We start from the raw sequence: 70,642 nt of genomic DNA, 5'->3' as shown, positions 1-70,642 counted from the left end.
ACATTTAAAACAATTATAAAGGTACTAGTATTATGGACCTGATTTTTTCATTATATTTTTACTAATTTTTATGCTTTTCTGATCCTGAACTTGCAGTGACTATATAAGACAAAAATTTCCCTACCTTCCTAGGTGTATTAGTCTGTTCTTGCATTGTCATAAAGAACTACCTAAGACTGAGTAATTTATAAAGAAAAGACGTTTAATTGGCTCACATTTCTGCAGGCTGTACAGGAAGCATGGCTGGGAGGCCTCAGGAAACTTACAATCATGGTAGAAGGTGAAGGGGAAGCAGGCACATCTTACATGGCTGGAGCAGGAGGAAGAGGGCAAAGGGGGTGGTGCCACACACTTTTAAACAACCAGATCCTGTGAGAACTCACTCATTATCACAAGAACAGCAAGGGGGAAATCCACTCCCATGATCCCATCACCTCCCACCAGGCCCCTCCTCCAATATCAGGGATTACGACTTGACATGAGAATTGGGCGGGAACACAAATCCAAACTGTATCACTAGGGTTATGATAATTTATCAGACCCAAAGTAAAAGCATGGTCTCAGCCTAGTCAAGGAAGCAAGCTCTAGGTTTTATATCAATTGGCTCTTCTTAGGATGTAGGGTGTACTGGCTACAACATCCAAGGAAATTTAATTCTGAACTTCTCAGCTGGGAACCTTTTTAAAGTTAAATTTTGATTTCTATGTTTGCTGCATATCTTCTCTCTACCCTCCTACACCTGTTTGGTGCCCCTGTTCTCTGCCCTGGGAGCCTGCCCTGTATGGATGCATATATGGGATTATGGAGACTCTGCCTTCTGGTTGGGTTCAGCTAGTGGGGTGCCCAACGTGAGATCAGAGGCAGGCAGGAGGTGTCAAGGGCTGGTCCCTTCCTGCAAAGTGGTTTAGGCTGGCTGTGTCCCTCACTGCTCCTCTCAAGGTGGCCTGCTGTGCGTGACCCTCCCATACCATGTTTGGGTATTTCACATTCCTTGTCTCTTCTGTATGGATTCATAACAGTGCCAACACTACTAACCCTCGTATCCTGCCACCCCAGGTGGTTTCGCTACACTCCCTCCTATGTTTGTAATTATTCCGTTATTGAATGATCTCGTTTTGCCATGCCACATGTTTCCTGTTGGGATCCTGATGATGGTGAGGGGTTTAGGAGAGGCAGAGAGGTGCTCGAGTGCTCTGGACGCCCAAGGAGGTTAACTCTGACTGGCCAGCAGAGGGCGGGGACAGGAAGGGTGCCTCCATGCGAGTGTGCTGATTTTATAAGATGGTGTCCAGTTTGGTCAAAAGAGCCCGGAAGGCTTGCCTCAGGAGCAGGCCTGCTGCGGACACCCCCAGGAGTGAGGATCCAGGAGACCACGGAAAGGCGTCCAAGACGACAAGCTTGGCTGGGGGACCAAGACGATCCTCAAGGTGGGAATTACAACTTCCAGCATTATTGTAGACAACTAGCACAAAAAAACATTAATCAAACCCACTGCCAAAGGAATTGTCCTTAAATACAAGTCCTTAAACATCAAGCAGTTGCGGCAGCCTCTCAGCAGAGCCTGGTTCTTCGTTTCTTACATCAGCATCATCATTACTATTGTTGCCCAACTTCAAATGTGCTGGCTTAGGTGAGTGGGTGATTTGCCGAGGTCACGTCTTCATGGACTAACTGGAGAGCGAAGGCAATTACGCAGATAATTCACGCAGGAGCCTCACTTTGCTGAAGTTCGGTAATTACCTGAAGAGCTTGTTTTTCAGTGTCTCCAATGGCACATTCAGACAAAAACAATTCTGTTTTCTGGATGATTGCCTCGCTTCTTTGGCTGTGTGACTTTCGCCCCAGTGGAAAAGTGATATTCATCATATTATGGTCTGTGAGCCTGTGAAATCAATAAACAGGGCGTCGTGATCTGGGCTGGTAACAGCTCCAACTGTGCACAGCAAAACCCCCAGAGCTGTTCGTTCTCCCACCACGCAATTCCCCTCTCGTTCTGTAGGCCTGAGGCCAGGGGCCCAGCCTCTCTTTTGTTGCCATTTCTGAGATGATGGTCCCCATTGCAGAGGTAAAGTCTTTCACTGAGCTAATTTAAACAGCATAGGAACCCCCACTGCGTATGTAATGAATTAAAACCTTGAGTTCAGTGTTGGGGAGAGGTGACTGGCCACTTTGTGAAAACCAGCTCATGAGGCTGTTCCTTGGGCTCCTCAGTGTGGCCAGCACATGTGGGCAGCTGCCTGGGGGATATGATTTGGAGGATGCAAGGAAGGACCCTTGGCCTTCCACAGTGCCTGCGATTCCCCTGTTAGAGATATACTTCTTTGGCCCTTAAACTAGTGATTTCCACTTTTAAGAGCCTCATACTAAAATGTTACCTCTAAGAGAAAGGATATTTCCTTGGGACCGCATGAGTGCAAATAATGATGGCAATGCTTGTTCTGTGCTTATAAGATCCTACTTCATCCTCGGAAGCTCTGTAGGAGGAAGGTACCATTATCATCTCCATTTTGTAGATGCGGCATCCGAGGCACAGAAAGGTTCAGTAAGTTGCCCAAAACCACATAGAGAATAAGTGTGAGGGCCAGGACTGGACCTGGGCGATCAACTTGGATCCCTGCTCCTTTCTTCTGCTTCTTGGAAGCTATTAGGTGAGTGCAAAAGGAATTGCTGTTTTTGCATTATTGGAACTTGCTGTTTAATATAGGAATATATTGTTCAATAAATGTAGTTATGTTATACATCATTTTAATGGGCATTTCTCACTTTTTTTTTTGCTAACGACGTTACTTGCTGTTTATGTTTATTTTACACTATGGAAATGATGTTAGACAAAAAGCAAATTTGAGTGATTTTCTTATTCAAGTTCAAAACGGGTCATAAAGCAGTGGAGAAAACTGGCAACATCAGCAATGCATCTGGCCCAGGAACTGCCAAGGAATGTGCAGAGCAGTGGTGGTTCAAGAAGTTTTGCAAAGGAGACGAGGGCCTTGCAGATGAGGAGTGGAGTGACCGGCCATTGGAGGCTGACAATGACTAATTAAGAGCAATCATGCTTTAAAATTGGTGAGGATGTACAGTCATGAAGAGGGAATTGGTTTAGGGGCAACACACCTCTGAGAGTGCCCTCCAGAGTTGTGTGACACAGTGGCCCAGAGAGAGTGTAGAATCTCCAGGGCTATCCAAAACACTAAATTCTTTAGTACTTATTCATCGAATCAATGGAGAGACTTTGGGGATGGCATTTGGTACAGATCTGTAAGTAATGTATGAACATCCATTGGTCTCTAATAGCAGTAATGGCAATTTTAATCATCACAATTATTTAGCCTGTGCCTTCTCTGTGCACAGATCCTGTGCCATGTGCCCTGTCACACTTAACCCTTACAAGAGCCTGTGAATTAGAGCTAATATTCCTATTTTATAGACCAGGAAAATAAAGCTTGGAGGGAGTCAGAATCTCTGATCTTATGCAGTGTCTTGGTCTGCTCCAGCTGCCATAACAAAGTATCACAGACCGAGTGGCTTCAACAACAGGCACTGATCAGGCACTGATTGCCTAATATTGTTGGAGGCTAGAAGTCCAGGATCACCTGTTGAAAGGACTGGTTTCCCCTGAGGCCTCTCACCTTGGCTAGCAGGTGGCCGTCTGTGTGCATCCCAGGTGTGTCTCTGTGTGTCCAATTTTCCTCCTATAAGGACACCAGTCAGATTGGATTAGGGCCTACCCTAAAGACCTCATTTTAACTTAATCACCTCTTTAAAGGTCTTATCTCTAAATATAGTCACATGCTGAGTTACTTGGGGTTAGAGCTTCAACATATAAGTTGGGAGGGGTGGGGTTCAGGGATATAATTCAGCCCCTTTCAGACAGCAAGTAGGATGAACTAAGGAGAAAAATGGGACTAAGGTGGTCATCAAGTCTCATTAGATCCCCTCTCAGAAGCCAGGTCTGGGGCAGGGGAGGTTTAAAGGTAAGAGCACCCACATGAGGCTAGGAGGACAAACCATGTCTCTCTCCTTCCTGCACTCCTTCCTTCCATCCCATACTAACTCATCAGTCTTCCCTATAGGTCAAAAGTATTGAATGGTTCAGTTAATTTCCTTCAGCCTAGAACCTAAACTCCAGAGTTATAATGAGAGACCCGTTCGTGCCCGCTGTGCACCAGGGCCAGATGGGAGCTAATGGGGAACCATGCCAAACACAACACCATTCCTTAGCGCATAGTTGAGGTGGAGCATGTGGAATGGGCCTGAGGTTCCTTGAATTCTTTTAGAGGCTGAGATCTATGCAGCCCTACGCCCCCAAAGCCCTCTCTCTGCATTCAATTTGTAGCAAAGTAAACAATTTGTAGCCAGTAAACAGGGAGTCCATTGTGACAATGTTCTGGGGACTGGGCTTCAAAGAGGCCTTTTGTTCTAAGTGATATTTAAAAATTCTTCATTAGCTATAAAAAGTTGTTTTAAAAACTCTTTCCCAGCACCCAAATACCTCTCACATGAAAAAAAAAAAAAAACCCACAAAGCTTATGAATAACAAGGAACGGTCATTTGTGGCCCAGACTTCTAGTCTGGTCAAGTCAACGGGGTGTGAGAGGCTCAAAGAAAGAAGCTGCAGGCGAGGGAGCTGAGCCTCCTGTTGTGACAGGACTGAGGTGCTGCTGGGGACCGGAGTAAGACCATGAGCCAACTGAAAATGTCTGCAGTGTCGAGCCCTGTGATATGTGCACTATTGCTTGGGGACAATTTAAAGAAGGCAGGGCCACTGGCTCCCACTGTGGCAGGGGGCATCCTTCATCCAGGTCAGTTATCTAAACTGCAGTGTGAATGTTGCCCCCGCAGGGGAGTACACCAAGGTAAACCTGAGCCAGGCACAGCAAAAACCTCTAGAGGAAGAAAGCAGGGGGCACGTGAGCTAAGGAGACTGCGCGTGTCTCGTGGAGGGGTTAGGACTTGAATGGGCGCTTGAGGAATTTGGGCAGGGAAGTCTATTTTTCCGGTGGCTTCCTTAGGGACATGGAGAACCCCCAGCATCTATACTACCAAACCACCTATATGACCCCAAAATGCTCCCAAGGGCATCATGAGTGCAACTGTTTTTAAACAACGGCCTGTCCCCTAGGGCCCATCCTATCTCCAAGGCTGGCCTCTCTGGAAAGCAATATCGCTTGGGGCCTGAGAAGCAGGCTAGCTATGGAATCGCCACATCTCCAAGAACATGCTCAGTTACTTCTCAGGGGCTCATAGGAAGCTCCTGCTGCCTTGCTGCCCATGGACTGGTCAAGAAACAGGAAGGTGCATTCTCCGAACACCCAATTTTGCAAAGATTATGGTCTAGTCGTTTCCCTAATCGTCTCTTTCAGCTATAACGTTTTCACATCCTTTTTTTTTTTTTTTTTTTTCTGAGACAGGGTCTTGCTCTGTCACCCAGGCTGGAGTGCAGTGGTACAATCATACATAGCTCACTGTAGCCTCAAACTCCTAGGTTCACGTGATCCTCCGGCCTCAGTCTCCCAAGTAGCTGAGACTATAGGCACACACCACAATGCCCAGCTAATTTTTAAATTTTTTGTAGAGGTGGGGTCTTGCTATATTGTCCAGGCTGGTCTCAAACTCCTGGCCTCAAGCAATCCTCCCTCCTCAGCCTCCCAAAGTGGTAGGATTACAGGTATGAGCCACTGTACCTGGTCCACATCCTATTCTTTCTGAGGTGTTTGAGACCAAAATGCATTCTGAGAATTCTTAGATAAATTTCACTCTTTAGGTACCAATGGAGGAACACTGCAGTCACCTAAGTCATGTCCCTCCTTATGCTAGTGAGGAAACTGAGGCCAAAACAAGGAGCCCAATGCCCAAGGCACCCCCAGCAAGTTAGGGGCAGAGCTGAGCGACTCTCCCAGCGCCCTCCTCCAAAGCATTGTTGGACACATCAGCGTGATTCTTGCCTCCTGCTCCCAGCTCATTCTTTAGTTTTCACAGTGAGAATTCCAACCCTTTATCTGATGGCATTTACTCCCATTATAATATAAATATATTAACATTTGACCTGTGATCAGATCATTTCCTAGGAACAGGGTTTGGCAGGAGAGAAGGGAAGACCCTAAACTGTTCTTGTTGGTGCATGTGTGTATGTGCGTTTGTGTGTAGGGGTGTGTGTATGTGTGTTTGTGTGTAGGGGTGTGTGTGTGTGTGAGGCAGACCAGAAGGAAGACCGGCAAGAGTTAGGAGAAGGACAGAGAAAGGTAGAGACGAGTTGGCCCACTGCACAACACTGCCTCCATCTGGCCTGGCTTGGATGATCTGAAAGACTCTGATATTATCCAGAAGACTGGGGGTGCTGACTAAAGACTTCTCCAGGCGCTCAGAAGTTGTCCTTCCAAGCATATTCCTTGGCTCTCCGAGAACCACAAGTAATTGATGACACCTCCCACCCCAGCCCCCGCCTTCTCCACATCCTATTCTTTCCAGCTTCTGGGCAGATAGATGTGCTTGTTTGCAGACTCATTCATTCCAGGCTTTGCAGTAATCTCAGACTTGACAAACACAGCATGGTCGCATTCATCGTGGTCACCTGGTCCTCATTAGGGCCATCAGGGGAGGCCGGTGCCTGGCTTTGTGATGAGCGGTTCCTCCTCCACGTGGGCTCCAAAGTGCCCAGCAGCCTTTTGTTGTTTGCGTGAAGGCCTTGGGTGACTCTGCCAGGCTCGGCTCAACATTTTCCACATGACTGATGGCATTCAAAGCTTTGCAATGCCAATAGGCAAATGTCTTGACTGGCTTTGTTTCTTGTTGGTTCAGGTGGAATAATAAGGCTGATTCTGCCAGAAATGTCAGTGTGAGGCTGGGAGGTTGGTGTTTGTTCATAAGGACTCAGGAAAGCAGATAGTTAGGTGCCTAGGTGCCCAGGTGACCTGGGGCTTGGGTGCCCAGTGCCAATGGTCAGAAAGGTTGCTTTGGTGTTTTTCACTGTTAGCGAGACAGAGATGGTGTGCCTTAGGGGTAGGATGGGCCAACAAAAGGGGTCTTCCTGGGGGTTTTGCAAATGCCTTATGCTCACTGGCTAGGCTGTTGTGTTTTTGTTTGTTTGTTTGTTTTTGTTTTTTTTGAGACAGAGTCTCGCTTTGTTGCCCAGGTTGGAGTGCAATGGTGCGATCTTGGTTCACTGCAACCTCCGCCTTCTGGGTTCAAGCAATTCTCCTGCCTCAGCCTCCCGAGTAGCTAGGACTACAGGAACGTACCACCATGCCCAGCTAATTTTTGTATTTTCAGTACAAATAGGGTTTCACCATGTTGGCCAGGCTGGTCTCAAACTCCTGACCTCAAGTGATCCACCCACCTCGGCCTCCCAAAGTCCTGAGATTGCAGGCGTGGGCCACCATGCCTGGTGCAGGCTGTTGTTAAATTCTGCTTCATGCAGTCTCTCAAAGCCACGTGGGGCCTGGGGGTGGAGTGGAGGGTGCTCTGGGACTTGTCTTTCATTTCTGCAGCTGTGAGAATGGCTTGGCCTCAGCCACAGCCTTTTCTCCCATTTTTCTCCTGCTTCATTGGGACATTTCCGGAACCAAATATATTCAACTAGTCCTCAGCATCAGGAGGTAATCAAATATCTGAATGCTGGTCCTTCCATTGTCTGATGACCAGATCCAGCTGAAACATCCAATTTTGTAAAATATTCTGCTCTGGCATTTCCATAATTATCTCCTTCAGCTATAACGTGTTCACATCCTGTTCTAACTGAGGTGTTTGGGACTTACGTGCATTCTGATAATGATGATAAATTCCATCCTTTGTGCACTAGAGTCATCAGGTGAAATTGCTTTCACTAGGGTGTTTTGTTCTACTGTACTTTGACGTGGATTCCAAAGTCTGCATCATACAGAAGACAGGCGATTGTAATTATTATTGTGAAATGGACACATTGCTGAGCTCCTGGAACTGAGCCTAAAGATAAACATGAGGACTCAGGGGCCTTGAAATCCATACCAAGCAGCTTCCTGATTCTTGCAGGCTCGTTTGGTCACTGCCAGACTAAACAGAAAGCTGCCCCTCCCCTCCCTGGGCCGGTACTTTGGGGCTTTTGTTAGTTGGGCAGGAGTGCAAATCCTTGAAGATACTCTCCGTGGAAAGCCTGCGTCTTTACATCCTCTGGCTGAGACCTTGGCCAGTGCTGGCAATGTGGCCTCGAGCTGCCCTGGCGTTCCTTGACATTTCCCCATTTGGGACTCTGGGGCCTTTGCTCCAACTTAGCCGTGTATCTCGGGGGGCATGAAGGAGAGGTAGAGCCTATGGTCTTGTTTTTCAGCCTCTGGAATTGGGAAGAAGCTTTGGAGTTAGGAAGAGTCCCAAGCCACAGGCCCTGGCCAGTTTCTGGCCAGAGAGGTAGAGAGGCAATCGCGGAGGTGGGCTTTGGAGTGGTGAGGGGGCCTGGGGGCAGAGGGCAAGCAAGCAGGGAGTGTGTGTGTTTATTACCCTGTGCTAAAGGCGTATCCGATAGGTGTATCCGATGTCCCTCAGTCACTGAGCACCCAGGAAGGATACTGTCATGTCCAGCCAAGCACCTGCAGACACATAGATTCATTGGCTCTCAGCCACATATGGTGAGGGAAACTCTACCTTGTCCCATATGGTGGCATTTCAGCATCTACTGAGCACCACTTGCCACCCTCCCGGGCTATTCCCTGGCAGGTCCTGGCACTGCAGGTCAGTGTCTGGGGCAGCAGCTCTTTCCACGGGGTTGCCTCCCTCCTCCTGCCTGCCACGTCTCCTGCTGGCTTCTCTTACAGCTTTCTCTATCTCCAGCTCTCTCTTCCCTTTCCAGAAAGACACCAGAGTAGAAGGGAGGAAACCCTCCCATCCAGGGAGTTCCCTCTTTTCACTCCTCTGTCTTTGGTTCTTAACCTCAAGCACTCCCTGGTCCCACCTGGGTGACCCTGCCGCAAGGTAGCTCGCCTTAGGGGCCTGTTTTCTCTTGTCTTTGGAAAGCAAGCCCCAGAGGTGAGTCAGCATTCAAATATAGAACATGTTCCTCGGAATAAAGAAATCCCCGCTTACAGTGTGGCTGGCGAGGGTGTGGGGCACAGATGTGTGGAGGGTGGGCACACGGAGAGGGGAAGGGACGTGGGTTGGGTTGGGGTAGGCCAAGTGACCCCACCATGTCGCAGAAGAACCTCAGCTGGGTCACAGGAAGTGGCATCTGGGAGTCACCATGGAAGCCACAGTTTAAAATGTCAGGCCACCCTCCTCACAGCTGAGGAGGGGGCAGATAGGCTGATGGGGGAAAAGTGCACGAATTTTTCTGGTTCCATCAATGCCTCTGAGAATCAGCAGAGAGCAAAAAGAGCAAAGCCCAGACACGTGACCTGGTTGAGGACCCTACACTCCTTGAAGGCAGGAATCAAGCCTTGTTCATGTTTGCATTTCAACACCAAGCACAGTTCCAGGCTCCAAGTCAAGGCCCAGGAAGCGCTGGCTGCCCTGAAGGGGCTCAGCCTGAAGGTGTTGGGCCCAGGTGTAGGAAGCAGAGCCAGAGGACCAGGATAGGGAGGCACTGGGCCTGGGGTGGTGAGTTTCTCTAGATGCTGGGCTAAGAGGGCCATTGGCAGAAGAAAATCATGGAAAGGCATTTTGATGACATTTCTTCTTAAAAAAATTTTAAAATAATGAGCACTCATTTTCACAGTACTCATCAGAATAACACAAAGATGCAATCAGAACAAGTTGTACTTCCCTTCCGACCCTTCGCTCTCCCTCACCCAGGTAAACAATTTTCTTTCTCCTCTGAATTCTGAGATTTCACCAAGTTATGCCTAGGTGTGTGTCATTTAAAAAATAACCCTGTCTGGGACTTGGGCCTTTCAATATGCAATCTAAAGTCTTCTGGCAGGTCAGGGAAATTTTCCTCTGTTATTTTTTAAATAGCACTTCTCTTCCATCTGTTCTCTCTTTCTCTCTTTCCTTCTGGAACATTTGCTATTTGAATGTCATGCCTCTCGTTTTGTCCTTTACGTCTCTTATCATTCCCTCCTGGGTTCCACCTCTTTGTGTTTTTATGTCGTGAACTCCTTCCTCTACTTCATCTTCTGAACCTCAAATTCACTGCCCCACAGTGATCGTCCTCTTTTCAGCCCGTTTTCTGAGTTTTGCAGGCTTGCAGGAAGACCCCCAGGCTTTAGCTTTCCTGAGCTGCCCTTGGTTTATCTGTGGTGAACGTAGGACCCAGGGGAATTGAGGATCTGGCTGGGGTTGGGGTGGGATCTTGGCAAGGAGAGCCCAGCGGAAGTCACAGCCAAAGTCCCTCTAAGGGGAGGCAGAGTCCTGGGGAATAGGAGGCCTCTGACAGAGCCAAGTAAAGACTGAGCACACAGCCATAGCCTCTGGAACACCATCTGCAGTGTGGCAAGATGCAGTCAGAAGACAGGACGTGGCCCAGGAGGAGGAGAAGGAGGAGGAGGAGGAGGAGGAGGCAGAAGTCCCTGCACCACAGAGGTTCAGGTGTCCTCTCTGACTTGAGGTTCCGAACCCACCACCACCCAACACTTTCAGAGGCTGTGACCACCTTCGGGCCAGGGAAGAAAAACTTCAGTGACTTAGAACTTGTGTTTGTTTTGTTTTTCCTAGAAAGTCTGAACATAACTGCGAGAGCTGTTTAAATTTAGGATCTAAGTTATAAAGCAGATAGGACTAAAAATTCTTTTTCCTACTAACTAGCAGTAAAGACCCAGAAAGAAGACAAATAAGTTTTAGACAAAATAAAGGGACTTGGCTTTATTTCCTGCACATCCAGGTTGCACTGTGAGTTGGAATTTGCAACTGTCCCCTACCCCATGCTTTCATGCCTTTTTTTTTACTTTTTCCAGCCCCCATTGGCTAGCAAATGACCTAAAATGCATCTGAAAAACAGCAAAAAGAGAAAATGCTCACTAGAAAATGAGCATAAGACTTGAATAGACATTTCTCCAAGGAAGATAAACAAATGGCCAACAAGCACATGAAAAAGATGCACCATGTCATTAGTCATTATGGAAATACACATCCAAACCACAACAGTATGATAACACTTCACACCCACGATGACGGCCACAATTTTTTTTTTTTTTAGAAAAGAGAAAATGGCCGGGTGCGGTGGCTCATGCCTGTAATCCCAGCACTTTGGGAGGCCGAGGTGGGTGGATCACTTGCAGCCAGGAGTTCAAGACCAGCTTGGCCAACATGGTGAAACACCATCTCTACTAAAAATACAAAAATTAGCTGGGCGTGGTGGCGGGTGCCTGTAATCCAAGCTACTCGGGAGGCTGAGGCAGAAGAATCGCTTAAACCCAGGAGGCGGAAGTTGCAGTGAGCTGAGATCATGCCACTGCACTCCAGACTGGGTGACAGAGTGAGACTCTGTCTCAAAAAAAAAGAGAGAAGAGAAAATAAGTGTTGGTGAGGATATGGAAAAATTAGAACCTTTGTAACATTGCTGGTGGGAAAGTAAAATGGTCACTATGGAAAAGAGTTTGGTGGTGTCCCAGTAATTTAAACACAGAATTCCCATGTGAGCCAACGATTCCAGGTTGTATACCCCTACAATCAAAACAGGTGTTCAAATAAAAACAGGTGCACAAATGTTTATAGTATCTCCAGTCACAATAGCCAAAAGTTGGAAGGAACCCAAATGTCCATCAACAGATGAATAGATAAACAAAGCGTGGTATATCCTATCCATACAATAACATATTATTTAACCATAAAAGGGAGCAAAGTATCAATGTATGTTACAGATGGAGGAATCCTGAAAACACTATGCTAAGTGAGAGAAACCAGACGCAAAAGCCCACATACGATATGATTCTATTTATATGAAATGTCCCGAACAGGCAAATCCACAGACACAGAAAGCTAGTTAGTGGTAGCCAGGAGAAAGGACCAGGGGAGAAATAGGGAGTGACTTAGAGGGTGGTGAAAAACTTCTGAGACTAGATAGCAGATGGTTGCATAGCATTGCGAAGATACTCAAAGCTACTGAATTGCACACTTCAAGATAGTAAATTTGGTGTGTGTGGATGCACACCTGTAGTTCCAACTACTAAGAAGGCTGAGCTGGGAGGATGGCTTGAGCCCAGGAGTAAAAGGCTGCAGTGAGCTATGATTGTGCCACTGCACTCCAGCCTGGACGACAGAGGGAGACTCCTTATCTTAAAAAAAAAAAAGTAAATGTTAAGTTGTGTGTACTTTACCACAATTTAAAAAAATCCATACAGAGGATGCTATCGCTGAAATATTGACCTCATATTAAGAATAGCCTGCATTCAGTAAGTGTTCAGCATGTGCTGGGCATTTTGTGTGGGCTATTTGTTTTGGTTCTTACAGCGATCCCAGGAGATAATATCATTATTCCCATTTTGCAGGTGAGGAAACAGACTTAGCTCAAGGGACAGCCCAAATCCCAGAGAGTCTGACTCCGGAACGCAAGCACTTAGCTGTCCCAGCACACAGCGAGGTGGCAGGGAAGGAGGGAGCTGCCAAGGCTTCCTTCCTTCTTAGGCCCATAGGTTAGAGTTCAGGGCACAGCACCCAGCTTGGATGGCCCAGGGTGCTCCGTCCTGGCCTTGGGCTGAAAAGAGGGCGGCACTATTATAATTGCTTCCGGCTTTTGTCTCTAACATGTGGAAACACAGGGTGGGTAAGGGAATCTAGAAGGAGACGTCCTCCTAAAGCCCGTTGGAAGGATGCCCAACGTTGCAAGGATGATCGTCCATGAAGGAATAGCTGGTATTACCTGGTGCCTGAATGTAGGGCCTTCTCCTCTCTGGAGAATGTGGGCCTGACCCCAGGGAAGCCACTTCTTCACCATTTCCCAGCCCTGGAGGCTGCAGTCCTCTCATGCCATCACTTCCCATTAGCTTCCAACAATAAAGAGCCCAGACTCAGCCTGCTGAGCCAGAGAGATGAGGAGGCATTGGCAGGAAGCCACTGCGGAGGGGGCAGCTGCCTCTCAGAACTGACTTTGGGGTGGTGGCTGGCTCTGTCCCTGCTGTAGCCAACTGGGGGCAAAAACTCCAACTGAAGGACAAGTTTCAAGGGTGGGTTGGGGTGAGCAGAAAGGATGAGTCCCTGGCAGTGGCTGTCCCAGCCCTGGGCCACCGTGCCTGGGTCTCCAGTGAAATCCCGTCCAGTGGTCATCATTAGAAACCTAAGCCCTGACTCCGGGGTCAGAGGTGACTGTGAGTGGAGTGGACTGACCCAGATGGGTGACCACAATGACCAGAGGAGGGAGCAATGGCTGCTTCTGGATGGAGAGGGGGTAGAAACGCCATTTGAACTCTATCCTGAAGATTCGGCATTGGGCAGTAATTGGCATCAAAGCCACAGTCCTGAAGTAGGGCAGCATCACTTCGCTCTTATCTTTGAGGAACTTTTTTATTTTTTTTTTAAGAGATGGGGTCTTACTTTCTCACCCAGGCTGGAGCACAGTGATGCACGTGGCTTACTGAAGCCTCAAACTCCTGGCCTCAAGTGATCCTCCCACCTTGGCCTCCCAAAGTGCTGGGATTACAGGCATGAGTCCCTGTGCCCAGCCAGAAGCTTTCTGACGATATTATAACTTGGGCCTCTTGTGAGTGACTAAATTGAAGTGGCCAATCCTGTTCAGCTCTCATGCCAGCTTCTATTTGTTATGCCTTCTTGGACCACAGGGTTGAGAAGGATTCTGAGTCTAAGGCTTAGTGGAAAAGATAACCATTGTTGATAACCAATGCCTGCAGTGGGCAGACAGCAGGAGCAGCAGTGGCCGTGGCTAACTCCTGCAGCGTGGGCAGCAGCTCCTGTTAAAACGGTGGCTCAGCTAAGGGTTGGGATAAGCATCCCTGTTATCACACGTGTTCATGGGAATGATTACAAGGGAATTCATGCCTGGATAGTCTCTGGAGGTGATGATCACCCCCTTCCATCCAGAAAAATAAATCCTTCCAGAAAGACTCCTTCCTTTCTTCTCCATTATCTTGTGCTCCCAAGAGTGGCAGCAGGTCAAAGAAAAGGGCTATTTCCTCCTCTTTCCCCAGGAAGGAATCAACGATTGGCGGGAGGGGGCCTCTTTCTCCAAGGCTGTTCTGGAGCTCTTGCTGGCTGAGGGCAGCTGCAGCCACACAGCTCATTTCTTGACATGGAAAGCTGAAACTTCTCGGATCCCAAGCTAAACACCGCTGCTGCAAAACATCCAGTTTTTTTTTCATGGGCCCCTGGTGAATTAAAACCCAGAAGCCAGAGGCCCACCTGCCAATTATTGCAGTTAATTCTGTGCAGGCTTGACTCAGGAACCGAGACAGAGCGTTCTGTTTGCTACCGGGGGTGCGCAGGGCGGGCGGGTGGGAGCCGGCTGTGGCCACGGCGCTGTGAATGCCCTCTGTGTGTGCCGGGCTAGGCCTGGCAGCCACAGTGCCCTCCCTTGCACCATGAGCTTGGCATCCAAGTGTGACTTCAGTGGGGCCTCTTTCTCCTTGAGTCTGCCTAAGATCGAAGATTCTGTCAGGAACTTTCCTTCCTTCTGCTACATGTGCAGCCCCCTGCATGCGCCTGAGGAACTCAGTGACAAACACTTTTATTTTTTCCAAGGAATAAGAGAAAACAGCACTCAGCTTAAAACTGTGGGGTTTTTCTGTGGCCTTTTCTCCTCTGACCCAATTGCCTTGCAAGATCCCGCTGGTTTGGGGAGAGAACAGTCACCCTTTGTTCCCTGGAAGCCCCTTTTGTAGTGGGCCACCTTTGAGTTCCAGCTTGGTCTTGCCTCAAGGTGACATCAATGCTGGTTGCTCAAGGCTCTCCCTGCTGGGTTCTTCTAGGGCCCCTTCGGTCGAGTCATTGGTTTATTTATTAGTTCATTCACTCCTAGGCCCTGGGAAGACTGGAGGAAAAGATGGACTTCTTGCCCTCTAGGAGTCAAGCAGGAAAGTAGCAAATGGTTGAGTGCTGATTGTGGGGCACAGGGAGCCGAGGCTGGGCTCCCCGGATTAGACCCTGTCCCTGTCCCCTGCACACAAGTCACATAGAGCAGCCCCTGGCATGTGGTGCAAACGTATAAGGAGGGGCTTCATCTAACCGAGGGGGAGATGCCACCCAGGAAGTTGTCCCTAAGGAGGGGGGTTTAAGTGGAGACCTGAACAGTGAGTAGATGCAGCAGGGAGTAGAAATGAAGGGGCAGGAAAGCAGGCTCAGGAGAGGAAACAGGGTAGAAGTCCCCAAGGCACAGGGATCCTTCTAATAACTGAGAAATCCAAGAGGCCTGGAGTGCAGACAGCTAGGAGAAGCCCAGCATAGCATGAGCTAGGGCGGGTGCCAGGCGGCCATGCCTGGCCTCAGAAGCCAGGATAAGAATGTTGGCCTCCTTCTTCAGGATGCAGGGAACCGATGGGATGACTTGAGCATCCCCAGTTTTGAGCACTGCACCACAGCTCCTGCTCTTGTCTTCTGGACCAAATACTTGGCCCCTGGACATCATCTTCCAATGACTCAGAAAGATAAGCCACGCAACAGTGGGGTTGCCTGTGGTGAATACTATACCAGGGCCAAGGCTGGTGGAAAGATCATGAAACCTAAGCCCTGACTCCAGGGTTGGAGGTGACTATGAGTGGAGTGGACTGAGTGGACTGACCTAGAGACGGGTGACCACGATGCCCAGGGGAGGGAATAATGGCTTCTCCCGGATGGGAAGGGGTTGGAGAACATTTGGACAGGAAATGCCATTTGAGCTGCATCTTGAAGATGAGATTCTTGGATGAAGGCCTTCTGAGTCACAAGACCGGGGGTGCAGAGGTGTGAAGGGAATGGTGGGTTCAGGATCAGGGTTCGGAGGGAATGTTTTATTGGGCTGTGCATCTCCTGACCCTGGAACATTCGAGCCTCCTTACTGACCCAGACAGTGGGTGGCTGATGGGAACCATATGCTGGAAGTCTTGTGGTGGGGCAGGAAGGGGCCTCATTCCAAACCCCATGCTGAGAAAGGAGCTGGCTGGCTCGGACCCCTTATTGTCCCCTGCTGGGAGGGGTGATGCTGCGGCTTGCCGGACTAGTTCCCCTTTGATGAAGAATTCCATCCTCTGGGATGGGCAGCAAAGAAAGGGCCAGCCTGGACTTCTGTCAGCTCCCCGCTGCATCTTAGACATGCCTATCCTGGGAGATTTCCGGACCAGAAAACTCATCTTTAAAAGCTTCATACCTGCCCCAGGTCCCAGGGGATCCCGTGTCCCGTGCTCCCCTCCAGCCCCAGCTGCAGCAAATGTCTCCTTGCAGGGGCCCAACTCCCAGTAGCCACCTTAATCACATGGCAGGAGTGTCTATTTTCGTTACATAAACAGAGTTGTCTACATTTGGATTCCGGGGCTGGCTACAGGAATTTGTAAACAGCATGGTGTACGTGTTTCACAGAAAGTTGCCAGGCTGTGCTCTCTTTCCCACTGCCTGTTGTCCAGTTTTCCCTTTTATAGAGAGTCTGGCTGGGAAAGAGAGACAGAACTTATTTGGGAATAGAGGACAATCTCTCAGGCAAATTCCTCTCCCCCCACCCTAGTCACCGCTACCTCCTCAGCTTCAATTTTGAGGTCTGATGCAAAATTAAGACCCTTCTGAATTGTGAATCCCTCCTAAATGCTAGCTTCTATAAATATAAATATAAACCTCATGGAAAACCAATTTGGGGAGATTTTATTCCCGGAAGGGTAACAAGGAATTTTGAAGTTCGAGGTAGATTTTAAAAACTCTTGGACACTGCTGTCCCTATCTGAGCCGAGACCCCATATAACATCATGACATTCCGCTGGCCTCCTCTTCCACTTCCCCCAGGGGCTGTCTTGAGCTTGCAGCAGGGGCTTTTAAGGCTCTAGAGTGAGGGCAGCAGTAGCCCCAAGGAAAAGAGGGGTGCTCACTTTTTCCTTTCATTTAAAAACCATTAATGAAGCACCTAGTGAGATTAGATGCTGTGTTCAGCACTGTGGGCCTGAGAAGATGTTTAACACAAATCACTGGTGTCAAAAAACTGCAGCAAGTCCAAGCAAGGTGGCTCACATCTATAATCCCAGCACTTTGAGAGGCCAAGGCTGGCAGATCACTTGAGGCCAGGAGTTCACCACCAGCCTGGCTAACATGGTGAAACCCCATCTTTATTAAAAATACAAAAATTAGCCGGGCATCGTGGTGCACACCTGTAGTCCCAGCTACTCGGGAGGCTGAGACAGAGAATCGCTTGAATCCAGGAGGTGGAGGTTGCAGTGAGCCGACATCGCGCCACTGCACTCTAGCCTGGGAGACAGAGCGAGACTCCATCTTAAAAAACAGACAAACGAACAAACAAACAAACAAACAAACAAACAAAAAGCCTCCAATGAAAGGTGGACATGTTAAGAGTCACTGAGATGGATTCGGTATGGCAGAGTGGATTTGCTGAAGAAATGAATGAAAAATAGGTCTGTGACTGACAATGAAGCCTGTTACAGTGGTTGAAGTTGAATCTGAATCTTAAATTCAGTGTAGGCTAACTTTTGCTCTAACTGAAAGCTAGGGTCACAAGCCATCCTGCTTTGCCTGGGACAAAGGGGATACTCAGGACACAGGATGGAAAAGTTCTCAGGCAAACTAGTGCAAATTGGTCACCCTACTTAAAATTCAAAGAAAAGAGAGCGAGGAAGAAAAGCTCCTGTATAGGAACTATCCAAACTAGGAAAAACAACCACGAGAGGTCACTGGGACATGAAGCATATATGAGCAGTTATTTTTCTCCTTTTATGGGAGAATGAAGAAAAAGAAAATAATCTACCCATGTAGAAAGAAATAGAGGGAAATTAATGAGTTATGAGAAAATAGGCATTGACAATCAAAACAAAAGGGCTTACATTCTTAAATCATTCTCGAACAAACCTGGCATTAAAGCTACTGATACATTTTAACTTCTGCACAGAGAACTGCAAAGAAATGCATGGCTTTTAATCACTCCAAATGCTGTAAGGGTCTGAACACATCCATTTCCCAAGAGCATCTGTATTCAGAAAAGGTGAAGTTAGAATAAGCAGCAGTTTAAAATAATGTTTAGTAAGAACGGTTTTATGTTATACCTAGATGTTGTATTTCTTTACTGGTTGCTCTAAAGTGTATCCTTTTTAGAAAGACGTGCAGATGTTAATAGTTAATGGTTTTCAAGGAAGCAAGGATGTCTGCTATTTTAATAAAGAGCTTACTGTGCTAGAAATGTCATAGTTAATCTGGAAGCATGCACCGTGATGTCAGATCAGTTGAGGGCTCTGGGAAAGGGTAGCCGGTCCCTTGGATTAATAAAGCTCAGCTTTGGCGCCACCTGGCGGCAGCTACCCAAATTTCAGGTACAGAACCCAGGAAGAGAGAAACACATCCCACATTTTAAGTTTAGCAAGTGGCAGAAGGCCAGGCGCGGTGGCTCACGCCTGTAATCCTAGCACTTTGGGAGGCCGAGGCAGGAAGATCGCTTGAGGCCAGGAGTTGGAGACCAGCCTGGACAACATGGCGACACCCCATCTCTACAAAAAATACAAAAATTAGGCATGGTGGCGCGTGCCAGGCTGAGGTGGCAGGATCTGTGGAGCCCAGGAGGTCAAGGCTGCAGTGAGCCGTGACTGCATCACTGCACTCCAGCCTGGGTGACAGAGTGAGACCCTGTCCAAAAAAAAAAAAGGCAGCAGAGGGCCATTTCTATCACCAAAAGCAATATTTTATGCATTTTGAATTGTGATGAGTTGTGCAAAAGAACCTGGGTCCTCTTGTCCAAAACTTTTCATTCGGAGTATGAGTTTTTGTAGCCTTTTTTTCTCAGCTGTCAGATGAGGTTCTTTGTAACTACCTTGCAGGGTTGGCATAGAACCACAGCCATGGTATATAAAGTTTCTTACGCCATGAAATACTATGCAGCCATAGAAAAGAACAAGATCATGTCCTTTGCAGGATCATGGATGGAGCTGGAGGCCATTGACCTTAGCCAACTAACACAGGGACCAAAAACCCAATGTCACGTGTTCTCACTTATAAGTGGGAGCTAAATGATGAGAACTAATGGACACAAAGAGGGGAATAACAGATGCGGGAGCCTAGTTGAGGGTGGAGGGTGAGAGGAGGGAGAGGAGCAGGAAAGACAATGATTGGATACTAGGCTTAGTACCTGGGTGACAAAATAATCTTTACAACAAACCCCATGACACAAGTTTATCTATATAACAACCCCTGCACATGTACCCCCAACCTAAAATATAAGTTTTTTTTTTTAAAGAAGCTATTACTTTAAATAAATAAATAAAGTTTCTTGCACATTGCCTGGCACTCAGGAGTTGCTCAATAAATGGGAGTAGCTGAGCCGGTAGCAATGGCTGCTGACGTTACTGATGGGCAGGGTGAACCTGAAAGTGCTGGTTGTGGGCTGTAGGTTCAGATTGCACCTGAACTTTGCTGCCGTCAGTAATTTCCTGAGAGTAGATAATGCAGGGTTGCTTGAAGAGTGGAGACACATGAGAGTCTGAAAGTGCTGCTGGAGCCTGATCTCTCTAACGGAAGCAGAGCACGAGGTCAAGTTTCCTGGGCAAGACCTTTCCCAGAGGCTCGAACAAGAACCTAAGTTCCTGCCCAACCTTTGACAAGTTTCCACAGATGTTATGAAGAGGAGGCAGTTCTTTCTGAGACTGGGCAAACAGGGAAGGTAGTGAAAAATACTAATAATTTGATTTGTTTTGTTTTGTTTTGTTTTTGAGACAGAGTATCACTTTGTTGCCCAGGTTGGAGTGCAGTGGCACGATCTCGGCTCATTGCCACCTCTGCCTTTTGGGTTCAAGTGATTCTCCTGCCTCAGCCTCCCTAGTAGCTGGGACTGCAGGTGTGCACCACCATACCTGGCTAATTTTTGTATTTTTAGTAGAGACAGGGTTTCACCATATAGGCCAGGCTGGTCTTGAACCCTCGAGCTCAGGCAATCTGTCCACTTCAGCTGGGATTACAGATGTCAGCCACCACACCCAGCCTAAATACTAAGAACGTTTAAAGAAGGAATTGATGCTTATAGAATTTTGGTTCCTTTTTCTGTAGAATCAATAGGCTGGACTAGATCATCTTTAAGACCCCATATAGCTGTTTTTTTGAGACAGGGTCTTGCTCTGTTGCCCAGGCTTGAGTGCAGTGGTGCAAGCCCAGGTCACTGCAGCCTTGACATCCTGGGCTCAAGTGATTCTCCCTCCATCAGCCTCTTGAGTTGCTGGGACCACAGGCATGCACCACCACACCTGGCTAATTTTTATTTTTATTTGTAGAGTCAGGAGTCTCACTACGTTGCCCAGGCTGGTCTCAAACCTGGGCTCAAGCGATCCTCCCACTTCTGCCTCTTGAAATCCTGGGATTACAGAAGTGAACCACCACCCTTGGCTAATTCTAACATTCTTGAATCCTAAGAGTTCATGACCAAGGAATACAAAAAGCACAGCCTCGTTGGTGAGGATTTGGAGCAGCTGGATCTTCATTCATTGCTGGTAGGGATGTAAAACGGTCTAGCAACTCTGAAAACTCATCTGGCAGTTTCTTATAAAATTAATCACGTACCTGCTATGTAACCCAGAGATTGCTCAAAGAAATGAAAATATATGTTCACACTAAAACCTGTACATGAATTTTCATAGCATCTCTATCTGTGATAGCAAAAACTGGAAATAACTCAGAGTAACAGATATTTAATGGCTAAATATTCATATGATGGGGTACTACTCAGCAATAGAACGAAAGTAGCTCCTGATATACACAACTCGGATGGATGTCAAGAGCATTATATAGAGTGAGGAAAAGCTGATCTCAAAAGATTGCCTACTGTCTGTTCTTATTTCTTTAACGTTCTCAAAATAACAGATTTATAGAAGGGATACCTGATTAGTGGTACCATGGCCTAGGGATTGCAGAAAGGGTTCAACTATTAAGGGGTGGCACTAGGGAGTTTCTTAAGAGTGATACAGCAATTTTGTTCCTTGGTTGTGGTGGTAGTTTCCCAAATCTATACATCAGATTAAATTATATCAAGGCTGGGTGTGGTGGCTCATACCTATAATCCCAGCACTTTGGGAGGCTGAGGCGAGAGGATCGCTTGAGACCAGGAGTTGAGGACCAGCCTGGGCAACCTAGCAAGATCCCATCTCTACAAAAAATAACAATCACAAAAGATTAGTTGGGTGTCGTGGTGTATGTGTGTAGTCCCACCTACTTGGGAGACTGAGGCAGGAGTATTGCTTGAGCCCAGGAGTTGGAGGTTACAGTGAGCTGTGATCATGCCACTGCACTCCAGCATGGGTGACAGAGCAAGACTTTGTCCCCCCTACACACAAAAAATTGCATCGCTGGGCATGGTGGCTCAACCTATAATCCCAGCACTTTGGGAGGCTGAGGCAGGTGGAGCACCTGAGGTCAAGAGTTCGAGACCAGCCTGACCAACATGGTAGAATTCCATCTCTACTAAAAATATAAAAATTAGCTGGGAGTGGTGGCGGGCACCTGTAACCTCAGCTACTTGGGAGGCTGAGACAAGAGAATTGCTTGAACCTGTGAGGCGGAGGTTGCTTGATCTCATATCATGCCACTGCACTCCAGCCTGGGCAACAGAGAGAGACTCCAGCTCAAAAAAAAATTGCATCAAATTACACACACACACACACACACAAATGAGTGCATGTAAAGATGGTGAAATGTGAATACGGTCTGTGGTCTATGTAGCCACAAGGATTGTATCAGCATCAATTTCCCACTTTTGATATTATACTATAGCTATGTCCCATGTTACTATTGGAAGAAGCTGGGTGAAGGGTACACACAAAATGTTTGCAATTTCCTGTGAATCTATAATTCTTTGAAAAAATAGCTTAAAAAGAGAGAAATGTACAAAATGGTTGTATCCTGCATTCTCTAAAATTTGAAAAAAAAAATGGAAAAAAGAAAAGCAAATTCCAAAGCCTTTCTCTGGGCTGTTGGCAGCCGCTGCAGGCAGTGGAGGGAGCGCCACCTGCCCAGAACACATGTGGCTGGTTTTCATTGTCACTGCAGAGGTGACACGTCTGGACTTTGACTGCTGCTTATGAACCAGGCACACTCGGCAGCACAGTGGGGACACAGTGTGGCCATTTTGAACACCACAGCCTGAGATTTAGACTTCTTTCTCTGGCCCTAGCAAAAGGGACCCTATGGTAAACACCCTGCCTAGTGAGGTTTGAAAGACAATAAATGAGACTGTGGTTGGCAGGGGTTCTCCAGATGTGGACAGCAGGCTCTCCTGGGCTGTGCCCTTTCTGAATACTCAGTCAAGCTCTGCTATCTCCGTGAGGTTGCTCATTGGAAGCAAATTCTGAAAGCCACCCCACTTTGGAATCCCAGAGAGGCCTGAAGATGAGTTTCCTTTAAAACAAGGCAAGGAGCCATGGGTTTGTTCTAAATTTTCAAGGACATGGAATCCTTTGAAAAGATTTCTTAAGGGAGCAGGTGCTTGGCCGTCCCCATTGAGTCCAAACCTGAGAGCATCGGGAAATTGGAGGTGGGACTCCATGGTGGTGGGGGCTGTTCCCAGGGAGAAGCTGGGGGCCCTTTTCCTGCCCTGAACACTCTCCATCCTGGGCTTCTGTCTTTGAATCAGAAACAACAGTTCCAGGGAAAACCCACTTCAAAATCTGCCCAAACAAAAGGCTGTGAGAATAAGGAGATGTTGTCAAAAAATATGTCTTTATGGTTTGGATCTGTGTCCCCAACAAATCTCATGTTGAATTGTAATTCCCCAGTGTTGGAGGTGGGGCCTGGTGGGAGGTGACTGGATCATGGGGGTAGATTTCTCACGAATGGTTTAGCACCCTCATCCCCTTGGAGCTGTTCTTGTGATAGTGAGTGAGCTCTCATGAGATCTGGTTCTTTAAAAGTGTGGCATCGCCCCCCGCCCTCTTCCTTTTACTCTGGTCATGAGAGGTGCTGGCTCCCCCTTTGCCCTCTGCCATGATTGTAAGTTTCCTGAGGCCTCCCCAGAAGCTGAGCAGATGCCAGCATCATGCTTCCTGTATAGTCTGCAGAACCACGAGCCAAAGTTTAAGAGGTTTAGCCTGTTTTCTTTATAAACTACCCAGTCTCAGGTATGTCTTTATAGCAGTGTGAAAATGAACTAATACATACACATCTGTCAGAAAAAGATACAACATTTAATAACGATGGACTGTAAACATCAAATATTTTTATTTACAAACAAATAAAGTTTTTATATAGAACTAAAATGATTTCTATAACACCTGTTTTCACTGTTCTTCAATATTTCTCTTTTAACTTTTCAAAGATTTTCTTTTAAAATTTTTTTTTTGTAGAGATGGGGTCTGACTATGTTACCCAGCCTGGTCTTGAACTCTTGGCCTGTGATCCTCCCTCCTTGGCCTCCCGAAATGCTGAGAATACAGGTAAGAGCCACCATGCCCAGCCAAGATTTTTTTTATTGTCTGTATTTAAGATATGCAGCAAGAAGTTTTGACATACATATACGGAGTGATTACCACAGACAAGCGAATTAACATACCGTTAACATATGACATCAACCATTAACATGTCCATGTTCTTGTGTGTGTGTGGGGGGGGCGGGTATGTGTGGTAAGAGCACCTAAAACCTACTCTCTTGGCAGATTTCCAGTATACAATGTGTACAATGCTTATAAACATGTTTCTTTATTAAAACAAAACAAAAAACCACCACATATATGGAAAGAGCTGTGCTGGATGCCTTAAGAGGAAGCTTGATGGTTCTAAGCAAAGGCCAGAAAGGGGCCTGATCTATGGAAAAACTGGAAAGCCGGCCAAGTTTGCTGTGAGAGCCCTTTCTCTCCTCCCATCTGTGCTGATCTGCTTTTTTCCTACAAAAGCCCATTGGCCTTTTATAGTTCTTGGGGAAAATGAAGCCCCCACGGTTCTGCCTCCTTGAGTTCCAGGCCTTTCCCCCTCCTTCCCATCCAGTTTTAACACCCACACACCTGTGGCCTGCATGCTGGGGGTTCTTTTCTGTTTGATTTGATCCTCTTCCTCTTTGAAAATCATCTTTGTAAAACAAACCTAATACGGCACCATTTCCCTCCAGATTCATGCTCCAGGAAGAAAGGGTGCTGAAGGGTACAGGGGGCCTCACAGCCCACATCATCTGTGTGTTACATTCATTTTCCACTAACAGAAATCAAAGAACATACTCTGCCATTAGGCCCATGACAGGGGTCTTTGTTAACTTTGGGTCTTGCTGAAGTTGAGTAATGTCAGGGCAAACAGAACACAAGGAAGCTGAGGCATTCTCTGGCTTTCCATTGCAAAATAGGCCTGTTGATGCTTGGTGACGAGCTTCTCAATCCCAGAAGCATGAAGCCAGCAAGGCTGGGAAAGCACCTTGGGTGAAGGCTCCATCAGAAGAGAATAAACTTTATCAAAACTTGGTTTGCTCTATCACAGCAGCAGCATTTCAGAAGCATCCTATGAAGTTGCTTGTTTCATCGATAAACTAAAGAAACCTCACACGTTTGGAGAGTTCTTTGTGAGGCCTGTTCATTGGAAGTGGTCATGCTTGTGTGTAGCTTAAAGAAGAAGAAAATTCCAGTAGTTCCTCAGTCAAATGGTGTAATCCACTCCAGAATCATTGCCATCTCTTCTAATATTCTGAACCAGGCATAGAGAAAGTAAAAGCTCAGTGCATAGCTAAATGAAATTACCAGAGATTCTCAATGCCGCCATTTCCAGCTTTTCACAAAACCATTGTGCTCACATTAATAGCATCAAGAAAGCTTCCTACTCTGTGAGCTTCATTAGAAACGTCATGTATCATTAATGGTTTTGAAAAGGTGAAAAGTTTCTTTTCCAGAATCTTTTTCATTGGAATAATAATCTTGGTACCTCGTAAATAGATGGGGTTGTTGATTTCATCACATCCAGAATCTAGAATTATCACCATTCTTTTGGGATACAGTGAGAGCTTTTTTCCAGCCAGACACAGAATGAGCAATACAGGTGAGGTCCCTGTTGTCATGGAGCTCAAGTTCTGTTACAGACAGGAAAGAAAAAAACAATCAATAAAACAGGATAACTTCATAATTCAAAGAAGCCACGCACAGCTGTGAGACTATGCACAGGCGCCATTCACACTGTAGACTAAGTGACAGCCGCCCCCTGGGTTAAGCCCTGCCCTGCCTGGGCAACAGTATGTGGCATCCCCACACAATTCAGATAATAAAAAGTGCTATCAGGAAAATAAAACAGGGTAGCGGATGGCAGTGTGGGAGTCAGTACTGCAGACTGCATGGGCAGGAAAAAGCCTGTCTGAGGAGGTATCATTTGACGTGAAGAAGGAAGAAGCTGTGCCAAGATCGGGGGAAAAGCATTACAGGCAGAGAGAGCAGCGTATGCGAAGATGCTGAGGCAGTCCGTATAATTGCACCATGAAGAGGTCCCTGTCCTAATCTCTGGAAGCTGTGAATATGTTACCTTACCCGGTAAAATGGACTTTGCAGGCGTGATTATTAAGTTAAGGATCTTGAGATGGGAAGATGATCTTGGATTATTCAGATGGGACAAATGCAATCACAAGGCTCCTTATAAGAAGCAGGCAGGGGGCTCAGGGAGTGGGAGAAGATGTGATCACAAAAGCAGACGCTGGGCCGGGCACGGTGGCTCATGCCTGTAATCCCAGCACTTTGGGAGGTTGAGGCGGGCAGATCATTTGAGCTCAGGAATTTGAGACCAGCCTGGCCAACATAGTGAAACCCCATCTCTACTAAAAATATACAAAAATTAGCCTGGCATGGTGGCAGGCACCTGTAGTTCCAGCTACTAGGGAGGCTGAGGCAGGAGGATCACTTGAACCCAGAAGGCGGAGGTGTAGCAGTGTGATCTTGGCTCACTGCAACCTCTGCCTCCCAGGTTCAAGTGATTCTTATGCCTCAGCCTCCCAGGTAGCTGGGATTACAGGCATATGCCACCACGCCTGGCTGATTTTTATATTTTTAGTAGAGATGAGGTTTCGCCATGTTGGCCAGGCTGGTCTCGAACTCTTGGGTTCAAATGATCCGCCCGTCTTGCCCTCCCGAAGTGCTGGGATTACAGGTGTGAGCCACCACCCCAGGCCTAGATGTTTATCTTTTAAGAAGCATATAGCTGGATTTTATTTTGTTATTCAATTTAATAATGCTTCTTTTAATAGGTACTTATTTTATTTAAGGATATTGTGATTATAGATATATTCAGATATTATCTTAGTCATTGGGGCAGTTATAGTAAAAATTATAAACTAGATGACTTATAAATGACAAAAAGTTATTGCTCATAGTTTGGAGGCTGGGAGGTCCAAGACCAAGGCACTGGCAGATGCAGTGTCTGGTGAGGTCTCCCTCTTCGGTTCATAGATGGTGCCTTCTAGCTGCGACCTCACATGGTGGAAAGGGGAAGGCAACCTCCCTGTAGCCTCTTTTAAAAGGGCATTGATCGCATTCATGGGGTCTCCATCCTCTTGGCCTAACCACCTCCCCAAAGCCCTACCTTTTAGTAATATCACACTGGGAGTTAGAATTTCACTATATGAATTTTGGAGGGACACAAACATTTATGCCACAGCAGATATATTTCTACCACCTTATTTGGTGATTTCTGGGTTTTGTTTTTGTTTGAGACAGAGTCTCGCTCTGTCGGCCAGGCTGGAGTGCAGAGGCACCATCTCCGCTCACTGCAACCTCCGCCTCCCCGGTTCAAGCGATTCTCCTGCCTCAACCTCCCAAGTAGCTGGGATTACAGACGTGTGCCACCAGGCCTGGCTAATTTTTGTATTTTTAGTAGAGACTGGGTTTCACCATTTTGGCCAGGCTGGTCCCGAACTCCTGACTTCAGGTGATCAACCTGCCTCGGCCTCCCAAAGTGCTGGGATTACAGGCGTGAGCCACCATGTCCGGCCGGTGATTTCTGTTTAAAAGTTTTTTCTTAAAGTGTTTTTCCCAGCTAGTTTTTCATTGAATGGGTAAAACATTCTACATTTGCTTTTATTAAAACAGGAAATGAATTTCGCTGCATTTCAATTTATAGATTTTATTTCTCTTTCTCGTGATCACCCACACGTTGTTAACATGACAATGTGTGCCATGTGAGGTCAAAGACTGCTCCATGCTGGGAGAACTCATGCAAAACAGCAGAGCTGTCCCTTAAAATTGATTTCTGGGACGATAAGTTACTTTTTATTTTATTCATACAATTTAATTTCATTTTAATTCATTTTTAAGGGAACATCACATTTTGTATGAAAAAACAAGATTTTTTATGTATTCTCCTTATGGGAAATAAATATATTTATAATGCAATAAAGTAAAATTGAATGTAAAATTTTGTGGATATGTGTTTATGTGTCTTTTTCTGGAGAGCGCTGACTAACCCATGTCAGGTTCTCAGAACTCATGACTTCAAATGCTTAAGAACCACTGGCTCAGATTTGTGTTCTAGCTACCACTGGGGCTGTGCATCACTGGTCCTAGAGGATGCTTTGTGAAAAAAAGAAGTTTCTACCATCAGATATATTTGGGAAATGCTGCAAAGAATAGGCAGAATAAGGAGAATCCCCAAAATCTCCTCCTGAGGATTTGCCCTGCTCAGATCATTTTAAAGACTGAGAAAGCCTGCCACAAAGAAACCTCCAACTCAAGTCACAGAATCCAAATTTAATTTGACCTCATAACCTTTGTTTCTGGAATCATTTAGCCTCCCACTGAACATGATGGGAAAGAAATGATGCTCTAGAATATTCTCAATCTTTGCATTATGCCACACTTCAGGGAGCTGTTTTGTAAAACTGCTTCTACTCAACTCCATTTTGACTTTGCACTTTCAGCCGATTTTGAGGAACTTCATTTTAAAAAAGGCCAACAGCTGTTTTCAACATGACAGAGATGTTTAGGTGACTTGCTCTTCAAGAAAGAGGAAGAGGGCTGGGTGCGGTGGCTCACAACTGTAATCCCAGCACTTTGGAAGGCCGAGGCAGATGGATAACTTGAGCCCAGGAGTTTGAGACCAGCCTGGGCAACACGGAAAAACTCACCTCTACAAAAAATAAAAAATAAAAAAACATGAGCTGAGCACGATGACACATGCTTATAGTCCCAACTACTCAGGAGGCTGAGGTGGGAGGATCACCAGAGCCCAGGGAAGTCGAGGCTGCAGTGGGCCATGATCACGCCACTGCCTCCAGCCTGCAAGACACAGCAAGATCCTGTCTCAAAAAGAAAAGAAAAGAAAAGAAAGAATGAAAGAGAAAAAGAAAGAGAAAGGACGAAAGAAAGAAGAAAGAAAAAGAAAGAAAGAAAGAGAGAAAGAAAGAAAGAGAGAAAGAAAGAAAGGAAGAAAGAAAGGAAGAAAGAAAGAAAGGAAGGAAGAAAGGAAGAAAGAAAGAAAGAATGAATCCCAGCCAAGGAGTGGAATGAAGGGAATTCTCAGGATGGTGTTGAAGAGAAAACCCAGAATGCCAGCTCTATGGCATGCTTACGGAACAACCAGTCAGGGAGGGAGAAGGAGGATGGAGCCGCTGGGGATGTCTCTAGGGAAAAAATGAAACTGACAAATTATTTTAACGAGGCAGACCATGTAGAAAATTGTATTGAGAGCATGTTACATAGCTCTTGAGGGCTATAGGAAGCGGATCAAAGATAGCTAGGCAAAAATGAAAAAAAAAAAAAAAAGCAAAAGAATTATTAACTCCAAGAAAAACAAAAACCTGTATAGATGTAATTGCAGTTCACTACTGAGATTATCAAATAACAATATTTATATCATCATAACAATGCACACTCTCAAGTTGGATTTAACTCTAAATTGTGATGTAACTATATTGGGAGGGTGTGGAGGGAAGTGGGTGTGGCTGTAGAGGCTAATATCCTCACCTACCCTAACAGGAAGTCAACAGATACAGAAGCCAATGTGTCCAATGTAGGATATCTCCTAGCAGGACGGGCACTAACTGATTCGAAGATCTCCGAGGAGAGTATCCAACTTTCTGTATTCCTCATCACGTGTCATGAGCAGTCACGTCCTGTCTAAGGCATCTCGTTAGCCTGGTGGTTTGCATCCACAACAGTGCCCTCAGAATAGTACAGGTAGCTTGAAAGGCACACTCCATGACAAACAGTCTCCTACAGCTCTTCTTCTTCTTCTTCTTCTTCTTCTTCTTCTTCTTCTTCTTCTTCTTCTTTTTTTTTTTTTTTTTTTTTTTTTTTTTTTTTTTTTTTTTTTTTTTTTTTTTTTTTTTTTTTTTTTTCTTCTTCTTCTTCTTCTTCTTTTTTGATAGAATCTCACTGTGTCACACAGCCTGGAGTGCAGTGGGGTGATCTCGGCTCACTGCAAGCTCCATCTCCTGGGTTCACACCATTCTCCTGCCTCAGCCTCCCGAGTAGCTGGGACTACAGGCGCCTGCCACCACGCCCAGCAAATTTTTTTGTATTTTTAGGAGAGATGGGGTTTCACTGTGTTAGGCAGGACGGTCTCAAACTCCTGACCTTGTGATCCACCTTCCTCAGCCTCCCAAAGTGCTGGGATTACAGGCGTGAGCCACCACGCCCAACCAGCTCTTCCTTTTTGGAAGAATTTTGTTTTCTGTTATCGCTGGATGGCAAGCTGAATAATGATTTCATATCCAAATGCAGACTCAACTCCTTGGGTTTTAAAAACACATGTCATATGTAGGCAAAAGAGCTCTTGTAAAGGCAGGGGCTGCAATTCGATTTTTTTTTTTTTTTTTTTTTCTGAGATGGAGTTTTGCTCTGTCGTCCAGGCTGGAGTGCAGCAGCGCGATCACGGCTCACTGCAACCTCTGCCTCCTGGGTTCAAGCAATTCTCATGCCTTAGCCTCCCAAGTAGCTGGGACTACAGGTGTGTGCCACCACGCCTGGATAATTTTTGTATTTTTAGTAGAGACAGGGTTTCACCATGTTGGCCAGGCTGGTCTTGAATGCCTGACCTCAAGTGATCCGCCAACCTTGGCCTCCCAAAGTGCTGGGATTACAGGCCATGCCCGACCTGCAATTTGATTTTCAAAGAGAACATTTGCTTTTACATCTCTTGTTTTCTGGGTGTGTACCATTTTACTCGCTTGTTGGGGACGATGTTGAGTGAACCCGTTGAGAGCCTGCTGCAGAGATCAAGGAGGCTGCAGCCTGTTAGGAACACTCAGCAATTCTCCCCTTCCATTTTCTTCTCCAGCCTCTAACTGCACAGGGGTCATGTTTGCTTCTGCCTCCATTTCTTCCAGGCCCCATCTCATTCCATGCCTTAGTCCATTCTCACATTGCTGTACAGAAATACCTGAGACTGGGTAATTTACAAAGAAAAGAAGTTTAACTGGCTCAGGGTTCCACAGGCTGTACAGGAAGCATGATGCTGGCATCTACTCAGTTTCTGGGGAGGCCTCGGGAAACTTACAATCATGGCAAAAGGCAAAGGGGAAGCAGGCACACCTTGTGTGGGGGAAGCAGGCACACCTTATGTGGCTGGAGCAGGAGGAAGGGGGGGCTGTGCAGAGAGGTGCTACACACTTTTAAACAACCAGATCTCGTTAGAACTCTACCACAAGAACAGCACTAGGGGGATGGTGTTAAACCATTAGAAACCACTCACATAAGCCAATCACCTCCCACCAGGGGCTCCACCTCCAGCACTGGGGATTACAATTCAACATGAGATATGGGTGGAGACACAGATCCAAACTGTCTCCTTCCAGTTTCTCAATCTAGTTTTGTAAATTGTGTAGCGGGATATGGGTAAGAGCTGTCTAAAAACTAACCATTAAGGAGCTACTCTTCACCTGGTGCTAGAACATTCTTTTCATTGGTGAGGTCTGGTCAAGCTCTCCTTTTCACTGGCATGTGTTCTTGCTTATTTCTTATAAAGTAATAGCAAAAGCTAATATGTGCAGGGCACTTACTATCCTACCTCGTGGCAGGTTCTGTGCTAAGTGCTGTATATCTGTGATCACATTTAATTTTTATAACAAGCCAAATGAGCAGGAACTCTTATTACCTGTATCTTACAGACAAAGAATCCAAAGACCGGGGACAGTAAGTAATTTGCTCACCTGGTTTGCCAGCCTCCATGACACATCGCCGTCCAGTTCTGCCTTTAATTACCAAAGTGTAGACAAACACGCTGCTTTGATTCTCCTCTCCTCGGCACCGGGAGAATTCAAGAGTGAAGTTAAACCGCAAGGGCTGAGTTAGAAGATTGGCCTCAGTTCCCTGTTCCCACCAGCAGGTGGCACCGTCTCCTAGCGGAATTCTTACTTGAACGTTTTGCTTCCATTTCTGCAGAGGTATGGTGAACTCAGTTGCACCATCAAAGTGTTCCTCCTGGCTGAGTTTGCCTATCTTGTTCAGTGAAGACAACTCATGAGGACAAATGGTGTTAATGAGAAGCTTATGTGGAGTTACAGAGATCCTCATATACACCTTTAAAGTACACCTAATAACGTTAACTCTGCAATAATTTGTAGATCATTTTAAATCTTAGCCATCTTCCTTTTGCCACCCAGTGTGCTTCAAGTCATATGGTTCAGAGCACCATTTAATGTGAAACTCCAATTTTAAAACAAAGTGAACCCTCCTTTTACAAAACCATGAGACAAGTTGCAGAGTAATGACCACCCACATGAGTGAGTGAGTGTAACTTCCGTGGCTGCCATTTAAATTGGATTCAAATCCAAATGGCTCCAGCTCCATGTCATTGGACCTCTTGTGCCCTGATTCCCTTGGCTAAGTTCGTAGTACCTTCTACGTCAGGTTGTGGCAATGATTACCTGAGGTTAATACAATAAAAGCACATGGTAAGCACTCCTAAATGATAGCCAATATAAAGACCCAGATTTCCCAATTCCAAGGGTCCCCACCATGATAGAAAAGGATCTTTTGGTAAATAGAGTATGTTTAGCTCTTGCTAGGTCTTTAAATACTTTGCTGGGGGCCAGGCACCATGGCTCACACCTGTAGTCCCAGCGGCTTAGGAGACTGAGGCTGGAGGATCCTTTGTGGCCAAAAGTTTGAGACCAGCCTGGGCAACAGAGCAAGGCCCTATTTCTACAAAAAAATAAAAATTAGCCAGGCTTTGTACACACTTGTAGTCCCATTACTTGGGAGGCTGAGGCAGGAGGATCCTCAAGAGTTTAAAGCTGTAGTGAGCTACGATTGAGCCACTGCACTCCAGCTTGGGTGACAGAGGAAGACTCTGTTACTACAACAACAACAACAACCAAAAACCTCAAAGCCTCTTTGTTGGACTTACTTCCATCTCCTCCATGTAGTACCTTAGTACCCTTGCAGCCTGTTTCTCTTTTACAAGACAACAATGTTGTTATAAACTCATTTGGAAATGGTCCCATGGAGGAGTATTTACCAAAATTTAGCTTATTTAGCATCTTCAGAACACGGCACTTGCCTGGAATTATACTGACCCCCTCAAGCCACACCAACCACCCAGAGATGGCTGTTCTTGGCTCCTCTCCCTGGGGCCCTGTCCTTCCCATGTCGTCTTCTTCTTCCTTCTTCCTCCTTCTTCCTCCCTCCTCCTCCTCCTCCTCCTCCTTCTTCTTCTTCCTCTTCTTCCTCTTCCTCTTCTTCTTCTTTCTTCTTTTATTGAGACAGACTCTCACTCTCACCCAGGCTGGAGTGCCGTGGTATGATTTCAGCTCACTGCAACCTCTGCCTTGTGGGTTCAAGTGATTCTCCTGCCTCAGCCTCCAGAGTAGCAGGGACTACAGGTGTGTGCCACCACATCTGGCTAATTTTTGCATTTTTAAGTAGAGACGGGGTTTCACCATGTTGGCAAGGCTGGTCTCGAACTCCTGATCTCAGGTGATCCACCCACCTCAGCCTCCCAAAGTGCTGGGATTACAGGCGTGAGCCATTGCACCCAGCCCTTCCCACGTGTTCTGGCAGGGAATGCTGTTGCCCCCTAAGCCTACCCTAAGAGGAAGACTTCTTCTGAGGAGAGATATTCACTGTGCCCAGGCCCTGCCCTGGCTGGAGCTGGCAGGAAGGGTCCCAGAGCAGGAACTTGTGCCACTCTGCCCAAAGCCAGAGTCTCTGAGGCATACACCCCATCAGGCACCAAGGTGAATTCCAACTGCCAGTTAGTATTTAACTTTCCACATACGATTAGATTAAACATGTGGGTTCATAAAAGCGTAGGATTGCTGACTGCAGTTGCAAGGGCTTAGATGGTCATAAGGTGAAGGTGCCCAGCAGGCTGAGGCTGAGGCTTGTGTGCAACCCAGAAGAGAGCTTGCTAACGCCAGCAAGAAGGTTCAGAACAGCCTGGCTTTGGAAAGGAATTTCATCCTGCCCACACACTGCATAGGTAAGTCTTAGCACACATCTTTATTTTTTGAGGAATTAAGTAACAAAGTTATCTATTTGCCTTTTCCAGAAAAAGATAAAAAGAATGATTTTCCTGGTACGTGGCCTGGCTCCTCATCCACTCTTCCTTCTTTCCTTCTTGTGTTTTCCTTACTCATTTCTTTGTTAATTGCCTTAGAATGAAAATTTTGAGTTTTTTAAATGGAGGATTCATGGTAAATGTAGGTAATCATATTGTTTTCTCTTCTTGATATAAAAATGAAAGACTTTGCTGCCTTTTATAGGCCCAGGTAATGCGAGCGATCTACCATGTTTCAAGAAAAGAAAACTTTGGGGCTGGGCGCGGTGGCTCACGCCTGTAATCCCAGCACTTTGAGAGGCTGAGGCGGGCGGATCACCTCAGGTCAGGAGATCGAGACCATCCTGGCCAACATAGTGAAACCCCGTCTCTACTAAAAATACAAAAAAATTAGCCTGGCGTGGTGGCTGGCACCTGTAGTCCTAGCTACTCGGGAAGCTGAGGCAGGAGAATGGCATGAACCCGGGAGGTGGAGCTTGCAGTGAGCCGAGATTACGCCACTGCACTCCAGCCTGGGCGACGGAGTGAGACTCCATCTCAAAAAAAAAAAAAAAAAAGAAAGAAAAGAAGAAAAAAGAAAAGAAAACTCTGGACTTTGGGTTCAAATGAGTGTTACTTTCCTAATAGTGTCCTGATTGCCGTTGTCATGAATAACACACATTTGTGACAGGAATGGCTGGAATTAGGGGATCATTCTGCAGCCGGGAGACAGGGCACAACTAATGACATGTGTAAGCTCAAATCATGGTCTTGATCTTATGTCTCGTACCCAGTTGAGCCAACTGGTCACAGCAATGAAAACAGTGAGTTATTGGAATGTGTGACCTCTGCTAGGACAGTCAGTGCTGGACACTGGCTTGGGTGACGTGAGCTCCAGTCCAGGCACTGTGGCCAACTTGAGAGGCCTGTGGTCTTGCACAGGTGACTTAAGCTCTCTAGGCTATAGTTATTCCACCTATCAGAGAGCGAGCCAGCCTAAATGATCTCCAGGGACCCAGCCTGTGCTAGGATTCAGCAAAAAGCATTCACTGGAAATGTAGGTACCCTAAGTTGATACACATGAATTGCCCATATTTGACCATTTCTAACCTATACAAATGGCCATTTCATATGATTCCAGAGAACATAAATGATAGTTGTCTTAGCATTACTAAAGTAAATGCCTATTATGATATTCTACTTAGGGGTAGGATAAGTATGTATACCAAGTATGGTTTGTTTTGTTTGGATTTTTGAGACAGGGTCTCACTGTCACTGCCGAGTGCAGTGGTGTGATCATGGCTCACTGCAGCCTTGACCTCCCAGGTTCAAGCTATCCTCCCACCTTAGCCTCCTGAGGAGCTGGGACTACAGGAGTGTGCCACCACATCCAGCTAATTTTTTATTTTTTGTAGAGGTGGTGTCTCACTATGTTGTCCAGGCTGATCTCAAACTCCTGGATTCAAGCGATCCTCCCACCTCGGCCTCCCGAAGTGCTAGGATTACAGGTGTGAACCACTGCTCCTGGCCTCCAAATATGGTTGATGTCTATTAGTTAAATAGTAATTCTGGGAATAAAAAATTGAAATGTACACACTTATAATTTGAATGTCTTAGCATAATGTCCTTCAGTGAAACTGCTTTCACATACTGTGATTTGTTTTTTTCCTGTGGTCACGGAGCAGGCATGGGCCACTCGGCCACATCTCATGCATCTGTATTCAAAAGCCAAATCCCTTTGGGATCCTATTTACTTGGCCTGGCCACGGATCAGCACTTAGATATTTAATCCCCATAGGCCCTTTCATCCCTGCGATTAAGTCTTATCAAAAAGCACCTCCTGACCTGCTTAGCAGTGGGGCCTTTGTTCACATTAGAAGGGTTGAACAAATAAGGGGCAGTTGGGGCCACTTAGCTCTAAAAGGCTGGTGAACGCTGCCATGCCTGCACCTGGAAACAAACCCAAACGACTCCAGTGGAATTCAGCACTGAAGTCCCTCATCTCAAAGACCTTTTGTGGCAGAGATTCTTGGATGGGCCTTAGGGGGCTCAGAAGTCCCCTGAAATTGAATGTAGAGCTTCCTATGTGCATATGTATACTTTCTTGGGGAAAAATAAAGTCACATCATTTTATTTTACTTTTCGAGGGATCTTTAACACCGCCCCTCCCCCACCCCCAATTCCCACACCCCTTAAGAATAAATTAAGCATCACTGTTCTGGTAGTTTCCAATTGAATTCCACAGAGGAACTGTCATTCATTCACACCTTCATTCAACAAATTTTTAGTAAAGATTTGCTAGGTACCCATCGCTGTGTAGGGGCCTGGGATTCAGAGATGAGTAAAGCAATCCCTGCCTTCTGGGGGCTCAAGCTCTCTTGTCATCGGGACTCAGTTACTTAATCTCACTAAACATCCTGAAGGTAGGAGTTTATAGAGTGGTTTTGAGGATCACATGAATAAGCACACAATACATGGGTAATTGAAAAACGAAAACAAGGCCGGTGGCTCACACCTGTAATCCCAGCACTTTGGGAGGCCAAGGTGGGTGGATCACAAGGTGAGGAGATCGAGACCATCCTGGCTAACATGGTGAAACCCCATCTCTACTAAAAATACAAAAAATTAGCCAGGCGTGGTGGCGGGTGCCTGTAGTCCCAGCTACTCGGGAGGCTGAGACAGGAGAATCACTTGAACCTGGGAGGCAGAGGTTGCAGTGAGCCGAGATTGCGCCACTGCACTCCAGCCTGGGTGACAGAGTGAGACTCCGTCTCAAAAAAAAAAAAAATTTTTTTTTTTTGCCTTGCAATCGTTTGCCTTGATGTTATGTCTAAAGCCCCACAATTCTCTAAAAACAGATGTATAAAAAAGCACACGTATATAATTCTCTGAAAACAGAATATAAATGAGTCATTGTTCCATTTAACTGACATTTGTTGAGTGCTTGTTATAAATATGGCATTATTCTAGCTGGTGTGAGGTTACCAATTTTTTTAAACAAAAGTAATATAAATATATACACACATATTTAGTTACTGCATATGTGACGCGTGCTTTTGAAGAAAAAGGAGGTGCTGTTGGAGGAAAATGGTGGTGGTGGTGGGAAGTGATTTAGAGTAGAGCCAGGGAAGTCTCAGAAGTGACAACTAGCTGGAACCTAAAGAATGAGGAGGTAGCAGGTGGAAGAGAAAGGCAAAAGTATTCTAGGTTGAGAGAATAGGATGTGCTAATGTCCTGAGGCAAGAGAGCTTACTGACAGGGAGGGAAGATGTCAGGTGTGACCGAACTGTAGTGAGCAAAGGGTAACTGAGGAGGTGGTCAGGAGCCTGCTCAGCCAATGGGGTGAATACTGTTAAGGAATTAGGACTTGATTTTAAGAACAACCATTGTATCATTTTAAAAGCAAACAAATGGCACTATAATTTCCCTCTTCAAAAAGGCACATTGGCTGGGCATGGTGGCTGACACCTGTAATTCCAGCACTTTGGGAGGCCGAGGTGGGTGGATCACCTGAGGTCCGAAGTTCGAGACCAGCCTGGCCAATGTGGTGAAACCCTGTCTCTACCAAAAATACAAAAATTAGCCAGGGGTGGTGGCACGTGCCTGTAATCCCAGCTACTTGGGAGGCTGAGGCATGAGAATCGCTTGAACCCGAGGCGGAGGTTGCAGTGAGCAGAGATCATGCCACCTCACTCCAACCTGGGCGACAGAGCAAGATTCTGTCTTAAAAAAAAAAAAAAAAAAAAAGGCATATTGATGGCTACTCAAGGCAGAGAGGGGCACATATAACCCCAAAGAGATGGCTCTGGGGAGGGTTGTGTTGTATTACATTGTTGGCATTGTATTATCCAGGTGAAAGATGCTGGCGGCTGGGCAGTGCCAGTGGGGATGAAAAGGAGAGATGGATTTGAAACATAGGAATAATCTCTCAGATTGTTTCTTGGCATCACTTACCTAAAATACTTCTTTCAAATATGGAGGTACACACCCCTCCCTTTAGGACACTTGGGACAATGTGCCACTTAGACATAGGGGATAGAACAAATTGGAGAGTCTGTCAATGCCCCCTGCAATCTTTTCCCTTGATGTTATCTCATAATGCCCCACAATTCTCTAAAAACAGAGAGCATACATGAGTCATTGGTTCATTCCACTGACCTTTGTTGAGCGCTTGTTATGAATGTGGCATTATTCTAGCTCTTGTGAGGTTACCAATTTTTTAAAAAACAAAAGTAATGCAAGACTGCTGATGAAAATTTGGAATATGAGAAAAGCATAAAGAAGAAAATATATATCTTTAAGCACACCACCCATTGTTAACATTCTGATCTATGTACTTCTAATATTTTCTCCATTTTCATATGTACACATACATTTTTTTACATGCATATATAGCTATCAAAGTATATATATAAAATTTTGTCTGCCATTAAAATTTTTACTGTGTAACAATCATGCATTGTAAAAACAGTGAATAAAATGTATACAGTCAGTTTAAAGCCTAACAAAACATGCATTCCATCACCAGCCAGGTTAAGAAGAAATACTGTTACTCGTCCCCTGACATCTCCCTCCCACCTTTACATAGCCAAATCCAGAAAAGATCTGTTTTCCTAACCTTGTTCGCCTATTTCATTATTTCAATTGCAGCAGGAGGGAAGCATGTCTACTTTATCCAATTTCACACAGACACTGGAAGACGTCTTCCGAAGGATTTTTATTACTTACATGGACAATTGGCGCCAGAACACGACAGCTGAGCAAGAGGCCCTCCAAGCCAAAGTTGATGCCGAGAACTTCTACTATGTCATCCTGTACCTCATGGTGATGATTGGAATGTTCTCTTTCATTATCGTGGCCATCCTGGTGAGCACTGTGAAATCCAAGAGACGGGAACACTCCAATGACCCCTACCACCAGTACATTGTAGAAGACTGGCAGGAAAAGTACAAGAGCCAAATCTTGAATCTAGAAGAATCGAAGGCCACCATCCATGAGAACATTGGTGCAGCTGGGTTCAAAATGTCCCCCTGATAAGGGAGAAAGGCACCAAGCTCACATCTGACGTCCAGACATGAAGAGATGCCGGTGCCACGAGGCAAATCCAAATTGTCATTGCTTGGAAGAAAGGGAGTTCCTTGCTCTCTGTTGAGAATTTTCATGGAGATTATGTGGTTGGCCAATAAAGATAGATGACATTTCAAACTCAATGATTTATGTTTGCTTGTTGGAGCAATATTTTGTGCTGAAGACCTCTTTTACTTTCTGGGCAAGTAAATGTCATTTTAATCAATATCAATGGCGAAAATAAAGCCAAATTTGAAGTAAAGTGTCTGGGCAGTGGCCGTGGTGATAGAAAGGAGAGATTTACAAATCATTGAATCTTCTTTCTCATGAAACATCATTTGTGTGTGACAAATTCAATTTATAAATAACCCAGATGTATTATGTAGAAGCCGAGGCTCAAAAGCTATCACTTGCTTACTAGACTGACATAGGAGCATTTATCTATAATATTAATTCATGAGTGTGGAGTCTGAAGAGATGAATAAGCGAACCATAAGATTACATTTATTGTTTTCCTGGCCTTTAACCTATTTAGAAGTCTTAAGACAGAACAAACATTTTTCTTCTTCTTTTTCTTTTGAGACATGGTCTCGCTCTGTCGCCCAGCCTGGAGTGCAGTGGTGCAATCTCAGCTCACTGCAGCCTCAACCTCCTGGGCTCAAGTGATCCTCCCACCTCAGCCTCCCTAGTAGCTGGGACTACAGGCACGTGTGCCACCACACCCAGCTAATTTTTGTATTTTTTTGTAAAGACAGGGTCTCACTATGTTGCTCAGGCTGGTCTCGAACCTGAACAAACATTTCAAAGGACAAATAATCCATACCAGAGAAGTTGAGTATTTAAGAAGTACCCAGTATAACAAGAACATATTTTAAAACTAACATTTAAAGTTTTGCAGAAAACTAATCTTGAAAAGTTCTCATTATTTAAGAAAAAAAATAAAAAGTTATAATGTCGCTTTAAAAATGTATTCTTTTAACTTGATTTAGTTTTCCTCTATTTATAATTACTTATTAGCATTTATGTTTAAGAAACTAAAGGATACAGAAAGGGTCCAAATTGCTGATGCCTTCTGAAGACCTAGACAGGAACTACTTAATATTTTGCACCATGTGGTGAAGGATATCATAGAATGTCAGGGCTGATCATTCCACTGTTGGCAGAGACCACCTCACTTACAGATGAGAGAACTGCAATCCCCTGAGAGGAGACAATTTCATTCACTAATTCGGTCAGGCAACATTGACCTACTTGGTTCACTGGCCTAGACCCCAGGAGTATAAAGATGAACAAGGCCGGGCACAGTGGCTCACACCTGTAATCCCAGCACTTTGGGAGGCTGAGGTGGGCAGATCACCTGAGGTCAGGAGTTCAAGACCAGCCTGGCCAACATGGTGAAACTCCTTCTCTACTAAAAATACAAAAATTAACCGGGTGTGGTGGCAGGAGCCTGTAATCCCAGCTACTGGGGAGACTGAGGCATGAGAATTGCTTGAACCCGGGAGGGGGATGTTGCAGTGAGCTGAGATTGCATCACTGCACTCCAGCCTGAGTGACAGATGCTAAACATCATAGTACAATGTGACAAGGTCCTAACAGAGATCAATGCAAAGGGGACACAGCCAGCCAGCACAAGGACAGGAGGGCGTGTCTAACGCAGGTCAAGGTCTTCTCTCTCAGAGCAGCTGAGAGTAGCAGGTCAATGGCAGCAGAGAGATGTGGGGCCTTGGCATCCCATGGCTTCATGCCTCCTAGTTTACCCTGTTCTCCTCCCCATGCCCTAGCCAAGGCACAGCAATGATGGGCAAGGCCTCAAGCCTCAGGGTGCTAGGACAAAATTTAGAAAAAGAGGCTCTTCTTCAGAGAATGCTTGTAGAACTCCTTATTCCAACCACAAGGTTTGTCTCTTTAAAATTACAGAGTGAGATATATACAAGCTACCTACTTCCTAATAACCGATTTGCAATTATGCCAACTGAAGCATTCAGTACAGTGTTAGAGAAAACCATCCATGTTCCAAGAGCAGATGTAGGAAGAGTGGCTTCCCTCCTCAGATCAGAAACCCAGAAACGTTGTCCCACCCAGAAACATCCATCTCAGAGAGGCCAGAGCAGCCATCAGGCTTTAAATCCCAGCCCTCTGCTCTGCATCTAGACAGAAATCCGAGGTTTCCATCTGGTGACAAAGACCCTCTCCTTAACCAAACCAGCAAGCTCCTCTGAGCCCTCTTCTTGACTAGAGCCCAACCATGGCCCTATAAAAACCGCAGACTCTTGGCACACGATTTCGCCCACCTTCGCACACTAAGAGACATAAACGCTAGCATAGGTTCTAAGAGCTGAAAGCTAAAGCGCCTGCCCGAGAAAAGTGAATGTTGCCTGAAGAATTTACTAATTGTTCCAACCAAAACCCAGTGACAGGCAGATAGTCCCCTGATCCCTCTCTTAAGGCAGTTACTTAAGAAAGTTTGCAATTATAAATCCTTTCTCTCTCCCTTGAGATGTAAATCTTCTACCATTCAGAGCTGTATTGTCTCTTTGAAATGCAAACATTCAAACTCTCCTTGCTGGATGGGTGCCTTGCTCTAACTTACTGCCCCCCATCATAGACAGAAGTTTGTTTCTCCTCTAGATAGGAGCCAATTAACAAACCCAGATCACACTGACCAACCCCTTCCCACTTTTTATGCATTTCCACTTCTTTGACTCTGCTCAAGCCCCGTCCCCACTCAGTTATCTTTGCGCAAAGGGAAGGTGAGCTGGGCCTCTTCCCTCTGGCAATAGCTAATGATTTCAGTCAATCCTTACTGCTTTAACTGGCTTTCTTTACCTTTGACACAGGTAAACACATGGAAAGCAAAATCGAGGGAGGTTTTTCTGGCCGGGCGAGGTAGCTCATGCCTGTAATCCCAGCACTTTGGGAGGCCAAGGTGGGAGGATCACTTGAGGTCAGGAGTTTGAGACCAGCCTGGCCAACCTGATGAAACCCCATCTCTACTGAAAATACAAAAATTAGCTGGGTGTGGTGGTGGGTGCCTGTAATCCCAGCTACTCGGGAGGCTGAGGCAGGAGAATTGCTTGAACCTGGGAGGCAGAGGTTGCAGTGAACCGAGATTGCATCACTGCACTCTAGCCTTGGCGACAGAGACTCCATCTCAAAAAAAAAAAAAAAAAAAAAAAATCGAGGTTTTCCTAATTAAGTACATTTTATTATTATCATCACTGAAAGTACAGGTGGTAACACAGAGGGTTGTCAGCCAACTTCACTTTTGGGGAATGAGAGAAATGCTGACTCTCTCAAAGCATGTTGGGTGTCTAGTGGTTGAAGCCATTTGCCAAGATTGTCACTCTAGGATCCACTCCCACCAAACCTGGGCTTTTCACTTTCAACCCAGCAACTGAAAATGCCAGTTCAAACAACTTGCTGTTTTTTTCTACCCCATTTGCTTTTAGAGATCCTCCTGCCTGTTCTGCTAGCTCCATATGACCTGAATACCACTTACTTCTTAAAGCATAGCTCAGATGCTATTTTAAAAGGAGCCCAGGATAGTGGCTGATTTGATAGAATCTAGACCCAGATTACCCAGGGTCAAGTCCCAGCTCTGGTACTTGCAGCCTTTAAAACCACGAAAAAATTAATCTCTGTGTCTCCATTTCCTCATTTGTGAAACGGTTATCATTATAGCACGTCCCTTACAGCTTTGTTAAGAGACTTAGGCAATAGCCACTAAGTGCTTAGAACAAAGCTATTTTTGTAACTTTCTCCAGGAACACTTCCTTAACAGAACCAACCCCTCCACCCCTCAGTTTGTTCTTCCCTCCACACCCTCTAACATTATAACATAACCACAAAAGAGTCCTGATGGGATTTGGAGTTACACTGCCTGGGTTCGAATCTCAATTCTGCCACTGCCATTCGCGCGTTTTCTATTGCCAGCCACCTTACTCTCCCCTGGCCTCAGTTTCCTCATCCTTAGAAGGGGAGCAGAGCACATGCTGGTAACTCCCTGAACATTCCTCTCGTTCCTTGTATTGGGTGCCCAGTTTGTGCCCTCCCATGGCGCTAGCACTGAGTGGGCTCAAACTCTGTACGCGTTTACTAAGCATGTCGACTGAAGAAATCTGGAAACCTAGTACAGCGGCACCATATCGTTACCCCAAAGGAAAATGCATGCACGCTGTCAGAGATGAGGAACACTGCGTCTGGAAACTTCTTAAGGGCACCCACGTGTCCTCAGCTGCAGACAGCAGCGAGAAGGCACCCAGGGAATTCGAGACAGCGGAAGGCGGAAGGGTCCCGCAACAACCCACCCTTCAGCTCAGGTGAGTTCAGAGTGAGAACACACCGCCAGGCTTGGACAAAGGCACCCGGTCTACACCCCAGCGGCTCCCCGCCGGGGCCTACGTGGACTTCAGCCTCCAGCCACAGGGCCAACAGCTGCTGGCCAGGGCTGCCCGCCTGGGCTCACTGCGCCTGCGCAAGGAGTAGCGCGCCCCAGGTCGTCTGCCCTGGCCCACTGCGCCTACGCACGGAGTAGTGTACCCACGTGGGCTGCACCGGCCCACTGCGCCTGAGCACGTAGCGGTGCATTTCGGGACGTGTAGTTTTCCCCGGCAGGACGGTAGAAGTCGTGGTTTGTGCGGGCCAAGCGCTGGAGCCTCCGCTGCCGGGAGCAGTAAGTGTGTGACGTCGGGGTAGGAGGAAGTGTCCCAAATTCCAAAAGCTCTTTGGGGTGCTGCGATGTCGCGGCCGGCCCCGCGCTCGAGTTTTCCCTCCTAGACAAAAGTCTGCCGGCTCCCAGTCGCGCCGGGGCGGGGATCCGGAAGGTGAAGGCCGCCAGGCCCCACCCGCGGGGCGCCCCTGCTGGACCTGGCCGTCGGGCGCCGTCAACCCGCTGAGCAGCGTGTTCCGGCTGGCACTTGGCCCGGGCGGGGCTCAGGATTGGTTCAAGCCTACGGTGTTGGTCCCCGGAGAGTCTAGGGATACAAGCAATCCCCTGGAATGGTGGGGGAAGCGATGACAGCCCCTGGTCTTCATCCGCGGCTCTGGGGGAAGGGGGTGGGGTGGGGAGGGCAGGTGTTGCTCCCTGAGTGTTGGGGGAAGGGGATGGGGAGAGGACCCCGAACTGGCCCCCGGGTTACCCAGGAGGAGCTGAGGCCCAGAGAGGTTCAGCGACTTGCCCAGGGTTGCACGGCGAGCACAGGCACCGACGTGGCCCTCCGAGGCTTGGGCTTCCAGCAGGGAGAGACGCGGACACCTGTCATCGCTTCTCGGTGGATCCCTGAAATGTTGAGTTGTGGAGTCTGGGAGCTGAGATCGGGCAGGGCTGGTTTCTTGTAGGCCCAGGCCTCCGTGTAGAGGGCCAAGTGATGCCCAAGGTTCACCTGGCAGCCCCCTCCCTGGACCTACCCCTCCTTATGATTGGGTGAAGGGGTGGGTGAGAAGGGTAGAGACCGGGAATGAGAACAGCTTCAGAAAGTTCAGACAAAGGGAGCAGCATGATTCGTGGCTGGAAGGAGACAGCAAGCGATAGACTGATCCTTGAATTTGTTAGGTGTGCCAAGAAGAAAAAGTATTAATAGACTGTGGATGACACATTATCCATATTGCTTTAGTTGGTCTAACCACAATAAGCAAATAGCTTTTTTTGTTGTTTCTAAGAGAAACCTGACAAAGGAAGACAGGGTATTTTTTTTTTTTTTACAGTGAAGGAAATAGAAATATTTGGAGTTGTATCTAAGCCACTTGTTATTTTTGTGTTTTAAGCTAAGATCATGGATGGGTCCAAGAAAAGTTAAAAATTTCCCGCACTTCATAGATTTTAAGCCCCTCAAAAACATCCCCATCTTGTTGGCTTTTGCGGTTCAACCTTCATATACCAGCTGCCTCGTTCCTAATATTGCATCAGGTGTACATATGGCAGCACAACAAATAGCTTACTGATACTTTCAGCTTTTTTCTTCTCATTTGCCAAAGGCTCTATGAAAATGGCTGGCTTGGGCATGTAATTGAAGGGAGGTGGGGAAAAGTGGTAATTCAGAGGCAGTGGGTGGGAATGAGCAGGGCAGATCAGGGTGGTTCACCCTCTTGACTCCCACCTCACCACAGCCCGTCTGCTACTATTGCAGATTGACTCTAAGTATGTTTCTTTCCTAAAGAGCTTGAATTTTATCACTCCAGGTATGAAGTTGAGGCAGCTGCCAGTATATTTTGGCAGTCAGGTTCTGTGATATCAGAGAGGATGGTGAATTGTGAATTCTAGAGTTGCAGAATTGTTCTTTAGATTCTGATTTTTTAAATGACAGCACTTTGGTTTGGAGGGTTAATGACTTACCCCAGGTCATATGCCACACCATGGGTGCCACCAAGAGTAGAGCTCAGATCTCCAGTTGTCCCGGTCCTCAGGCTACTGATCTTTATTCCCTGCCCTGCTATCTTGGAATGACTGCATTTTGCCCTGGATGTCACTAGCCTGTATCCTTCAGGTTGGCACGTCCGGTCATGGAAGGAGAGAGATTTAACATAACAACAATGGCTGACATTCAATGCTTTCTGTGTGCTGGCCATGGTGCTTAGTGTTTACAGTCTAATCTGCAAGAGAATTTACAGATGGGCAAGTTGAGGCTGAGAGAGGCCAAGTGACTTGTCCAAGGTCACACTGCTAGTGAACATAGCACATGTTTTCCAGAGGGCCAGACCACTGGATGTTTTTTCATTCATTTCCTCCTGTAGGATCGTTGGACGTATTTCTCATTCTTGATTTTGGGAATCAATATTCTACATACATCAATTCACTGGGTATGCAGTTTTGCGTCAGAAAATTTTGGGGGAACAGCCAGACTCATCTACTATATTTGTATACAACTCAATTAAAGCAGGAATTGTAAAAATAAAATTTATAAGATCTGTAACATTTTAATATACAACATAACTAATCACTAAGATTATTAAAGATACTCAAAGTGAAAATTGTAGCAACAGGTTATAACATGTTAGGAACATATTTCTTTAGGGCAGTCAGAATCTGCTGCTTCTTAAAGACAAGTGAGCCATTTACACATGAAGGTAACAAGCACATTCAGCCACCATCATTATCGTTAAACAGATCTATGATTTAAATTCCTATCACTACCTTATCTGACTTTGAAAAAGTCACGGGGAAAACTTGGCTACCTTGTGCCAACTGCTAGCTTGTTTTCAAGATATTATAATCTTGAATAGATGGGGGATGAACTTTTTATACTTAGATAGCTTTGTAATTGAAAGTTTATATAAAAACATCTTGCCTGAAGTTCATCTTATCCCCATTCTAAAGGCCTTTGAAATTTTCAGCCACTTTTCTTACGGTAAGTACATTTCAAGAGAAGTGTTTCCCTGACTTTTGAATGCAAAGCTCTCTGCCTGTGTCAGGATGGTGCCAAGGTTAAAGCCCTGGAGCCAGACTGGATGGGTTCGAATCCCAGGCCCACCTGTGAGACCCTTGATGTGTTCCTTAAATTTTATTTCCCCCTTTCTAAAGTGGAGGCCATAAGCTGTTTTATGGGGTAGTTGTGAGGGCTAAATGCCTTAACTCATCTAAGCACTTTAGCCACTTTTTCGTGTCTGACACAAAAAAGTTAAGCTATGATTATTGCGCTATAAAGCATTGGATTTCAGAAAAAGTAGAGGCACTAAACACCATCTGCTTGACATCTTTTTTCACTTACAGATGGGACTGAAGCCCTAAGGGAAGTCACTTACCAGAGGGTGTAGGTTCTTCATCCAGAGCTCAAGTCTTCTTGGGGTATGTGTCATATTCTAAGAGTAGTGACCTACAAGGCCCTGGAGCGAATTCCAAGGCTCGGGCTGCTGGCCCTGCCTTCTCACTTCCATATGCCATAGTGTGGCGTATGACCTGGGGTAACATCCTCTGAACCAAAGTGCTGTCATTTTAAAAATCAGAATCTAAAGAACAATTCTGCAACTCTGGAATTCACAATTCACCATCCTCTCTGATATCACTTCCTTCCCTACCTTCTACTAGGTCTCCCTCAAGCTTTGGAGAGAATTCTACATCCGAATTGCATCCAACCATTTTTCTGCCCTGTCACTTATTCCCTTGCTCCCAGATAATCTTCGAAAAACCAAGATGAGCTTAATTTACACTCAGAGGACTTGACAAAGACACTCATTCCCAAACCAGCTTGCGTTTAGGTCTGGAGGCAGGTGAAGGGACAGATTTTAGACTTGGGCCCTTAGGTTCACAGATGAATGGGATGGGAGCCCATGTCCCCTCAGGAGCAGCGCTGTGCTGCTGGGGGCTTCAGAGAGCTGCTGAGGAGAGCTTTCTACTCAGCAAGGGCCAGGCGTGTCTGGGCCCTCACCCAGCCCATCCACTTCCCACCAGTCTCTCAATCGCCTTGTCAGGACACAGCCTGCCTCTCTGTGGCGCACACTTTCTGTTCACGTGCCCTCTCTCCATCAAAGAGACATCTTTCTAAGGTGGTCTGCCCTAGGAACTCCAAATTGACCTGTTTCTTTCTTCCTGCCCAGATCAGACCTTCCAGCTCCCTGGACCTGACCTTCCAGCTGCCTCTCATGTACTCGTCGGGGGCTTGTGTTGATAAGGAGTGAATTCACAGTCTACCATGAATTGGAAGGTGAGTATAGTTTTAAATATTTATGGCTTGGGGTTTTTTCTTCCCCCTGATTGTGAAAATTCAGAATAACAGTTCTACACCAGTAGATTGATTAAAAAGAAAAGGTAGGTGAAAGCATAATATTTATGTTTCATTTTAAGTTAAAACATAAATGTACATTTATTCGCTGGACTTCTGGAAGAAGGCCAGGCCTTTTCTTCGAGTGTGCATTCACTCACTTCAAATCTTCCTCACTTTTCTTACAAAAACTATACCTTTAAAGCTTTACCTGCAATTTTGCATTGTGCTTTATTTTTTTATACATTTTTTTGTAGAGATAGGGCTCCACTATGTTGCCCAGGCTGGTCTTGAACTCCTGGGCTCAAGCAGTCCTCCTGCCTGAGCCTCCCAAAGTGTCGGGATTACAAGAGTGAGCCACTGTGCTTGGGCCATTTTGGTTCCTTTAAAGTAGATGCAGTGGACTGAATGTTTGTGTTTCCCAAGTTCGTATGTTGCAACCGTAGTGCCCAGTGTGATGATATTTGGAGTTGGAGCTTGTAAGAGGTAATTAGGTGATGAGGCTGGAGCCCTAATGTTTGGAATAGTGACCTTATTGAAAGGGCTCCAGGGAGCTCTCTTACCCTCTTTCTGCCATGTTGGGGGTACAACAAGAAGCCAGCCATCGGCAGCCTGGAAGAGGGCTCTGCTAGAACCCCCCTGTACTGCGCCCTGATCCTCAGGCTTTCAGCCTTTCGAACTGTGACAAGTATCTCTTTAATAAGTCACCCAGTCTGTGGTCCTTTGTTCTACGAGCTGAATTGACTAAGACAGTGGATTAAGATCTTATGAGCAATGCATACACAAAATCTTTCCAGTGTTTCATAATCTTCCCTGATCTTTTACAGTTGTCTTGCCAACAGCACTTTTTTCCAACTCAAACTTGAGTCTTTCAAAGTATTCAACTTAGTTTTCATAAAAACTTTTGCTTTACACAGTCATATTTCACAAGCGTAATGTTTAAATAAGTTATGGAACATAGCATCAAGTACAACTTAAATAAACTGCTTGGCGAGTAAACACACCTGACTCCTGTGAAACATTAGATTCAGCTGGTGGGAGCAGAAGTTCAAGGGCAGCCAGAGAGTAGGTCAGCAATCGGGTTTCACTGAGGGAAAGAAGAATGTCATTTTAAGTCCCGGAAGTCAATAAGGTGAGGTGGAGGTTGTTTAAGAGAGCAGCCACTAAAATATATGTTTACTGTAGTCACTTTGCAAAATCTAAAATCAAGCAAAAATCATACATTGTCTCACCATCTAGAAATGGCTACTATTAACAATCTCGGTATATTCATCTTTTTCTTTTTTTTTTTTTTTTTTTTTTTGAGACGGAGTCTTGCTCTGTCGCCCAGGCTGGAGTGCAGTGGTGCAGTCTCGGCTCACTGCAAGCTCCGCCTCCCGGGTTCACGCCATTCTCCTGCCTCAGCCTCTCCGAGTAGCTGGGACTACAGGCGCCTGCCACCATGCCCGGCTAATTTTTTGTATTTTTAGTAGAGATGGGGTTTCACCGTGGTCTCGATCTCCTGACCTCGTGATCCGCCCGCCTCAGCCTTCCAAAGTGCTGGGATTACAAGCGTGAGCCACCGCGCCCGGCCCATCTTTTTCTGTATATATGTGTGGCGTGTTTTCATGCATAGGATCTTATTGTACGTGTTTTTTCAATTATTATAAGCATTTTCTTCAAAACATCCAGTGGTTTTCTATTGCAAGGAGAAACTGGAAAGGTCTGGAAGCAGGATCAGGGAACCGGGAAGGTAGCTTTCCCATCTTCCCCAGCTCTGTGGGGTGAGTGTCTTGGCAGGTCCTGCAGGAGGGCTGAGGGCCCAGGAACTGGTATAAGTTAAAGATGGCAGAGTGAGTGTTCTGTGAAGGGTGGGAAGATATAGGAAAGTTTGTTTAGCATGGCTTGAGGATCAGAGCTCACAGTGGAAAGGTTGGGAAGGAAAGAAGAGGCAGTGAGAGGATGGAGAGGGGAAGGAGCGGAAAGCAGTGTGGGGTGAGGTTTAGGGAGGCCATTCGCCCACTGCAGTGGCTAAGTCAGTAGAGGAGAGAGGCAGTAACTGGTACTAAGGGCGGGGGTTCAAAGCATTAAACCTAATGCCTCAAGGCGGTGTTTCTCACCCCTGAGCACTAGTTAAGGCAAGGATTTCGAGCCCCACTCCCAGAGTTTCTGATTGGGTAGATCTGGCTGGGGCCTGAGAATATGCACTTCTTACAAGTTCCGGGTGGTGCTGGTGCACACTGGTCGAAGGCAATGCGTGGGGAGTTCTCCTCTTTAATTGTAGAGTGACACCAACTCATGTGACCACTCGGGCCAGTCTTGCTTGTGACAGTTTTTTCCACCATCAGGAACAAAATCTGCCCAAACCTTCCCAGCTTCTGCACCAGGGAAGTGGCTACCAGGGAGCAGCTTCGTGTTTAAACACAAACCCATCTCGTGTAGTGTTAGAAAGGAATGGCCCCAGGCTAGGCGTGGTGGCTCATGCCTGTAATCCCAGCACTTTGGGAGGCCGAGACAGGCGGATCACTTTGAGCTCAGGAGTTCGAGACCAGCCTGGACAATGTGGCGAAACCCCGTCTCTACAAAAAAATACAAAGATTAGCTGGGCATGGAGATGCGTACCTGTAGTCCCAGCTACTCAGGAAGCTGAGGCTGGAGAATTGCTTGAGCCTGGGAAGTGGAGGTTGTAGTTAGCCGAGATCATGCCCCTGCACTCCAGCCTGGGCGAAAGAGTGAGACCCTGTCTCAAAAGAAAAAAAAAAAAAAAAAAGAAAGTCATGGCCCTGATTGCAGAGAGCTGCGGAAGGTGGAAGGTTCAGTAGCCCCCAGTGCGTCTGGTGGCCTTCCCCCTCTGGCTCAGTGGGCCATGGCCGGCAGCGACAGTCAACAGTGCTACCTGTGCATTAGCAACAAGTATGGCCTCATTATTTAAAAACTTAGTTATTTCCATTTCACAGGTATTGGGGTTTTGTTTTTAAAAATTAATGTAGATCTAGGCCAGGCATGGTGGCTCACCCCTGTAATCCTAGCACTTTGGGAGGCTGAGGTGGAAAGATCACATGAACCCAGGAGTTCAACACCAGCCTGGGCAACATAGTGGGACCCCAGCTCTACAAAAAATCAGAAAAAATTAGCTGGGCATGGTGTCACGTGCCTGTAGTCCCGTCTACTTGGGAGGCTGAGGTGGGAGGATTGCCTAAGCCTGGGAGGTCAGGGCTGTGGGAAGCCGTGATCATGCCACTGTACTCCAGCCTGGTTGGAGTCTCAAAAAAATATTCATATAGATCCAGTCTACCCTGGCAGCATTCATTTTCCTCCCTGAAGGTCTGTATGTTTCAAGAGATGTAAGGGGTTTGTTAAAAGGAAATTGGAGGAAGGGATTTCATACCACTGAAGGTTAGTGCCTAAGAGAGGGCAGGAAGGGGGCCCTGGAGCCCTTCGCTTTACCCTGTGAATGTTCTTGACCTCTGCTGCCCTTTTGCTGCGTCCGTCTCAGTCCACACTTCTGCCTCTTGCCGTGCCTCTCCACTGCCTGTAAAACAAAGTGAACACTGAAGCCTCCCACCAGGGTCCATTGGCTGATGCATTTCCATTTCCACGGGTTTTCTAACTTCTGGATGAGAGAGTACATTCCTGCAATTGCTAAAGCTAAGTTTCCTATCTGGATTGTAGATAGCTATGGGCAGTAATGTGGGCTTTGTTATATTAATAGTAGGGCCCCGGCCAGGCGCTGTGGCTCACACCTGTAATCTCAGCGCTTTGGGAGGCTAAGGTGGGCAGATCACGAGGTCGGGAGTTGGAGACCAGCCTGGCCAACATGGTGAAACGCTGTCTCTACTAAAAATACAAAAAATTAGCTGGGTGTGGTGGCACACGCCTGTAATCCCAGTTACTCAGGAGGCTGGGGCAGCAGAATTGCTTGAACCCAGGAGGCGGAGGTTGTAGTAGCTGAGATGGCACCATTGCACTCCAGCCTGGGTGACAGAGCAGGACTCCATCTCAAGAAAAATAATAACACTAATAGGGCCCCATTGGTTTATTCAGAGAGACTGAGAGAGCTGGAAGAGAGTAGAGTGTAAGCCATTGTCTCAGGTAGCCTGGGAAATCCTAGCCAACAAAAAGTTTATACAACACCATTCTTTTCATAGCTGGTTTTTATGCATGGCGTCAAACCGTTACCTCTAAAACGTGAACCTTCAAGAAAACAGGATTTCAAGGTTTACTGGAGGGAGGGGATTAGCTAGGTCTGAGGGAAGAAGAGCCTGGAAACGAAGTCAATGTTTAAAGCTCCTTATGTTTACCAGAGTAAAAAGTTGAGAAGTTTCACTTTCGGAAAATTTTCAGTCTTTTTTACTGATGCCAGAGTGATCCTTCTGAAGTGTATGTGTTGTGCTTATTCTTTACTGTTAAAACGATTTCATGGTTGAAAACTATTAGCTAATTACTGAGTGTTCTTGTGTTCTTACTGTTTTAATAAAATTAAAACAATTTAAGTATTTGCATCCCTGCCTCCTCCCATGATTTTCATTGTATTTCTATCATATCATGCTATATCCTTCTGCAAATATCCATACATAACCAGTTAAATGATTTCAGAGGTAGCGAGTCCAGTTGCCTCTGGAAAATCCAGTAGCCAAGCCATAGTGTATTTGCATATTTTAGTTGTGAAGTGGATGGGCGTGAGGAATGAATCATACATAGTACGGGATAGCATGATGCTACAGAGTTGGGCTTTGGAGCATTTGGAGCTGGGTCAGGCCCTGCCTCGCTGACTGCTGGCCTCCCTGCCTCTGCATTTTCTCAGCTCCACCGCAGTCAGGGCGAGCCATCTGCTCATGGAGGTGGCTAAGGGCAGAAGGGAAAGAGCCGCGGAAGGCACTTTGCATGCCGTGAGTTCCCAGTCTACAGCAGCTGATGCTACAGCTTCTAAGCGTGAAATCCACATCTAGTTCTGAGTCATAAAGGGTTTCGATACAATCATAGGAACATTTATCTGCATACATTGTGATTTCATGAATTTCAGTTTATTGAAAATCAGGCATCAGTGGAAGGGAGACTGGCCCCCGGGTTAGAATGTCCTTCCAACTGGCTCCTCATGAGGGAGCTGTGGGACCCCTCAGCCTCTCAACCTCCAGGAGCTCTTCTTTCCTTGCTCATATAACCAGGGGGTCGACTAGGTCCCCTTGAAAGTTCTTTCCAGCCCCCCGGTTCTGTGAGCATATTGTACACACTAACTAGATTCAGATCAACTTCGATTAGACTATTAGAGGGAGGTGCACATGTAACCCCCATAGTGGAATCTCATTGGTATTTCATTAATAAGTGATTGACAGAAATAAGGATTTCTTTTTTTTTTTTGAGACGGACTCTCGCTCTTTCACCCAGGCTGGAGTGCAGTGGCGCAATCTCGGCTCACTGCAGGCTCCGCCCCCCGGGGTTCACGCCGTTCTCCTGCCTCAGCCTCCTGCGTATCTGGGACTACAGGCGCCCGCCACCTCGCCCGGCTAATTTTTTGTATTTTTAGTAGAGACGGGGTTTCACGGTGTTAGCCAGGATGGTCTCGATCTCCTGACCTCATGATCCGCCCGCCTCGGCCTCCCAAAGTGCTGGGATTACAGGCGTGAGCCACCGTGCCCGGCAGAAATAAGGATTTCATTGGGATAAAATCCTACCTGGTCCTTTAAAATAATGATTGCTCAACCAAAGCATATCTTTTCACTATTTGGGAGGGAATTTTTAATCACACAAAAAGCACATAATTATCATTCAGGTCATACTAACCATGTGTATGGAACTAATATTTGCTTTGAAGTACTATTGCAATACATAGAATTTCACACAAAAAACCTACTAGTGCAAAGTGTGAGTAATTCAAATCCATAGTTTTTCCCTAGACTTTATTTTAGTGAATGGGGTTGCAAGAGCAGTTAGTAAGTAGCTATGTTTTAATGTTTTGAGTTCTGTTGTGTTTTATTTTACCATCAAGTGCCGGTGCTAATGAGTCTCTAGAAACAAGAGAAAATCCCAGAGTACTAAAGCTGCAGTTTCCAGAAGCAAGGTCTGATTGACCCTTACTTTGTAGATGAAGGGGCAGGAGCTCAGAAAGAAAGGAGCTCATTGCCTGACTCAGGTCACACAGTCAGTCGGTGGTAAAGTAGAGCTCTGACCCAGGCCACCGGGCTCCACCTCCTTTCACTGGATCTGGCTGCTGCCTCAGAAGCAAGGGCCTGGGTGATCAGCAGGTTGCACGGTTGAGCTGTGAGAGACCAGAGTCCCCACGCCTGTAGATGACCGGTGGTCCCCTCCATGAAGCCAGTTGCAAGCAAGCAGCAAAGAGCAGAGCTGTAAATTGACTGTTGGCCCCATGGGGATAGAGACCTTTTCTGCTTGGTCTCCAGTGTAGCCCCAGCCCCCTATCCTCGTGCCTGTTGCAGAATAGGTGCTAAGTAAATATTTGTTGACTGAAGGAACATAAAAGAAACCTCCCATATCAATGATGGAACATTTAGTTAGCATGGCTTCTTTCTTCTTGAAGGTTCTTGAGCACGTGCCCCTGCTGCTATATATCCTGGCAGCAAAAACATTAATTCTCTGCCTGGCATTTGCTGGAGTGAAAATATACCAAAGAAAAAGGTTGGAAGCAAAACAACAAAAACTGGAGGCTGAAAGGAAGAAGCAATCAGAGAAAAAAGATAACTGAAGGTGAGTCCACAGTACCCGACCTTGCAAATGGGAGCTGGCCAGTGGGTGGGGTGACCAATCAATGAACAAGAGAGGTCTGAGACTTCCCTGTCCGTCGGGTCTGAACGGCTGCGTGGGGGCATGTGGCCTCACCTGTTCTCTAAGGTAGACCTGCTCCATAAAGGGCCAGGTGTGCAGATCCTGGTCCTGGGATGTGAGTGCTGCTGAGCCAAGGCACACGGAGGATTAGTTCATCCTTCTCGAAACCTACCGTGGCAGTGGTTCTTGACAGGTATTGGGTTAAGAATTGAGGACTCAGTGACAGCTGTGGACCTTCTTCCCAGAGCAGTGCACACACTGAAACCATCTGCATTCGTGTGTGGGGAGAAGTTTGCAGATATGAGGAGTCACAGATCATTTGAAATTCCAAGGTTAAGAAACCCTGTTATCTTTAAGATAAAGTCTGACTCCATGGTATGACAAATAAATCCCTTCCCAGTCTGGTCTTAACCCAGACCTCATTTGCCACTTCTGCCCACTCCCCATCCCCCTGCAGGCCATTCCTCAGCCACCATGGCCTTTGGCCTTGCTTATTAGATTCTTCCCGAGGACCTCCTCACCAGGCCTGAGGGCGCACTCATCATTGTCACCCAGTGCCTATCACAGTACACACTGGTGGGCTTAGAACCTACTTGGGGAGTTACAATACATCAAGGCACCAGAAAGTTCCTGTTAAGCCCATGTTACAGATTTAACACATGACAGTTCACAGTTACCTTGATTCCAGTGTGTTGATACAGTTTCTTCACTTTGCAGGTTGAGTTCTGTACTTTAAAAATCAGAGGATTCAGCCAGGTGTGGTGACTCATGCCTGTAATCCCAGTGCTTTGGGAGGCAGAGGTGGGAGGATCACTTGAGCCGATGAGTTCAAGACCAGCCTGGGCAACATAGTGAAACCCTGTCTCTACAAAAACTTAAAAAAAAAAAAAAGCTTAGATGCACACTTATTGGGTGTGGTGGCACATGCCTGTAGTCCCAACTACTCGGGAGACTGAGGTGGAGGATTGCTTGAGCCCAGGAGTTCAAGGCTGCAGTGAGCCATGATCACACCACTGCACTCCAGCCTGAGTGACAGAGCGAGACCCTGTCTAAAAAAAAAAAAAGCATTCAAATATGGTGGTGGTGGGGTTCTAGGTCAGTGATTCCCAAACCTGGCTAATGATCAGAATTGCCCAGGTGTTTGTTTAAATGAAGATTCCCAGGCTTCAACCCAGAGATTCCATAATGGCCCTGGTTAGGTTTGGGTATCTGGGGTTTTTGTTGTTGTTTTTAAGATATGGGATCCTACTCTGTCATCTAGGCTAGAGTGGTGCAGTGGCACAATCTCGGCTCACTGTAGCCTCAGCCTCCTAGGCTCAAGCAATCCTCCCACCTCAGCCTCCTGAGTAGCTAGAACTACAAGAGCATGCCACCACACCCGGCTAGGTTTTTAAAACAATTTTTAGTAGAGAAGGGGTCTTGCTGTGTTGCCCAGGCTGGTCTTGTACTCCTGGGCTCAAGTGATACTTTTGCCTCAGCCTCCTGAAGTGCTGAGGTTACAGGTGTGAGCCACTGTGCCCAGCCTCTGTTCTTTTGAAAACCCATTAGGTAATACTTAGGTTGTCTTCTCAGCAACAGGTCATTGTAGGAACCACTGGGCTAGGTGACCTCCCAAACCCAGCCCACTCTAAGATTCCATGCTTCTGTCAGTAGGAATTCCCTTGCAGTGCCATCAGGCTTGTTGAGGCTAAAGACCTCCTGATGAGGAATAGTAGCAACACCTACTAAGTGGTTATTCTGTGCTGGGGACTTTGCTAAGCATTTCATGCACAACTGTGTTATTCAGCCCTGATGACTCTGTGAGGCATGTTCAGATTGAAAGAATGGCTCACTCTACATGGTGAAGAATAGAATCAGAAATTGATCCCAGGTCAAATGCATTCAATCAGCATGGCCAAGCCCAAGCTGTGCTACCTTCCTGAATAAAGGCAAGTGAGCTGGTAGGGATGCTTCACTCTCTGTTACCACTTCCAGCAGCTGCCCACTCACTGGTCCTCAGTGAACTGTAGGCTTTTGCTAGATAGAAGAAGTTACTTTCTTTCTTTCTTTCTTTTTTTAAGGTGTTTGATTGACTGAAATTTAGGAGTAGGCATTACCGATGGGGAGGAGAGAAAAAGGGTGAGGGAAGGCAGTTTAAATTAAAATGTTGCTGATTGAATTTATATTCCTGACAATCCCCATTTTGTGTACTAAACTGATCAAAGGAAGAAAAGATGAGATGGAAGATCATAAAGGCTTTGCTCCTCCCACAAACATCAGCAGAGACCTGCAGTTAGGTCAGGGCTGGATGGCTTAGAAGCAACTCAGGGAGTTGGTCTTCCTCTCTAGACTGGCAGCTTCTTAAAGACTAGAGACTTGCTTCAAACAAAAAGGGTTTTCAGGCCAGGCGCAGTGGCTCACGCCTGTAATCCCAGCACTTTGGGAGGCCAAGGCGGGTGGATCACTTGAGGTCAGGAGTTCGAGACCAGCCTGGCCAACATAGTGAAACCCCATCTCTACTAAAAATACAAAAATTAGCTGGGCGTGATGGCACGTGCCAGTAATCCCAGTTACTTGGGAGAGCGAGGCATGAGAATTGCTTGAACCTGGGAAGCAGAGGTTGCAGTGAACTGAGATTGCGCCACTGCACGCAAGCCTGGGTGACAGAGTGAGACTCTGTTTCAAAAAAAAATGAAATAAAATAAAAAGGGGGTGAGATGTTTCAGATGGAAGGGAAACTGTGATGCTAAAAATACATTCATTAATAAATAGAGTTGAGTGGTGTCAGTTTGTTAAGTTTAAATGGCTGAGCATAGGTCTTTATGCTGAGCAGTAAACATCAGGTATAGTCTTATCAAACATTTCCTACTCATCCCTTTGGTTTTCGCTTCTAGATTCTGCCATGTAAATGTCAGCTTGAGTGGACTCCAGCTGAGAAGAAAGAGAAGAAAGACTTAATAATTGAATAATTTGTCAGAGGATAAACTCCCAACCTAGACCTTTCACTTAAAATAGTGTGAATTTGTATATCTTTTTAAAAGAACCAGTACTGGCCCGGTATGCTGGCTCTTACCTGAAATCCCAGCACTTTGGGAGGCCGAGGTGAGTGGATCGCCTGAGGTCGGGAGTTTGAGACCAGCCTGGCCAACATGGTAAAACCCCGTCTCTACTAAAAATATAAAAATTAGCCAGGTGTAGTGGCGCACGTCTGTAATCCCAGCTACTTGGGAGGCTGAGGCAGGAGAATTGCTTGAACCTGGGAGGTGGAGGTTGCAGTGAGCCTAGATCATGCCACTGCACTCCAGCCTGGGCAACAGAGCGACTCTGTCTGAAAAAAAAATAAAATAAATAAATAAAAATAAAAGACCATCCAGGCTAATACGGTGAAACTCCGTCTCTACTAAAAATATAAAAAATTATCCAGGCGTGGTGGCAGGCGCCTGTAGTCCCACCTACTCGGGAGGCTGAGGCAGGAGAATGGCGTGAACCCAGGAGGTAGAGGTCGCAGTGAGCTGAGATCGTACCGCTGCACTCCAGCCTGGGCGACAGAGCAAGACTCCATCTCAAAAAAAAAACAACAACAAAAATAAAAGAACCAGTATTTTGTTTACTAAAATAAAATGCCTTTGTAAAAAAAGGTGTCGTGGCCTTTGGAAGAAGTCAAATTGTATATCTCTCTCTCTTTCCCTTACACAGCACCCTCCACCCCATGTTGTAAAGGGAGGGTTTTTGTAAACCTACACCTCCTCCACCATCTCAAGCTGGGGGGTCCCAGGTGAGAGGCTTCCACAGAGGACAACGTGGTGCAGAAAAATCTGTGTGGGAGTGGGGTCCCCAGCACTGGGTGCCTCGGCCAGCTACCCCCGACCCCAGACCCCCTCATAGGCTGCCCTCCCGTACCCTCCTTTCTCGTCTTTTCCTCCTACAGGTGTTACACCCCTGTGAGAGTGTTTTAGAGTGTTTTCATCGTTGGGGTGGAGGGAGGCTGTGTGCGTCCAGGGAAGCTGACTCCTGTGTTAACCATGAGGGTCCTCGCAGGGAGGAATCATGGGAGCCCTAGGGTGTGTTTTGTCCTCTCCTCACCTGTTTGCTCCTTGGGATTTGCTGATGAGAGATGAAGAGCAGGGCACCCTAGGAGTCACTGGAACCGAGGGCAGGAAGGATGGGAAGATGTTTTACTCAGCACCTAACACACGCAGATCCCTGTGACAAGAGCTCATGCTCTCCCACTTCTCACAAGACCCCAGAGTGGATGGGGAGTGAGGCAGCAGCAGCCGGCACCAGAAGCAGGGCGGAGTGTTTGGTCTGGTGGCTGACGGCTGCATGGGAAACTTGCAGGAGTGTGTGTTAGTAAACGTCTCCCCGTCCTGGCCCAGTTTGTGTCAAACATTGCGTTTTCCATGTGGGGAGTCGGGAGTTGACATCTTAAGTTGCACTGTGCTTGCTGGATGCTGTTCAGCGCAATTTAGAAAGCAGGAAAGAATTTACAAAGTTCTGAGGACAGACAGACCCTGGCCCTATAAGCTGCAGTGCTCACCATAGTCGAAGTGGACTTCCACGTAAGCCCAGACCTCATTCTCTCTGAAGGAGGCCTCTCCAGCCTTTGCCAGGAGCCCTGGTGACTTTATTCTGCCTAATCGTGCTGCGGCCTGGGGTCCTGTTAGAACATGAATGGGAGACTACAGCAGAGGTGGGATGCCCTTGGATTTCTGCTATCCCCAAGCTTCCGTGACATGCTCAGGTGGGGCCTAGAACTGACCCTGGCCCGTGGCCTACCATCCTCCCTTTGTCAGGGCCTCCCTGCACCCTGGCAGGTTACCCCACCCACCCTGGCCCATGTTCCTGCCCCAGGGGCCTGGCCTCTCTGCTGCCCACCCTGCAGGTGTAGGGCATCACCTGCTCCTGTCTTGCCTGGCATCAGACCTACTACCTTGGCACCACTTCCTCCCTCATGCCCACCCACCTGTGTGCCTCATAAGTCCAAGGCGGGGGATCTGCTGACCAGTAGACACTCATGTGCTAAACACAAGCGCTTTTCTAGGCTTTAGGATTTAAAGCTACACTTTGGAATTTGTGGAAGATTTGGCCGTCTTGGAAAATTAGGTAGAAGATGACATAAGGACTGGATTAAACCACTTATCATCCCAACGGTGCCCATGGCTTTTCTGTTTTTTGTTTTTGTTTTTTTAGAGATGAGGACGTGCTGTGTCCCCCAGGTTGGAGTGCAATGGTACAATCATAGCTCATTGCAGCCTTGAACTCCTGGGCTCAAGCGATCTTCCCACCTCAGCCTCCCGAGTAGCTGGGACTAGGCCCTGCTAATTTGTTTATTTTTAGCAGAGACAAGGGTCACGCTGTACTGTCCAGGCTGGGTGTAGGTTTTTTCTGAAGAGTATTTGGGAGTTTTGTTTTTGCTTGGTTACTTTTCCTATACACCTTTCTACCACTAGGGGGAGATGATTAATCACTAATTGAAGGGATTTTGTTCGTTTTTTATGTTTTGGGTTTTTTTGTTTGTTTGTTTCAATAAAGAAAGAGTTTAATTTCAGTAAGGCAGGCCATGCAGGAGATGGAGTTCTTATTCAAATCGGTCTCTCTGAAGGCTCAGAGGTTAGGGGTTTTCAAGGCGGAGTTCTTGCTATCATTCCACTCCTTAGGTACATGAAGTTGATAGATGTGTAGTTTGATGTTAAATTATTGGTTAGATGCACGCACCGCTGGTTGTAGAGACTGGTAAAGCCCACTAGCAGGACCCCACCTGGACCACAGCGATCCCACAACCCGCTGGACCATGACCCAGAACAAACACAAAGGACCTGAAATGCGTTGCAAAGGCCAGAAGCCGACATCCACATTCTCCACCCACCGAGAGCCCTAGAGTCCCTCATGCACATCCTGCTTGATCTATTACACACATTCACACATTCGCAACACATTTGTTTGGTTTTCAAGCTTACAACTTATTAGAAACAGAAAGGAGGAAAGGCTGTCAGCAGCAGAAATACCTTTGAGCAAGAGGGATAGTCTTTGAGAAGCAGACTTGAGAACTCACCGTGTGCTCTTCATGCGCCAGACACTGCAGCAGCCACAGCATCCCACATGGGATGCCACACGTGATGATGTTATGTTCATGGTGATGACCTCAGGCATGAAGAATAGGTTCAGCCGTTTCACACAGTCTGCTTAACAAGTACATACATAACACAGACATACGTGAGGAATCTCAGAAACCAAATAATTCAAAGAGTCTGGGATTCTTTCAAAAGGGTTGCCTCTGCCCAAGCTTTCTTCAAATTCTGTCTATAGGGAAACGTAGCTGTCAGTGTCTCATTCCCGAAGACTTCCAGATGCCTGGATCTTTAGAGTTCTCCACCTCACCCCAAGTTGATTACACAAATGTTCCTGGAGTTTTGCTTAGTGCCCTGCTCTGTGCCAGGCCCCACAGGCGGAGATGGCAGGGACCCAGGCCTGACGTTGGAGAGCCCCTGCCCCACTGCCGGAAACACACGCACCATCACACCGTGAGGGAACTCCCCCACGCAGGTCTCATCTGTGTCAGAGTGAAGCCAGAGGATGGACGGTGGGGTCTAGAAGGAGAAGAGAAGGGAGGATGGGTTCTCAAACATGAGTAAGCAGGAGAGGCCATTTAAAATGCAGACACTGGCCTGGCACGGTGGCTCATGCCTGTAATCCTAGCACTTTGGGAGGCCGAGGCAGGAGGATCACTTGAGGTCAGGAGTTTGAGACCAGCCTGGCCAACATGGTGAAACCCTGTCTCTACTAAAAGAAAACCAAAAATTATCTGGGCGTGGTGGTGGGTGCCTGTAATCCCAGCTACTCAGGAGGCTGAGAGGCAGGAGAATCACTTGAACCCAGGAGGCGGAGGTTGCAGTGAGCAGACATTGCACCACTGCACTCCAGCCTGGGTAAAAAAGTGAGACTCTGTGTCAAAAAACAAAACAAAACAAACAAAAACAAAAACCCTAAAAAATAAAAATAAAAATAAAATGCAAACTCCTGGGCTGGATTCCAGGTCAACTGCATCAGAACCTGCAGGAGAAGGACCAGGAATTTGTGATACGAACATCCCCAGGCGATTCTTGACCCTTCTTTTGAGACCTACACTGTAAAGGATGGGCAGAGGGAGAGGCAGCAGGAGCCCGGCCTGGGAAGGAGCCAGCAGGAGAGGTGGGAGGAGGGGCAGGAGACAGCGCACACGCGGCAGCAAATCCTTCAGCTCTTACTCCCCAAGAGCTCACAGCTGCCTCCACAGAGGGTAACGGTATCATTGTCCCCTTTTCGCAGATAAGGAAACTGAGGCAGAGAGTCCCTGCCTAAGGTCCCCCAGCTGGTGGGAGGCAGAGACAGGAACCAGCCCTCGTGGTCTCACTGTGAGACTGGACTTTTCACAGCTGTGCTGTCGAGTCTGAGCCAAGTAAAGTAAAGCGAGAGTTTTTGTACTTCGAAGTCTGGGACATAATGTCTTCAAGACATCAGCGTCAGTGACACGATGGTGACAGAGGCCAGCATTGCTTGTTGTGTCTTTTTCCACCCTGTTCCTATCTACACTTCCATTCTTCTGTTCATTCTGTTTGCATTTCCCATCCTGTGACCTACTCTCCACTCAACACACAGGTGGCTTTCACGGACACACACACACACACACACACGTCACTCACAGACACACCCCGTGCCCAATGTCAACAGACAAAACTACAAATTTAGTCATAGACCTCATTGTCTTTTATTCTTGATTCATGAATGGGGCAGCCTCCCTTCTATAAAACAGAGCAAGAGCTCCCACCGGACAATGGCAGAACAGTGGGCTTTGTAAGGTGGGGACAAGGAAACAGAAGAATAGAAAAGAAGCTGATTGGTTAACATCAGGTTACTTCAGGACCTCCTAATCATGCTGACTCAGGTAGACTGGAAGCTCCTGTTTTCAGGAAAAACTGATCTGTTTGGGGACCTACCTGCTTCCTTATTAAAGTTTTGGATTGATTTATAGGGCTCTTAGCATGAGTGACTCCATTTTGGTTTGGTTTGGTCTGGTCTGTTGGGGCCTAGTGCAGGATCTCAGTCCAAAACAATAGCCTCCCATAATTTTTGTTTAATGCTGGGTCAGTGGTAGGCTTGGTCCACTTGCGCTTCTGCCTGGGTGGGCCTTCCTCTTTTCCTCCTTTTCTCTCCGTGGTGAAATCCCCATTCTTCTTTCTGTCCTCCACTTCAGTTTCAGCTCTTCCTGCAACCCTGCCCACAGCTCTTCAGCGCCAGGCCCTGGACTCTGAGCTCTCACTATGCAAACCTCCAACATCTCACTGAGTGGGAGGTGGCCCCCACCTCCACACCAGACCTGGACCTTGAGGGTCCAGGCTTGTTTTCCTTGGTACCCCTGGCCCTGACACACCCAGCCAGGCACACAGAAGGTGCTCCAGTATTTGATGAGTGGATGACTGGTAACACCAGAGGAAAGGGAGCAGGGAGTATGGCCAAGACCATTAGCTGCCTTCCTCAGTGTTCCTTCTCCCCTTCTCCCTAGTAATAGAACCCTGACTTTTACCTGGCCGTATGGTCACTCAAAATAAAGGACTACATTTCCCACCTTCTCTCGCAACCAAGTCTGGCCAATCAGATTTAAGTGGAAGTGTAGTGTGGGACTTCCCAGAAGGATCTTTAAAAGGGACAGGATGGGCCCCTCTTCCTCCTTTTCTCCTTTTTGGCTGCCTGGAATACTAAAGCAATGGCTTGTTCTGCAGCCACTTTGGACTAAGAGGTGACTTTGAGACCTGAACCAAATCTAGGACAATGGAGTGAAAAGATAGGATCCTGGGCTGTCAATGACCATGGATCCATCATTTCACCCCTGAACTGACACCTTGATACTTCTTATTTTTGGTGTAGGTGGTGGGGTAGCTTCTATTTTCTTGGCATCTCTGTGGTCTACTCATGGTTCACCTGTTTTAGCTGACACATGGAGCCAGTTAGAGATGGGTGCAAGGACTTCCTGATAGGAAGACTTGGATTCTGGTCCTGACCCTCCTGTTACTACTGTTAGGTACGTGGCTAGGTGAGTCGGTCACCACCCTAGCCTGGCTTTTGTGAAATGAGCTCAATGATCACTGCCCTGCCTACTGTACAGTGTTTGTCTGAACTGAATGAGGTCAAGCATGTAAAGATGGTTTCCATGTGGCAGGACAATCACAAATGGAAGGAGTGTAGACTGCCTGGGTGGGCAACTCAGCCACCAGTTGGCCAGGCAGGGGCTCCATCCAACCCAATTGGATTGAGCCAATGGCCAACAAACCCCATCTGCTAATTTACCTCTTAGGTCCTTGTAGGGGCAGCACCATTTCCTAATACACCCCCACCTTGGAAGCCACCTTGATCCGTGGGAGGGAGAGGGGCTGTGGGTGTTAGTGATGGGGAAGGCCAGAGAGGCTGGGATGTTGCATCAGCCAACCACTCAGAAGGAGAATAGCGCCACCAACATCAGGAACTCTCTTCTAGCGGACATGTCTAGCGATACGTGGCTCAGCCCTGCATGGCTGCGTGTGGTCACCCGCTCTTAACTAAATACAGTGCTCTAAATATGGCTGCTCCCAGAGAAACTGTGGGCTGTCCTCACCAGCCGTCCTGTCCCACCCCCACCAGAAGAAACCTCTTCTTATTATTAATTCCCTAACCAATTGCAGATATTGCAGATGTTCTTAAAGGAAATGCCAGAGAACAAAGTTTCCTCTGATCAAAGTATCTCAAGATGTGTCTACCCTCATTAGACGCCAGCGATAAAAAGGAACAAAAGTTTTTCTCAAAGAGTGAAAAGGAAATGAGATCAGTGATGGCAGGTCTACTTGTGGACACATTTGCTTCGACCTTACCATGGACCACTCACTCAGTGGGTGCCAGAAACAATGCAGTGGCTTAGCTCAGATTATGTGATTTTGTTTGTTTGTTTGTTTGAGATGGAGTCTTGCTCTGTCACCCAGGCTGGAGTACAGTGGCATAATCTCGGCTCACTGCAACCTCCGCCTCCCAGGTTCAAGCGATTCTTCTGCCTCAGACTCCTGAGTAGCTGGGATTACAGGCATGTGCCACCATGCCAGGCTAATTTTTGTATTTTTAGTAGAGATGGGTTTTTGCCATGTTGGCCAGGCTGGTCTCGAACTCCCAACCTCAAGTGATCCGCCCACCTTGGCCTCCTAAAGTGTTGGGATTACAGGTGTGAGCCACTGTGCCCGGGCAGGTTATATGATTTTAAAGTCCCACTGTATTTTATTAAGGAGTTGACTGAACTTCAAGGAAGTAAAGCAACTTATTCAGAACATATAGCTACGAAGCTAGAAACTCAAGATTCCAACTAGGTCCATCCAATTCCAAAAGCCTGGTGAACTTTCTGTTACTTTCTATGGGAAGTTTTCAGGTTTAGTATAAAGCAACATTTCTTAATTATGAATACAATCTTATGTAACCAAATTGCACATTAAAGGGTAGTCCTTTTGATCCTTCTTTTCTCTTTTCTAATAATTTTTACAAGGCCTCAAAGGAATAGAACTCTAAATCTGTTTTATTAAATTGCTTTAGTTTTCAAACAAAAATAGCTCCTGTTGGTTTATCTTTAGCTGATAACCTAAAAACATTCCTTTTTTATCGCTGTAAAATAATGTGTCTTTAAAAGATATTCTGTCTCCTCTTTAATTTTATGTTGAAATAAAATTTTTTGGTGTCCAGGGGAGTTGGCCATTTTAGTGGCTGGTGTCTCATCTGAGGTCAGAGGTGAGCCTTGCGACATAGAAATGATGGGGGTGAAAAAGGAAAAGCTCAGCTTCAATAACTGAGCTAAGCACGGTGGTGAGGAGCATGGGCTTCAGAATCTCTTGGCCCTAGTGTCTTGCCAGTGCCTCAGTTTCCTCATCTGTAAAACAACTGACAGGATTAAGATAATTAAATTATAATAGCTATGCATTAGTGGCAAGGCAGCATGAATAATGGCTCTGAGCATGAATTCTGGGTTGAATCTCTCTGGGCCTCGGTTTTTCACATCCATTTTACCTCCGGTTCAATGATTCTCCTTCCTTGGTCCTGAGTTGATTACAGGTGCCTGCCATCAGCCTGCCTAATTTTATTTTAAAGAGATCGGCTGGTCTCGAACTCCTTACCTCAAATGATCCGCCCACCTCGGCCTCCCAAATTGCTGGGATTACAGGAGTGAGCCACTGTGCCCAGCACGTGTAGCTGTTGGTGCCTATTATTCCAGAACCCCAGAGACATGGAATAAACGGAATGTAGGGCAAAACCCACTCATCTCCCAAAACTCAGGCCACCCACACGTGGGCCTGCACAATGACAGCACATTGAAGTGACCAAGGAAGTTTGAGTACCATGGTTTGCTCTCAAGGAACTTAAATCCTAAAACGTACATGAAATCCCGAGGGAAAAAGACCTCACAAATATACTACACAATAGGAGTTATTTCACCAGGTTAATTGCCAATGAGAAATGCAATGTTTCTACTGACAGAGCAAGACTTCCTTTAGCACCTGTGGCTGGCTGAATAGTGGCCACCAAAGGTATCAACGTCCTGTTCCCTGGAACCTGTGAATGTTGCTTTGGATGGAAAAAGGTCTGCCTATGTGACGAAGTTAAGGATTTTGAGACGTGAAGATGGCTTTAGATTACTCAGGTGGGCCCTAAATGCAATCTCAGGTGTCCTTGTAAGAGGGAGGCAGAGGGAGATTTGACACAGGATGAGAAAGTGGTGTGGCCACAAGCCCAGGAATGCCGGTGGCTACCAGAAGCTGGAAGAGTCAAGAAACAGGTCCTCCCTGGAGCCTCTGGAGAGAGTGCTGCCCTGCCAACAGCTTGCCTTTGGCTGTCTTGTCTGTCCTGTCCTGTCCTGTCCTATCCTTTTTCTTTTCTCTCTTTCTCTTTCTTTCTCTTTTTTTTTGTTTTTTTGGAGATGGAGTCTTGCTCTGTTGCCCGGGCAGGAATGTGGTGGTGTGATCTCGGTTCACTACAACCTCTGCCTCCCAGGTTCAAGTGATTCTCCTTCCTCAGCCTCCCAAGAGCTGGGATTACAGGCACCCACCACCACGCCCAATGAATTTTTGTATTTTTAGTAGAGATGGAGTTTCACCATGTTGGCCAGGCAGGTCTCCAACTCCTGACCTCAAGTGCTCCTCCAACCTCGGGCTCCCAAAGTGCTGGGATTATAGGCATGAGCCACTGAGCCACGGTGCCTGGCCTCTTTCCCTTCCCGTCCCCCTTCCCCTTCCCCTTCCCCTTCCCCCCCCCCTTCCCCCCCCCCCTCCCTTCCTTCTCTCTTTATTCTTTCTCTCTCTCTCTCTCTCCCCTCCCTCTTCTCCTTCGCCCCCCTCCTTTCTCCCTTCTCCCTCTGTCTTTCTTTTTGAGACAGGGTCTCACTCTGTCACCCAGGCTGGCGTGCAGTGGTGCGATCAGAGCTCACTGTAGCCTCAAACTCCTAGGCTCAAGCAATCCTCCTGCCTCAGCCTCCTGAGCAGCTGCAACCACAGCCACTACATCTGGCTTAATTTCTGTTGTTTTAAACCACCAAGCCTGTGGTAATTTGTTTCAACAGCCAGGACAAACTAATACAGCACTGTTGTCTGTCAAGTGAGGCCTGCAACAGTGGAAACTTTATAGTTCTGAGTGGTCAGCTGTTTGAGGTTTAATTATCTCCAGGAAAAATGTTACCAGGATTCCCTTTGTAACCATGACAAAATGCTGAGAAATCCACCCCTTAGTTGCTGAAAAGCACTGAACATTCGCTTTCATCTGACAAAGTCTTTCTGAATAATACAGGGAGGTTCAGGAGGGAAAGAAGGTAAGCAAACGATGGGATGCTTTCTGCACTTGGCTGTCAGGAAATTCTGGGTAGAAATTTTTTCTTTCTTTCTCTCTTTTCTTTTCTTTTTGAGACAGAGTGTGACTCTGTTACCCAGGTTGGAGTGCAATGGCGCGATCTCTGCTCAATGCAACCTCCGCCTCCCAGGGCTCAAGTGATTCTCCCACCTCAGTCTCCCGAGCAGCTGGGAACATAGGTTTGTGCCACCGTGCCCAGCGAATTTTGTTATTTTTTGTAGAGGCAAGGTTTCGCCATGTTGCTGGCCTCGAACTTCTGAGCTCAAGCAATCCTTTCACCTTGGCCTCCCAAATTGCTGGAATTACAGGCATAAGCCACTGTGCCCAATCCAGAAATGTTCATAAATTGTTTTTTTTCAAAGACCTTATTTTTTAGAGCCATTGTTTAGATTCATGCAGAATTGAGTGAATTGAGTGGGTGCCCCACCACCCACCACGTCTATCAACATCCCATTTAAGTTTACAAGTTTTTTTTCTTTTTTTCTTTTAGAGAAAGGGTTTCACCTTGTCACCCAGGCTGGAGTGCAGTGGACAACCATAGCTCACTGTAGTCTCAAACTTCTGGCTCAAGTGGCCCTCCTCCCTCAGCCTCCCAAGTAGCTAGGACTATAGATGTATGCCACTCAGCTCAGCTATTTTTAAATATTTCTGTAGAGATGAGGTCTTGCTATGTTGCCCAGGCTGGTCTTGAACTCGTGACCTCAAGCAGTCCTCCTGCCTCAGCCTCCCAAAGTGCTGGGATTAAAGTGTGAGCCATTGTGCCCAGCCATAAATTATTCTTTTTACACACCTCAGAATGATTACCTCTAAAATGACTGTCTGAATATATATAACCAACAGTGAATTTTATGATATGTTTAATAGGGGTCAAGCCTTTTTCTATAAAAATGAAAAAGACAACCACAAATTCTTACAACGGACATTGGCAGCAGCCCCAAACCTCAACAGGGAGGTGTTGTCCCAGCTGCAAGTGGCTCATCTACAGGGTCTCGAGATGAAAATCCACAGCACAGTCTAATGACCTGCTGGGATTCCTGGAGTTGGCGGGGAGATTGGCTGGATAAGTGGTCTCTGCAGACCCCCATGCGTGCCACCCCTTTGCCCACCATAGCCCACTTGAACCCACCACTGTCATAACTTTTCAGGTCCTAACTGGGACCACTTACTCCCCTTGGAGGGTCCGGATGGAGTTTCCCCTCCGCGGCTGCCTCTCACTCATCCCCCACCACTTTGCCGACAAGGAAGGAAGGACAATCGGGAGGAGGGAGTCTTGCTTGGTGACCATCTGGACAATATCTCGCCCATGACAAGCTGGATCCCTGTGGATTACTTTGGTGGGCGGAAACTGGTTGGCACACTATTTAATTTGGGCTTTTTGGGGGATGACTGCACACTGGTTCTCTTTTTTTCTCAGACCTAAATTTTGACCACACAACCTTGCAGCCTGCTCATACCTGCTTACTGCCATCCACCTTTGGGCTGGCTTAGAGCTAGTCCTCCCCTTGAAAAAGCCCTCAAAGTGCCTTCACAAGACAAGAGTCGAGACCCCTAACTTACCAACAAATTTTAATGAAACTTCTAGCAAACTCAAAGCGCTTTGCCAACATCCTTAGGAGCTACTCAGTTCTCGCAGCACCCCTGTGAGGTCACTGTTGAAGTATCTTTGGCTGCAGTGGTGTGGAATCCATCTCAACAGAGTTCATGGTAAAGACCAGACATGTAGCAGCCTCACTGCTTGTTGGAGGAATCGCCCTTAAGAAAATTTCCCAAGATAGTAGTTTTCCCATCTCCGTACTTTGCTAGTTAATGTTCTCCACTTGCTTGGGTTTATCCTTTCAATTCCTTTGCTAATTAAATTGCTGAAAAGTATACATTGGTAAGAATAGACACTGTCAGTGGACTGCAAACAAAACTTGTTTCTGTTATTGATGATAAACCATTTCAGAGAAGACCAGGCTGAGTCTAAAGGGTTCAGATAATTACAAGGGGAAGGCAGAGAGAGTAGTTCATGGCCACAGGACTTGGCCACCTCTGGGCAACACGCAATGCTTGCTAAGCTAATGACTGTAGGGATATAGAACTGGCCCTCAGCCTCTCTGTCTTCCTTTGGCCTCTGCTCTTCCTGCTGCCTTCTCTCTTTGACCACGATGACACACTTTCCATAGGCCTTCCTCACCACATCACAGAACTCAGAGAAGAGGCTGTTTTCTTGTTTGATACACAGTTCGTCTCTTAGGAACATCCGGTATTTCCAAGGCACCCATCCTTGACTATCCGCAGCATGCACAATACACCAAGTTGGGGTTTGTATGAAATATCCATCACTGATATCTTCCCCAGTTACGAGACTTTCTGGGATATTGGTTTCTCCAAAATATATGGTCTTAAATCCATCATATTGCAGTGTTCTCAGGGTTTTCAGATATTGGAGGCATTGCTTCCTCTTGATGCCATCAAATTGACTTCTGATAATGACGTTTCTTAAAAGGGGGCTTGCAAAGCGAGGCATGGTGGCTTCTCAAGTGTTTTTAAAAGCTTGCACGTCTGCATCTGGGGAGAGATGGCAAGTGGGGGATGATGACCTCATAAAGGGCTTTCTTACAGCGGTGCCAGTCCCACAGATACACTTCAGATTTCAAGCATCATGGAATAAATACTCAGAACAACTCTCTGCTGACCCATAAAATATGGGAATTGCAGATGCTACCCATAAAAATGCTACTTTGACATCACTTCTGCAATAGGTCTGAGACAGAGGTTGGCAATCTTTTAATAGTAATGAGCCTACCCATTTGGCTTAAGATGGAGAGAAATGTTTACATTCATTTATCCATTTCAAAAATACGTACTGAGCACCTGCTATACGCCAGGCATTGTGCCAGGCACCAGGGGTATAGTCATGACACACCCAGGGAGTCCTGGACTTACGTGTTGTGTGTCTGTGTATGCATAGAATTTGTCCCAGTTGCCTTCCCATTTGCACAACTAAGAGTGATTTTTCCAGGTGGCAGAAGGAAGGTATGGCAAATTGCAGAAGAAAGTCAGTCTGCACACCTAGCTTCCACTGGAGCTTGCAGGTCTTTTTTTTTCTGAGAGGGAGTCTGTCTCTGTTGCCCAGGCTGGAGTGCAGTGGCATGATCTCGGCTCACTGCGACCTCCGCCTCCCAAGTTCAAGTGAGTCTCCTGCCTCAGCCTCCCAAGTAGCTGGGACTACAGGCGCGTGCCACCATGCCCGGCTAATTATTTGTATTTTTAGTAGAGACGGGGTTTCACCGTGTTAGCCAGGATGGTCTCAATCTCCTGACCTTGTGATCTGCCCGCCTCAGCCTCCCAAAGTGCTGGGATTACAGGTGTGAGCCACCGCGCCCGCCAGGAGCTTGCAGTTATTGAGCTAATTCAATACCTCATCTTGAAAGCACTTTTAATTTTATATACTCAGGCAAAATAACAGTTTGCTTCAAACTCTAACAGTCTCTTCCTTTGTATTTTCCTTTGCATTTTCTTGCCTCTTTAGTCAGAGCTAAAGACGTTTCATAAAATGGGCATGAAGGATTCCCTCAAATGAAGATGTGGACAAAATGATTGGTCAGGTCTTTTGCTCTACTGTTGAATGGAGGAGGACATTTTTTTTCCCCCCCCACACAGGGGTTTTCTTGGAGCTCAAGTTTGGACAACCCCAGACAGTAAGATAATCTCATCATGGTAAAGTTAATATGAAATATGTGGTCTCCAAACAGCCTCTCCCAGAGGCCAGGATCAGCAGGTTTGGGTGGATAATTGGCTTGTGGTCATTTTCTTGTAGGATTTTTCTTTTAGTAGTGGAAACTGTT

The 70,642-nt window shown here is 46.6% G+C and overlaps 4 protein-coding genes across 6 annotated transcripts; 3 read left to right on the top strand and 1 right to left on the bottom strand.

Annotated features, from left to right (window-relative positions):
- The first annotated feature begins 23,351 nt into the window (after positions 1-23,351).
- On the top strand, positions 23,352-38,607 carry KCNE2 (potassium voltage-gated channel subfamily E regulatory subunit 2). 2 transcript variants are annotated; one of them, XR_009209688.1, is made up of 2 exons: positions 23,352-23,435; positions 31,061-31,264. XR_009209688.1 is itself a non-coding variant. In XM_058427572.1 (2 exons), the coding sequence occupies exons 1-2, from the start codon at positions 23,421-23,423 to the stop codon at positions 38,464-38,466; spliced, it is 399 nt and encodes a 132-aa protein (XP_058283555.1). In that variant the 5' UTR covers positions 23,376-23,420; the 3' UTR covers positions 38,467-38,607. The 2 variants fall into 2 exon arrangements, 1 of the variants encoding a protein (XP_058283555.1); XM_058427572.1 differs by lacking the exon at positions 31,061-31,264 and adding an exon at positions 38,083-38,607 and having other exon boundaries at positions 23,376-23,435.
- A 5,067-nt stretch (positions 38,608-43,674) lies between these two features.
- Positions 43,675-57,626, top strand: SMIM11 (small integral membrane protein 11). The gene is made up of 4 exons (XM_058427573.1): positions 43,675-43,787; positions 47,032-47,138; positions 53,710-53,876; positions 56,828-57,626. Exons 2-3 carry the CDS (start codon positions 47,127-47,129, stop codon positions 53,872-53,874), a joined length of 177 nt encoding a protein of 58 aa, XP_058283556.1. The 5' UTR covers positions 43,675-43,787; positions 47,032-47,126; the 3' UTR covers positions 53,875-53,876; positions 56,828-57,626.
- A 7,038-nt stretch (positions 57,627-64,664) lies between these two features.
- On the bottom strand, positions 64,665-69,929 carry CUNH21orf140 (chromosome unknown C21orf140 homolog). Of its 2 annotated transcripts, XR_009209687.1 has the most exons (3): positions 69,741-69,929; positions 68,370-69,362; positions 64,665-64,856 (listed from the first exon to the last, which is right to left on the bottom strand). XR_009209687.1 is itself a non-coding variant. In XM_058427570.1 (2 exons), exon 2 carries the CDS (start codon positions 69,319-69,321, stop codon positions 68,566-68,568), a length of 756 nt encoding a protein of 251 aa, XP_058283553.1. In that variant the 5' UTR covers positions 69,322-69,362; positions 69,741-69,929; the 3' UTR covers positions 68,362-68,565. The 2 variants fall into 2 exon arrangements, 1 of the variants encoding a protein (XP_058283553.1); XM_058427570.1 differs by lacking the exon at positions 64,665-64,856 and having other exon boundaries at positions 68,362-69,362.
- Positions 65,678-68,232, top strand: LOC131381099 (small integral membrane protein 11B-like). Its single transcript, XM_058427187.1, is given in 3 exon segments — positions 65,678-65,748; positions 67,924-68,146; positions 68,227-68,232. Coding segments are annotated over 3 exon segments (300 nt in total).
- Positions 69,930-70,642: the final 713 nt, after the last annotated feature.

Source organism: Hylobates moloch, unplaced genomic scaffold, assembly GCF_009828535.3.
Source record: "Hylobates moloch isolate HMO894 unplaced genomic scaffold, HMol_V3 SCAFFOLD_14, whole genome shotgun sequence".
Taxonomy (NCBI): Eukaryota; Metazoa; Chordata; class Mammalia; order Primates; family Hylobatidae; genus Hylobates; species Hylobates moloch.
This window is presented reverse-complemented; position numbering and strand designations above follow the sequence as displayed.

Coding starts and splice junctions, on each gene's coding strand:
- CUNH21orf140 (XM_058427570.1), bottom strand. CDS start 69,321: ATGCCTCGCTTTGCAAGCCCCCTTTTAAGAAACGTCATTATCAGAAGT.